The sequence below is a fragment of the Etheostoma spectabile genome, chromosome 11 (genome assembly GCF_008692095.1).
Source record: "Etheostoma spectabile isolate EspeVRDwgs_2016 chromosome 11, UIUC_Espe_1.0, whole genome shotgun sequence".
In the NCBI taxonomy this organism is placed as follows: domain Eukaryota; kingdom Metazoa; phylum Chordata; class Actinopteri; order Perciformes; family Percidae; genus Etheostoma; species Etheostoma spectabile.
In genome coordinates this window covers 5,000,190-5,071,586 of record NC_045743.1, presented here as the reverse complement: position 1 = coordinate 5,071,586, position 71,397 = coordinate 5,000,190, and the positions used below count along the sequence as shown (strand labels likewise).

At 39.5% G+C, this 71,397-nt stretch overlaps 4 protein-coding genes across 7 annotated transcripts; 2 read left to right on the top strand and 2 right to left on the bottom strand.

The window, feature by feature from the left end:
• Nucleotides 1–22,183: 22,183 nt before the first annotated feature.
• Nucleotides 22,184–27,100, bottom strand: tmem182a (transmembrane protein 182a). The gene is made up of 5 exons (XM_032529273.1): nt 26,689–27,100; nt 25,561–25,684; nt 24,497–24,595; nt 24,283–24,420; nt 22,184–23,320 (listed from the first exon to the last, which is right to left on the bottom strand). Exons 1-5 carry the CDS (start codon nt 26,845–26,847, stop codon nt 23,094–23,096), a joined length of 747 nt encoding a protein of 248 aa, XP_032385164.1. The 5' UTR covers nt 26,848–27,100; the 3' UTR covers nt 22,184–23,093.
• Nucleotides 27,101–29,010: 1,910 nt separating this feature from the next.
• mfsd9 (major facilitator superfamily domain containing 9) lies at nt 29,011–36,210 on the top strand. Of its 2 annotated transcripts, none has more exons than XM_032529218.1 (6): nt 29,011–29,356; nt 30,870–30,957; nt 31,451–31,494; nt 32,642–32,771; nt 34,174–34,329; nt 34,463–36,210. In XM_032529218.1, the coding sequence occupies exons 1-6, from the start codon at nt 29,354–29,356 to the stop codon at nt 35,320–35,322; spliced, it is 1,281 nt and encodes a 426-aa protein (XP_032385109.1). In that variant the 5' UTR covers nt 29,011–29,353; the 3' UTR covers nt 35,323–36,210. The 2 variants fall into 2 exon arrangements, with proteins under 2 accessions (XP_032385109.1, XP_032385108.1); XM_032529217.1 differs by having other exon boundaries at nt 29,015–29,356; nt 34,174–34,383.
• slc9a2 (solute carrier family 9 member 2) lies at nt 36,055–50,302 on the bottom strand. The gene is made up of 13 exons (XM_032529159.1): nt 49,676–50,302; nt 49,331–49,545; nt 48,991–49,239; nt 45,965–46,215; nt 45,655–45,872; nt 44,436–44,635; nt 43,907–43,996; nt 43,744–43,814; nt 42,283–42,450; nt 42,065–42,170; nt 39,151–39,267; nt 38,819–38,906; nt 36,055–37,227 (listed from the first exon to the last, which is right to left on the bottom strand). The coding sequence occupies exons 1-13, from the start codon at nt 49,941–49,943 to the stop codon at nt 36,812–36,814; spliced, it is 2,457 nt and encodes an 818-aa protein (XP_032385050.1). The 5' UTR covers nt 49,944–50,302; the 3' UTR covers nt 36,055–36,811.
• A 1,689-nt stretch (nt 50,303–51,991) lies between these two features.
• inpp4aa (inositol polyphosphate-4-phosphatase type I Aa) lies at nt 51,992–70,781 on the top strand. 3 transcript variants are annotated; one of them, XM_032529156.1, is made up of 24 exons: nt 51,992–52,141; nt 56,763–57,035; nt 57,137–57,181; nt 58,518–58,636; nt 58,746–58,862; nt 59,021–59,100; nt 59,213–59,330; nt 59,805–59,895; nt 60,021–60,168; nt 61,683–61,813; nt 62,199–62,303; nt 62,403–62,511; nt 62,619–62,636; nt 62,748–62,934; nt 63,564–63,863; nt 63,940–64,087; nt 64,424–64,456; nt 65,506–65,678; nt 65,830–65,953; nt 66,691–66,958; nt 68,179–68,276; nt 68,373–68,485; nt 68,568–68,722; nt 68,827–70,781. In XM_032529156.1, the coding sequence occupies exons 2-24, from the start codon at nt 56,936–56,938 to the stop codon at nt 68,957–68,959; spliced, it is 2,913 nt and encodes a 970-aa protein (XP_032385047.1). In that variant the 5' UTR covers nt 51,992–52,141; nt 56,763–56,935; the 3' UTR covers nt 68,960–70,781. The 3 variants fall into 3 exon arrangements, with proteins under 3 accessions (XP_032385047.1, XP_032385049.1, XP_032385048.1); XM_032529157.1 differs by having other exon boundaries at nt 52,010–52,141; nt 56,918–57,035; nt 68,827–68,959; XM_032529158.1 differs by lacking the exon at nt 62,619–62,636.
• The last annotated feature ends 616 nt before the right edge of the window (nt 70,782–71,397 follow it).

Here is a 71,397-nt window from a genome sequence, read left to right as displayed (position 1 = left end):
GGTAATATGGTTCACACTTTCCTCATAAGGTCACAAAGATTCATGTTCAACTTAAATTTTTTTCATCCTGTGGATACTAGTCTGTAGAAGATGTAAAACATTACTACTCAGCTCAGAGTAGTTCTCTCCGCAAAATAACTTTTCTATTTTTAAAGAATTATACCAACAACAACAAAAATCACAACTTTTTTTGCAATTTACACCACCTCTCACAACTTAATTGCAACAAAAATACAAATGACATGGCGACTTTTATCGCAATTCTTTTCAAAATCAAGCATTTTGGGCTGCAGCAATCTGAAAAAAAAGCCGCAAAATCTTAGAGGGACTGGATGGTGAAAAAGCAAAAAGAAAAGGGGGAATTTATCAAGAGTCTCAGAGTCTTAAACCAGGTTAGAGTTCAATACAGAGAGCAGTATACTTGAACAAGGCAAATGGGAGTAAGGAAAAGAAAGGACTTGTTTACCTTTCCTCCCCTTCTGGGTGGAGGGGGATTCATTAGCTGTTGTGTAAATCAATCTGCTTCTCCTTAAAGGCCTGTCAATTTGGCCCTGATGTCTGGCAGCCTGACATCGCTTGCTGGATATTTAACTTGAAAGCCAATTAATCATCATGATTAATTCACTCACAAACCACATGGAACTGTTTGACTTTACCTTATGGAATAAGAGCTGAATTCTCTGAACTTGAAAAGAAAGAAATGTGAAGAATTGAAGGTCTTACAGCTCCATTCATTCTTGATCAGCCTCTCAGTACACAGTTTCAGCTGCAACTCCACACTCTCCTCCTCTGTACCAGTGTTGCACAACAAACCTAAAGCTCCTTTTTCAGCACACACTTCTTACACACACACACACACACACACACACAGTCCATGATTATAGAGTGATTTTTGTAATTGGCTTTGCTCTTCAAATCTGTACTGTTAACACAGACTTGAACTGTGAATATACATTTACTTGCACATTTAATGAAGTAACTTTGGCATGTGGAAAAACAGCAATTTGAAACACTGCGTAACGCACTATGTTAATGTTTTCTTAGTTTAACATTCAATATTTCCTCCTCTTTCTCAATGAAAAGGGGATCACACATCAGGAAAGAGGAGTTTTTATATAAATTCCATTTGGCACTTGATCATTATCTTCCAAAGTCTCTGAGCTGAGCTGAGGTAATGGAAATGACCAAAACTGTGTGCAGAGTTACAGAGAAAGACGGTTCTGCTATCATCTATCATTATTTCTTCTGCTAATTCACTGAGGCAAGGCAGAATTTAATCCATACATTTAGTGTGATAGGTTTTGTGAACTTTGGGAGATCTTATGGCAATAAAAACCGACCTCACACCTTAAAAATAAAAATCTTGTAATGTCATAATGAATTCTTCACAGTGTCTCAAAGTGACTCGAAGCTGACTCAACAAAGTAATCAAGTGATGACTTCCTGTTCCAGCCACTGTTATATAGCTGCATACCGTAACAGGAGGACATGAGCAGCAGATCAATCAATCAATCATATTGATTATATCCCCCCCGGAAATAGCATTCCATTGTGAAAACATTCCTTAGTTGCAGTCTAATCACTTTTGAAGCAGCAAATCACTGTCACTGTAGAGTCCAAGTGTAAAGGCTGACACCTCTGCTGGCAGACTCGGCACATTTCACTCTGTCTGTGCACGTATGCCAAACCCAAAAGGATTCTTTGTGTGCTGGAGCATCTGTTAAACACATGCCACAGCTTTAAATTATACCTGAGGTACATATGCAGGCTGGACTGAACCTTCCTGCCCATTCCTGAGAAAGAAAGAGACACAATTACCTTCATGATACATACTGTGAAGACTGTATATCTAGATGGGATGCTATCACTGGAATCTAACAGTTTAAAACTATAAGTCATTTTTATATTAATGGATCAAATGACTACTTGTTGCCAGAAGACCCAGATAGTTATCACCCCTCTAAATAGAATTTTTTTAACATCTTCAAGGTCATTGTATGGGTTTTCCACCCGTGATCAGCGTTATTTCCAGCAACAAGCAACAAACACAAAAACTATTCTAAACCGACTGCATGCTTCCTGCTCAGCATCAAACAACAGACAGACAAACAAGCTGGTAAACACGTTTGAGCAGTTAGCCACTAAGGAGCCAGATACTTTCTTCAGAAGTTGGTGTAGACCCAAATACTGGACTTACATACGCCAGGTTGGTGAGACTCAACTCCAAATAAGTATGTTGCTTCGCAACACCACCATGCAGCTGTAAATTCTCTCTTACCCACCAAATGTGTGTTAATCTGTGGCTTTATTGATGCTTAAATACTTTACTTTCTCTTGTTTACTACAAATCGTAGCATAGTTGTGCCATTTTAGGAAATCAGCCATTTAGTTGAAAAAAAATTGTGATTTCTAGGTTTGGGTATCTTGTCCAGAAATAGCGTCATGTGTAATTGTTAATTTTATGTTAAAATTAAATTTTAAAAAAATGGTTTTAATTTGAAACTTTTCGGTTTCCAAACCTAGTGATTTCATATGTTTTTGTATGCAGTAGGAACAAATGGGCTACTTATCTTCTCACGGGACAGTAAAAAAATATATGGAATAACACCAGTCTAATCCTTTAATATGCGTTCAGTCAGCAGACATTGTTGGCATTTGAAATCTAGAGCTGTCAGTGCAAACTAACAACGGGCAAAATAAATCAGCTGCAACCCCAAAGTTCCCTCAAACCAAATACAATTACAATGGAGTTCTTCTTTGTCTCTTATCTGAATAGCTTCTTCTGCTACATGCTTTTTTGAAAGTTGAGGTGCGACCAAACAACTTGTATTCACAGTTCTAAAAGAAGTTGATCAGTCACATTAGATTTCTTTTAATTACCTGATCCACCTGTCTTGAACATGCAACCTCCCCCTGAGCCGAACTCTGCGCCGAACTGTCCGCTACGCATGCTCCAGCCTTTATTTGAAGAGCAGGACATGAAAGCAACTGCAGACCCTCCACGTGGGCTTCATCGGATCTTAATTAAAAAGCCTTGCATATTATTTGCTGTAACAAAGGGAAGTTGTGGGTTCATTTAAATCCAATTAGGCCTGTGCTGATACCTCAGGAGATGAGAGAGAGTAATTGGTGTTTGAACACCAAGGTCTTTGTTCTGGGCTGCAGTAGATAGATAAAGGCAATAAGCACACAATGTAGAGCAACTAGAGATGGAACGGGCCTGTGAACTTACAGTGGGAAGGCTTAAACACACCAGGAACATAAAACAAGACAATTAGTAGTATGGAAATTGTTCCTTGTTGTTCTGAAAAAAAATGTGGCCCCCTTTGCTGCAGGTGTTACTGAAAAGATCAGCTGATTTAAATGCTTCAGTCATTATTGCCCTATGTCACAAGCAATGAGCCTTGGCATAATCAAAGTTTAGACTTAGTCTAATCTAGTGTATAATTTCACTAACTGAAATACATTTCCCTTGTAATGTGATCTGTTTTTCCTCACTGTTCTAGACACTGTTAAAGACATTACTGATTAATAAGAGGATCAGGTCTTCCCTCCAAATGGCCAAGGTGGGTGGTGTTAGTGATCAATAACATGAAATGTGGACACACACAGGCTACATCATATTTCTGTATGTCTGTTTACCTCTGTCTGTCTGGGAAATTTTAACAAAAGACATCCATCACAGATTCAGGAATTGATAACCTGCAGCTGAGCCTGAGCCTTGAATTAAGGGCAATATCAAGCATTTTTTTTTTAAATATTATTAACTCAAAGAAAGCTGGCTAATACTGTGATCCGTCACTGTGTATGTGTGTTTAATGCATGCTTACGTAATTAAATTACCCGATCAATACCATTGAGATCCTCGTAACCTCACACCTGCTTCTTATGAGTGAAGAACACATTCTTACTTCCTCCCTCTCACCTTCTTTGTGCTTTCTGAAGCAGCATTCAAGTGGAACCATGTGACGTATTTCAACATCCACCTTCCTCTTGACCTCTCTGGAGATGCTCCTTTGGCTTGGACATTATGTCGAGGAGAAAGGGAGGACGACCAGGACACTAAAACACACAGCACAGGTCACATGTGGGGAGGCCAGAGGTCACACGATGGAGGTTAAAGGGCAGTTTTCTGGCTTTAGGCCAAGGTCAAGGCAGCAAAGGTCAGTGTCTGAGTTGTCAGCCTCATCCTGCCCTTGGCCTTCAGAACGTTTCTCCAACCCCACCATATATCTGGTGGCAATGCTGCCCATCTTCTCTGTCTTTCCTTTATTATTTTCCAGGAGGAAGCTCACTCATACATCTTTTATATTCTAAGCATTAGAGGTCATCATTTCAACCTAAAAAAGGTAATATGTCTTTTTTCATTTACAGTGTTTACGCTGCCTCATAGCGGCCGAAAAATCGATCACAGTAATACAGGCTTAAATTAGGACGAACAACAACAATTCGGACTGATTTAGGGGAGGTGGGGTGATTTTAACATTTCCTGTGCTGGTCAATTATTTTAACCCCATCCGGAGTGTGTCATGTGGCGTTATTTTTTTATTTACCAATCTCGCTGGTCCTCTTGTCTTTCGATTTTGAAGTGCCTCTCTGAATTCTTTTGACTATTTAACAAGCTTTGTGTAAAGTTTTAAAAATAGAGAAAGTCAAAAATTATTTTGCTACTCTCGTAGACTGAACTATGTTAACACAAAGACATAGGCCTATTTGGGAATGAGTACAGAAAAATGTAAAGCCATTGTGAAACCAAGACCCCACAAAAGCTCATCAATGGGCTGTAGTAATGTCAGATCTTTTTTGGCTAGTACTGTTGAATGCCTGTTACAGACCACATCCTGTAATTTCAAAATGTTTAAAATGCAGATGAGTTCAATTACCGTGAAGCACAGCTAATATTTCATTCCCAACCTCTCCCTGTAATCCCGTCAAAATGGGGCAAAAGTCTAACAATGTGTTTCCAAGATTGAAAATCTGTTTGTTTAAACAGTGTGTTGTGATTAGCAGCCCTCCGTCAATTTTTTACCTAGTTCTTACTGTAACTGTTACTCTCACCGCTTGCTGCTGCTATCATACACATCCTTCCATCCTCTGCAGCTTCTCTGTGACATGGGACATTCAGACAAACTAAAGCTATGTTGTTTGGACAGTGTTTCCTATTAAATGGCCATTCCTTTATATTCACACATGGTGCATTTCCAGTCCCAGAGCAATTATACACATGACTACACTTGGAGCTAAAGGAAGAGGCTGAATCTTTATCATCAGCCAAAGACCAGCAGTAGTGTAGCAGCCTGCCTTCTCTGCTTGTGTCTACACTCCCCTAGTCATAAAAATGGTGAATATTATTTTGTATTAATCAAATGACCAAGACAAGAAAAAATAATGTATCCCTCCCACTCCCACTTCCCGAGACCCAGGAACTTTACTTGGGTTTAGAGGAGCTGCAGCATTTATTCAGAGGCAAACTGAAACCTACACTGTATATTTGTGGTTATATGTAACTTTCAGTTTGTGTTGATTGTGTTGGCAGTCAATCCGGGATTCCACACTTTTTTTGAGATTGCTGCGGCCCAAAACACCTGATGTTGCCGGAGGTTTATTGAAAATTTGCGATAAAAGTTTTTGGAATTGCACCTGTTTGTTTGTTTGTTGTAATGAAGTTGCAAGAGACAGAAAAAGTTGCAAAAAAAGTTGCAATTTTTTTTGTATAGTTCTTGAAAAATTAAAAGGAAACGGAAAGAATAAAACTACTCCAGGTTGAGTTTTCCTATTAACCTCGCCAAAAAGGCTCAGGATGCTGTAAATATTGGTATAATATGGAAATATCTGGTGGATTTAAGACCCAAAATAATAATTCATTGAATGAATCAAATTTGAACATGTCTCTAAGTGGCTTGTTGATCTTTACATTGTTGGTTCATTTCATATCCTGGCCTGGGCTGGGACTGTTCTGGTGATTGGTCAAAATTGCGAGTCGCACTAAAGTCACAGTGGCTATGTTTCCATCCACACATTTGTTATCCAAAATAAATGATATTGAATAAATAATGCCTCATGGAAACAGTCAAATTTGATGGAATTTCCTGAATATCACCTCAAAAGAAATACGTTCGGTCTCATTGGATTTTCTCTTGATCAATATACGGCTCATGCAATAAACGCTGATGGAAACATAACTTGCCAAATAAATAATGAATTGCAAACAAGTTTTAGATAATTTTGTGGTTGCAACCCGCCACAAAACGAAGAAGAAGAAGTTTTAGTTAATTTAAGCCCTGTATTTCCGCTCTGTTTGCAAACATGGCGGGTGTCAACAAAGACAGATGTAAGTGGACGAATGAGGAGATGAAAGACTTTTTGTCTTCCGGAGTAAATTGAATCCCCTCAAACTGTGATACATGTCTCAAAAAAGAGTTGTCTCGCAGTGGTGCTGGAGGGAAAATAAAAGGCAAGTTGCATCTGCATCATCATAGCAATGTGTTGATAGCGTCTTTGTTTTCTTGTTATAGCTTGATATGCTGCTATCAGCTGGCACATAAGCACTATTAAAACTTGTGCAACATAGATCATGTGTTAGGAGATGGCGCGATCCATTTTGTCTAGAAAAACTTTGTTTGCAAAAGTTTGCTTGATTGTTGTGCGATTCATTGCGAAATTGAATGGAAACACCTTAAAATGTCTAAAATCAATTCGATATTCCAATTGGATTGCAAAGCAGCATGTGACGTCATTACGCACAGGTTTTTATTCGCTTTAAAGCCATTGGATGGAAACACTTTCACCAGCTTTATTCGCATGAGATTTTTTTTTACCAAACTTCAGATAATTCGATTGACAAGTGGATGGAAACTGATTGGTTGAATTTGCATAAATTGGCGCGATTGCGACATTGCAAAATCTCGGAGGGACTGCTTTGGAATCAACACAAAATGAAAATGGTCAAAAGAGGTAGTGTTACCACATCTGCTGCTCCTCATAAAGGGGGACAAGGGGAAAGAAAAGAGTAGGCCAACACAAACACGGACAGAAAAGGATTCAAACGTCCGCGCTAACTGGAAGGGGAGCATAATTTAATATTGGCTACTGAAATGCAACCACAGCGCATTGTAGAGTTATTTTATGGATGAAATATACATATTACATACCTGAGAGCCACTTTGAGGTGGGTTTGAATACTTTACAATCCCGTAGTTGTCTCCATCTGTTGATAGCCCGACAGAGCGTGACTCGCGTCATCTCTTCTTGTCTTTCACATTCCACTTTTGCCTTTTGCTGTTCTTCGTTGAAGTTCCTCCTTTTCTGTGATGGTTGTGCTCTAGAATCGGCCATAACTTCAACAGATAATAACATTAAAATACATTTAGGACTACATAAAGAAATCTCCTCCTTCCTTTTACCTGGCTCCACTGGCTGGTTACACTGACACTTGCTTTCGGGTGTTCCGAAGAAATCTGTGACCCGTCAGAATGTGTCACTGTAGCGCCGTCTACCTGCCGCAAATCATTGTGTGACTGCGCGGGAAAGGGCTCTGGGTTGTACAACAACTGACAAGTAGCTCTCATCTGAGACCATTGTCAACGCGTATGCAGGGTGCAAAAAATGAAAATTACTGTTGCACTAGACTGGACATGTTGCCATGCTAACGTTGCAATAAAGGTTGCCTAAATGCCATGTGTATACATTTGCTGTGAGCTAACTAAGTGATAGTGCGGTTTGTACGTTTTATTCCACTTTGTTTAAGCGGCGAAGTGGAGGGGCCTCGTTCACCTCTTTGGAACTGGCTGGTGAATGTGATGAGCGTTGGTCTTGCTGGATACATTGTGACCATTTTTGTGGATTTACTGATCGCTGTGGATTAATATTTTTTGTGTCATTGGATTGGCCTACGTCAAAATATGGATCTTAACGTGTCTTAAAACTTCATGGTGTGCTTTGTTTCTGCGTTTGGAGAGGCATCTCAACACTGTAGGTTAAACACTGATTGTTCACTGTCACATTTTAGTTGAATTTAAGTGTCGGGGCATCCCGCCACCGTCTGTCTATACAAGGTTTTCACCGACGTGACATTCTGGGCAGTAACCCAGATGCGCGGCCATGTTGGAGGCACTCTGTGTAAACAACTGAACAGAGTACAATGGAGTATTGTGCACTTTGTATAATTTAAATGAATGTAGCCATGTCTAAACAACAGAAAAGCCTCCAAAATGCAAAGGCATATAGGGAAGGAGTTGGACCACAAGAAAAGGTGTGTCATTTCAAGAAATTATGGTTTATTGGTGGTGCAGATCCCTATGAGTTGGCTCCCTTTTCTTAGATCCATGACATCTTGGTGATTCTTCTTTCAGTTTCATATCCCGAAATAGTCAACTACCTGCTTTTCTCGCCGAGCCCATACACAGCCACAGACCTTAAATTCTACAAAGGTTTGGAGGCCTATAATCAAATGGTGTGTGGATGGGTGAGGGAGACGCAGTACCATGGTCAAGTACCATCAATCAAGTCATTAACGACCATTGTGCTGTGAAGGCCAAAGTTCAATTCAATTCAATTCAATTTTATTTATAGTATCAATTCATAACAAGAGTTATCTCAAGACACTTTACAGATAGACCACACTCCAGAATTTACAAGGACCCAACAGTTCTAATAGTTTCCTCCAGAGCCAGCAACAGTGCGACAGTGGCGAGGAAAAACTTCCTTTTAGGCAGAAACCTCGGTCAGACCCAGGCTCTTGGTAGGCGGTGTCTGACGGGCCGGTTGGGGTTAGAATGAAGAGTGGCAATAAAAATAGAAAAAATTAGTAGTTTGTAGCAGTTCTTTGTAGTAGTTCATGGCATAGCAGGACGCTGTGCGGCATTACAAGGCACAGCAGGACGTAGCAGGACGTAGCAGGACGTAGCAGGACGTAGCAGGGCACTGCAGTGTAGCAGTTGAACATGGCATCACAGAAGTAATGCAATAACATCTTTAATCAACCTCACCTTAACTGTATGATACAATTGTGATACTCAAGGTGTAGCCAAGGGACTCTCAACCATTTTTTTGTTTTTTTCAAAAAAAAGAAGTTTGTTATCACTGTACACTATCTGAGTGAGTTTGAGCTTTGCCAACCACAAGTGCCTCCTTTCCTCTAATAACTTCTGGCATTCCTCTCCCTGGTTTTTAATAACCTTCGGAAGTCAATGATATTCCAAATGTGTTTCTCGGTCTGACCTGTTGGTACAACCTAAAACAGGGCAATAATTAACCTCTTTCTTGATGACAATTGGGATCTACTTCACTGCCTGTGCTTTGTTGATGCAGTCTGTTGATGTCGTGAGTGGATTTTGTGAGGGCAAATTGTTAAATTGTTACAATGTTATTTCAAATCTGCTTTAAAAAAACATGTTTATATAGCATGTTTGTTTTGTCCATATGTGCCCGTACTGTGTTCCTCTAGTAGAAGGCCGTACTAGACCCATATTGCAAGATAGATGACCATCTACTACAGCAATTGCAAAAGCTGATATTGTTGTGATTTTAACAAAATGGAAAAAAATTAATTGGTTAGCATTAAAACTAACGCTCACATTAAAATTTACCAGCACAGCACCGCACTTACACAATCCACCAATCTCCCGCTGTCATTATAGGCATGTCTGAAATAGTAACTCATACATGAATTTGCCTCTTCTGTCGAGCTGGTGAAATTTAACGTAAGCTGTTATGGTCTAAAGTTTTTATTGAATTGTGTTCTTGAAAGGCAGCTAAAATCCGAAGTATTAAACAAACAACATAGCTGTAGGGATGGCAATGTCAGTTGGGCATTGCACCACTTTGCTGCAGACTGAAATATGGATAGCCATAACATTTTGTACGTATTGTCTTTTCAGAACAAGGACAACCCCCCCCCCCCCCCCCCAACCCACAACACACACACACACACACACATACCCACACACCACCGCCACCCTCCCCCCCTTCCCCTTAACAGTCTTTCCTCTCTGATATTTCCAGGTCTAAGCAGTGTCAGAAGATCTGGCAGCAGCAAAGATGAAGGCAGGACATTTGAAGATGAGGAAAGATGTTTGAACCTGAACCCTCTTTTCAGTGTCCCAGTGGGGAGTGTATATGGGAAGGCAAGTCATGTATTATTTAAAGTCAGATCTTCCTTTGTGCTTGATCAGGGCTTGATTGAGAGAGTCTGTGGCTGGTGCTTTCTTTCCCCATGTCGCGATCTGAATGTCTGTTCAGGAATGAAGATGAACTTGTGTAACCTCCACACAGACCTTGGTCAATACACACTGAATGCAAAGTGCAAGGAATGCATTACACCCCTTTGTTGTCATGTTCACGGACAGGTCATGTCATTAGAAAACATTAATTTAGTGCATTACATTATTGGACAGCTATGGGATTACCTGCAGTCCTTGTGGAGTTGTTTCAAGAATTAATAGACAAGAGCACATGAGTATTGTTAATGTGTCAAGGCCACAGGGAGCTGTGTTTTAGCCAGTCGCTAATTAAAGTTGAAACTCCAAGCAGTGTGCCACTCCACCGCTCCTCTGCTGTTCAGCAAACGAGCCATAGCTGATATGCTCTTTATGTCATTAGCTCTGGTTTGTAGCCACAGCACCTTGTTAGCAGAAGATGGGCTCATAATCCCAAAATGGGATGCTCTGGTGCCTGTGGAGCAGTTAGTCCAGTTTAAAGTGGAATATCTGTTTAGTTTATAAAGTGTGTTATTGCTGTATCAGACTTGAATTAATGAATTATTATACTCATTAGCTCATGTTCACAGCGCTGTTTATTGTGTCATGTATGGTGATAAAAACAAGGGGAATAAGGACTGTGACACCAGGAATCTTTGCATTAACAGATAAAACTCATTTGGACAGAAATTCATAAATGTGGCCTCTGGTTGCTTCTAATCACTGAACTCTGATTCTGGTTGCTACCTTTCATTTAATAATCATCTAAAAGTATTTATTTGTATTAAAGTATTTGTCTTTTAGTTTTGGGGGCATGATTGGTTTAGCCATATTCATATTGAGTTTGGATGTTCTGCTTGTGTTTCCATGCAGGTAAATGGCAACTCATCCAGCTTAACGGAGCCATATCGTGGATGTAGACTACTCTTTTACAAACACAATGATTTGTTTACCAGACTTCTGTATTACTGTACTTAACTCTGCTTGAGGCTAACTTGTCCAGGCTACATTAGCCGCTACTAGCAAAACGAATTTGATCTTCTTCTTTTTTTAAACTATCAACTTTGACTCAGACAATGTTATAGAAGTGTTGTTTTTCCCAGAGAAACAGCGGAACCTTGTTTTTCAGACACAATTGTAATAACTTAAAATGCATACATTTTGAGGGAATTCACATTTTATTTTAAGCCAAATGTTTTACTTCCTTTTACAGTAACTCAATGAACCATACATAAGTGCCGTGAATGGACAAAGGCTGACGTACCAGGCAAGAGGCATTTAAATAACAAATTGAAACAAGAAAAAGCAGGTTAACCTTCAAGCCACAGTGTACATTAATAATTGTTAAATTTGCATTCAGAAGATGTATTGTTCTGAGTTGATAGGTTTTTGAAGTTGGACAAATGCCACCAATAGACGGTTTATCCTGCTTCTTCCCTGCCCTCTCTTCTCTCTTGTCAAGGCTTGGCTCGACAATGAAGATACTCCATCATCGTGGCACAGAATGCGAAAAAAGATATTAAACTCACTCTGAGAAAATGTATTCCCAGGGACTGGAATGAGACTAAAATGCTGCCTAAGCATTTAGTGTAGGTTAAAAAAAGAAGACTGCAGACTCAAACTTGACCATCAGAACACATATTATGTAATTCATATTGTGATGGATTTAAATGCCTTTAAAATGTACATTATGTTCATTATATTCACAGAAAATGACATGCAAATCAATAATATATGATGCAGAAGAAAGTTAATTTTATTATAATACTGTAATGTGAACCAGTTTATCTACTGTGCACTGGTTAAGCAAATGTTCAATAAAACATGCACAGACTGTAAGTAATCGTTCCCAGCCCCAGTCTGTATGTTAGCATGAACAATCCACAGTAACTGATCATATTACTTATTTCATTCTAAAATAAAGTGAAAAATGATATGTTGCGCAATGTCCAAGGCTGCTGAAACAAGACGATGCTCACTTCAAAGAACATGATGAGGGAACAGATGGCAAGGCAGGAATGGAAGAGTTCAAACAAGAAGGAATGAGGAGAGGTGAGAAAAGTCAGATGCAGATCAACAATCTCTTTACAGCAAATATACAACATACTGTAGAATACCAATACAGATGTTTTCATACAGATGTTGCCAACTTGTGATTATATTTAAGACATTTTACTGTAAAGTAGTAGAATAATAAAAATAAAAAAGTGCTCCGTCTGTTCAATACTAACATAGTCCACAGAAGGGTGGAAGAAGTAAGATTTACTGTAAGCCATCACATCACACTAAAAACCGTCATGTAAATTTGTATTACAGCAACAGTCTTAGCAGGGTGACAAACACCGTCAATTTACATTAACAGCAGAATAGTAATGTTGGATACCTTAGAGCTTTTGTACAAGAATGACTTTTACAAAAAATTAAAAGTAAGAATGTAACTATAATATAATAATGAAATGTGCAGCAAAAATCAACATTTCACATAATTTGTTGTGGCTTTGGTTGTGGAGAAACCATGAGAGTTGATTAGATAGATAGATAGATAGATAGATAGATAGATAGATAGATAGATAGATAGATAGATAGATAGATAGATAGATAGATAGATAGATAGATAGATGGATAGATAGATGGATAGATAAATGGTCTGTGTGTTACATAATGACTGGCCTGCAACAGGGCAAATCATTTCCAATCACACTATGAAAATCCTTCTTCATTTATCTAATGTTTGTGTGCAGATGCCAAGTCCTGCTCAGGTAAGGGCAACCCATCTGTCTGCTGAGCAGATGCCCCATTGCTCGTCCCAGAGGCTCAGATGTCGCCATGCCAACAAGCAGGTGCCTTGTGTGCCAATAAGCAAGAGACTGGCATGCCATCTTCTGCTGAGGACTGGACCAGGGTTACACACAGGCCAATACAAAGAGTGGCAAGGTAACAACGTTTATTTACCATCCATCAGAGTCTGACGTCCGTTTTTGCTCTTTTGCTTTACATTGTTGATAGAGTTGTACAAACTGGTGTTGATTCTCTGTGGGATAGTCAGCAGCACTTTGGAATATTTTCACAGCTTTACCTTGCTATCAGACAGCTCTTTCCAGCGGGGAACTGAAGCCGTTATATTCATGCTCTTATCAAAGCCGCCAGACCTAAACAGTAAGTTAAGTGTTACTCAAGGGTTTGTTCAAATTCACCAAAGTCAAGCAACAACACTAACTAACTAACCGATCAAGACAGTGGTGAATCAACTACTTCCATGTTCTGCAAGGTAAAATTACAATTTGTGTAACTCTTGTAAGTTTTGTAAATGTTTTATAGAACAACTTGTACTTTTTGGGATCTTTTTGGATAATTGAGTAATCGTTTAAATCACTGTATCAGCAAAGAATTAGGAAAAAAATTATTGTTCTTGCCTATCAAATGTGAGGATTTAATGCTTTTCTTAACATGTATAAATCATTTTAAACTAAACAGTTATTTGTTTATATCTCTGGGATCTGTTATGGCCTCTTTTACTATTTAATTATTTGATTAATCAATAAAATAATCCGCGGATTTAGCGATGATGAAAATAAACGTTCTTTTCGAGCTGAAGTTCAGTACGTTGTTATAATGATAAATTGAATTTATATACCGCTTTTCAAGGACTCAAAGTCGCTTCACAGGGCAAGGACTCAAACAACAATTGTTGTTATAATTGTAAATTTCTTTAGAATTTTCTTTATACTGTATGTCCAAGTCAATAGGGTTAGTTGGTAAATCTGCTTTAGCCAACAAGTAATATCCTGGCCTTAATAATTAGTTTCCTTTTGTCATTTCTCCAAATACCATAATTTACAGTGTCTTGTTTTATGAGGTCTTGTTAATGGCATAATCAAATAAAAGACACTTAATGACAGAAAAAGCATCTCGCCTTTACAGTGATATTCAATTGATGAGTTGAAAGGATCCATCACTTGTTAACACTTGTCTTTAGCTAAACACTAATTGTCATGCGTTGTACACATTATTCTCGAGAGAGCATGAAACATTTAAACTCCATATTGTTTTTACATTCTCACAAATTGAAATCGTAAGTCTGTAAAACCTAAGCATTAGTGCACAACTCAGCATTAATGTGTTTGTGGTTGTGGCTCCTAGAAAATGGTATCTGTGATTATTCATATCATTCAGAGGAGTGATTAAATATTCCTTATACCCTCAGAGCAGTGAAACAAATGAACCAGATCTACGTTCTAACAGGAGCTGACAGGTCTTTTAAATAATGTTTATTTATCATCGGTAACATTTACCAGCCTTCGTATGGTCCCCCGGGCATGTGACTTCCACTGCCTGTAGCCCGGCACCGTCTCCTCAGCTGGCATTTCCTTTTTTACTTTGTAAAACTTTGCAAAACTTTGCTGTGTGTTCATCGTGGCTCTTCTCCTCTTTAGTTCATCTTCAGATATGAACAAGAAAGAGAAGAAGAGAAGGTGAAACAAAGGAAAGGATGCAGTAAAGACGTTGCACACAAGGTTTTTACACAAACAGGAGAAAGGAAAGGACAAAGTAAAAAAAGAACAGATTCAACACAGAAGTGGAGTGCAACATTTTCATTATTTTGTAAAATACGGTATGTTGTATCGGTATGTTGAGATCCTGCTTGCATTCCCAAAGTTTGAATTATCACAACCAAAAGTATGGTTAATGACATATTTAAAGAGAGATGTTTTACAACCAAGTAATGAAAGTATAAGGGCAATCTAAATTGCACTTCAAATGTATAAATTCATAAATTAATATATGAACATATTCATCTATTATCTGCATGGAGATACATTATTCACCACTTTCTCCTTTCCCCAACATCCAAGCTAGGGATATCATTATACTTCAATTAATACAAAGTATACTCTTACCATTGCAAAACCAAACACCACATTCTCTCTGCACAAGATTTTACTTTCAACAAATGTCAACCCTACTTGGGGTCAAAGGTATAATTTTGCAAGTTAAACCAGTATAAAAGCACAGCAGCAGTAACCAGATGAGGACACACATGAAGCTTGTTGGTGAAGAAAAAAGGATTGCAACATTACTCTTGCTAGCTTTAGGCTTTAATTTGAAACGTCAGGCAACAAAAGGATTGTTTGTCATCAAAACTGCTGCAAAATTTCAAAGGAAGTCAGCAGGTAAAGCATTCAGCATGTGTCTGAACACGTGTTGTTTCTGTACTGTAATTTCTTTTCTCTTGCCTTGCATTTTGTTGCTTTCTGTCTTTTAATTTGACATTCATTGTCTGTTTTTGTATGAATGCCTGAGAACTGTGTACTTCAAATTTACAATTACATTAACAATGTTTTCAATGATTGTGCTTAAACTACTGCAGCTAGAACACTGTGCAATTAACCTTTTATTTTGTAGTTTTAGCTTCTTTTACTTGTTCACGTACTCTACTCTTTTTCTAATCAGAGCCATATTACTGCAGTGTACATACATTACTTCAGCCGATAGAAAGTACTTCTTCCTGTTAGAGTTGTTGTACGATTGCATCTTAATCTCAGCACAAGTGTGGTTGTGCTGTTGCAATTTTAGTGAGCCATCACCTTCGTTCTGATCCAGCCGACGTGACTCTAATGTCGGTACAGATGTAGTTCAAGTGTTAATAATAGGCACGCATTTGCTTTGCTGTAATTTCAATACATAATACATCATTTTCATAAATTGTACTCTAATGAAGTGAGGTTGCATATGAAGTGACTCTTATGAATACACATGAAGAGTGAAACAAAGAGAGTAGAAATCATTTGAATGGTTACATTAGAATTGTATATTTATTTTCTATTAAATATGATAAACAGTGCTTGTGCCTGCTTATTTTGTTGAATCTATTTACACACGCTGACATGCTCAAGTCTAACAGATATGACAGCGCCCTCTTGTAAAATGGCATTAATAAACATGTGTAACATTAAAACAGACAGAGTGATTGTGGTTCAGCAGTATGGAACGTTTTTATTGTACCGTTGATACGAGCTGGGAGGAGAATCAGAGGTTTAAAGCTGCGTGGAGTGAACCTGTGAGCAAAGATGTTAAAAAAATACTGTTGAAACATTTTGTTCTCTTGAATTTAGTGAAACGTATTGGTTTCTGTTAAGATTGTGAATTGTCTGTACTATGAGTCAATGAAAATGTAGTAAAAATTAGGAATCATATCAGAAAGGACCAAATGTGAGTAAACTCTTCTTTTGCAAAATTATTGATAGCATTAGGTTGCAACTATGGTAAACAAGTTTTGGTGCTTTATTCAAATAAATGTATTTAATTAAGTTTGTAAAACTAAAAAATTAGTGTAGAGTTGGTCAGTGGCAACTTAATGGTACACTTAATAAGTACAACTATCTTTACCAAAATTATTATGCTCAATTTTTGTTGGCATTGTTGGAGATGTGTAAATTCCTTTATGTACAATTGAGGTCAGTTAAAGACAATGTTAAAATGGACCACATTATATTGAGAGGTGTTTCTAATTATAATAATATAGCAACAATACTAACTAGGGAAGAAATGCTAAAACATGTAATTCAAATAACACCTATATGACAATGTAAAAAAACTGAACATTATAGGCATCATAAAAATAGACACGGCAGAACAGTTGTATTGATTGACCGGATGTACCTAATAAAGTGGACACTAAGTGTAAAATATCCAAACAAATTTCCCCAAATTATTTAGAAGTATTTAAGTCAATTTATGCAAAACGTCTCACTTTGTCAAATAAATGTTGGGACTGACATTCTGTTCAGATGGGGACAGATACGTTTGGTACAGAAACGATAAGTGGCTTTGAAGGCCTTGATGTATGCCACTCCAACGCCCTGCTTTACAACACTGCATAAGAAATGATATGCAAGAGCTAGATTTGAATATTCATGATCAAATCCATTGGCTGTTTGTACTGTAGCATTAATGAATTGCTTGAGGGAACGCTATACACAAATAAGGAGTTTTAAGTGGTCAGTGATGAAACACAGCAATCCTAAAGAAAGAATTTAAAAAGTGAGAATTTACCTACTAGTGGGTGCTAACATGTATTTTACAAACAGCGTGGTATGTACGTAACCAAAGATTTTACAAATTTATTTAACATCCACAATAGTTAAGTAAAATATACAAAACTCTCTGAGCTGAAATAATCTAATAATAGGTAACCCAGTCTTGAATGAAATCGTTGTTTAGGATTTGTGGCTATACTATGTGTGCCATTAAAAAAAGTATAAATATTCAAGATGGTTGAAGAGTCCCAATCATCTCCTACACAGTTGCTCTGGCAGTTAATAGAGGGCCGCTGAGAGCAGTTTCACTGTGAAAGACATTAGCATGCCTTTGAAACAAGAGACCTTGAGTATGAACAAGGACTATCCATATCCATACACACTTTGGAAGGTAATTTATATGCACAAACTGAGGTGTGAGGCCAGAGGATGTTAGAGGGGCAGAAAGGAACCACTCAGTACAGGTGAGGCTTTCACTGGCCAACAATGTAATACCCGTTTTTATACCGCCAGTGCCTCTTTACAAATCAGTGAGAACTTACAGACTCCATTGGAATTGAAAAGGTAATACTGTGTATGAGGTATATGAATAATCAGATGCTCTGCTTGTACTTTCTTGTATTTCCTCTATGATCTTCAAGAGATATGTTTCCTCATCAAAGAGATTTTCTTCAATGTTTGGCGGCACAACAAGTGTTGATTTTTAACTGTTTGTTTGATGAACCAAGTTACTTTTTGTGCCACCGCCACCGGTGACCTATGTGCTCAACGCTCTGAATTATGCATGGTGATTATACGACGCAGTCCTCTGAATTGTAAATTCTCACAATTATACAGTCCATTGTCTATTCATTATTTCAAAACAAATGGGAAATTATGTAAAACTATCTCTAAAGAGGAAAGCAGCGTGTAATTTGACTTGCCATATTGTTCATGCAATTCAAATACTTTGCTTTTTCTAAGAGTTGAAAGTAATCAGATTTGGATGAAATCTGACTTGCATGTCATGTGGGATTATGATACATTTGGAAGATAAGCTATGATAACTACACTACTTGCCATGAGGTGAGAGCACTCAGGCAAAGAGTGTTTTCTAATTAACTTGAACTTCCCTTAAGGTTAAACATACAATAGTTGACTGAGAGTCAGACTTGTCTTCTTTGCCTGACCAGATGAGTGAAGGACTTCAACATATCCCACAGCGTCTTGGTGGACTTTCTTTTCTGATCCTTTCACACAAGCAGCATACACAGTTTACCTACTATGTATTTACATAGATGCCATAGCTACTTCCGTCATATTCTTTATGTTTCATTTGTAAATAGCCACACAAAAGAAATCTCTAGTTTGAGGCGTCTGGCATAAAGGCCATTTGTTCCAGCGCACATTTGTGAGCTTTTGTGCTGATACAGTACGTACACCATACACACATTCATCTTCAGATCCTGCAACAAAACTCTGCTAGCAGTTTCCACGTATAAACTTAAAACTAAAAGTGCATTCTCGGTCAGGGCCTCAAACTCTGGAACAGCCTTTTGTTGAAATTTTGTCTCAGTGACTTCGTCTAAATCTCTAATGCTGAAAAAAATACGTTTTTTATAAATGTCTTTTTCTGCATTAGGCTTTTATTTTAAACCCTGTCACTTCTTAAGACCTTCACTCAAAAATGTGTTTGCTTGTTGTACGTGCAGTTTGATATTAGGAGGCTGCTTTCATAGTCACCAGATTCTCAGTGCTCACGTTTAACGCGCATGTGTGTGTGTGTGTGTGTGTGTGTGTGTGAAACAACTCTGACCATCCTGCTATGTTGACTTGACTGGAAACGTCAGTTCTACTCTCATTTTATTTTTATTGTTATGTCATGTCATGTCATGTCATGTTGTTGCTTGTTATAGTCTATTCCCAGATGGTCTTTACACGTCATTAAAGTTCAAACAATCTTTTTTAGTCTATAAAAATGAACAAAAATGTTGGTTCTTATTTTTCAAGTTGAGTCTCTTGCTGTGGTTGCATTATGAACAGACCATGAGGACGTGCAATGAGACCACTGCTTTCTTCCTCCTCCTCTTCCTCCTCTGGTAGTGTTACCCTCTCATCCTCTATCTCCCCTCATCCACTATTCTCCTCCTCACCTCCTGCTGCACTCCATCCCTCTGCTGAGCACAGGTATTTGTTTAGGAATCTCTCAGTGGAAATTATACTCCATCTCCAGCGCTCCCTATCAACACACAATTATCATGGGCAATCATGCAGAACAGTACTGAATTCAGCTGGGAGTCTGATGGCAGTACTCACTGCAAGGCCCGGCTTCTTCTGGAGGTAGCCTGCTCCACACCTGCATTAAACATCTCTCTCTCTCTCTCTCTCTCTCACACACACACACACACACACACACACACACACACACACACACACACACACACACACCACACACACACACACACACACACACACCACACACACTTGGATATGGATTGAGAAATGATTAAACCTTTTTTTTATATCTTATTAGGATTTCATTTTAACCAGGAAGTCCACCAGATAAGAAATCTCTTTCCTTGGGGACACTCGGATGAAAGGACCACTCCAACCTGACACAGGACAAATCCTGTGATTTTATCATCCAATTTATTAGCATCTGCCAACCTCTGTGGCCTCTTCTTGTTGCAGAGGTGCTCAGTAGCTTGTCACATAACTGAGCTGAAGTTTGGTGTGGCTTTTCTCTCAGAGCCGTACAGCAATTTGAAATTTCTGGAATTTGGAAGTGTGAATCTCTATCCTAAAAGTGTCTTCTATAAAGGCAAAGTCAATCTTACAAAGTAATCAATGGCTTACATTGTGTTGCTTCCTTCTGCATTCCGAAGCAAATCACAGATGCATTTCCCTATATATGATAAACATATTATAAAGCTCGAAAGGCACAGAGTTGATACAGACACATGAGAATCAACACAGGAGTCCATTCAGATCCTGATCAAATGCTCCATTCATGAGTGAAATTACCGTCCGTCTGTCAGCCAAGGTGTGAATTCTTTCATCTACAGATCATACCTCTGAAGAAGTTGTTTAATAAATGCATAATGCCACATACACTCCACATAGACTGTAGATAAGAAAATAGGATTTCTGCCTCTCCGGGTGTAGGGTGATGTGTAAATCATGTGAGACAGCAGCGCACTCTTGTGGTATTTTGAGTTAAATGTTTAGTAATTTTCCAGACCTTTGTTGCATTCATCACACTTTATAGGAAAATTGCCTGCAAGAATTAATATAATCAATGTGCAAAAGGTGTTCTCTTGATTGGTCATTGCTGTTAGTTTGATAACGTATTTATGTCTTTAGAATTATATGATCTAAATTACTTTTAATTTTACGTTGTCACCTTTTCCACTTGGAATAAACCTTAAGAGCCTCTACTTTTTTTCTCTATAAAATGTGACTGTTACTTTTAGCTACACACTCACCTGAAGCCTGGACTCAAGAGCACACATCCTTTCACAATTCTGTCTGACGCACCCACCGCTAGCCTAGCTCAGCACAGATCCTGGTGGTAACCCGCTCCATCTAGCCTACTGCTCCCAATAAGTGACAAAATAACGCCAACATTTTCTTTTGTACATGTTGTGATTTGTAGAGTCACAGCGGGTAAAAATAACAAGGTCACATGAGACACAGCCATATACAGTACATACGGGAACTTTTCTCCACAGAAGGCTAAGCGCTGCTACTTGGGCAAAGTGATTAGTGCAACACCTGAAAAGCACAAGTGTTATTCTCTGCTCCTCACCACGGGGCGTCTCAGATGCTCCCAGCAAATCACTCCACCCAAGTAGCAGAAGTAGCAGTGCATTGCCTTCTGTGGAGAATGGTTCCCAGTATGTGGGTTACGGTAAATAAGGTAAAGGCTCAATAAGTTGGCTTGTTCCTTTAAATCATTGAGGAATTACAGTCTTTATAACATAAAAATAATTATGAATCCAAAAATCAACCCACAAATCACCGTTTTGCTTTGCGATCTTTCAACCCTGGGTCACATCTTGTTTTTAGCTGTATTTTTGGTGTCTTTGTAGCCCTTCCAGAAGCTTAGTTATCCGACCGGGGATACCGTAACTTTTCGGAGCGTTTTCAGAGACTCTGATGAGCAATACCAAAGCAATAAATCCATCTGAACAGCTATTTAGTCATTGTTCTGTGTGAATATGTTTATAATACTCTGCTACCTCGGTCCAGCATTCAAGATGGCGCTGACTGAAGGGGTCTATGAACCAGTCACATGCAGTTTGTCAGCTGAATGTGGCATTTAGTCAGCCAATAGAATCCCCTATGTAGACACAGCCAGGCCAAGAGGACCCCTGGAGGACTGGAGGCTGAAATGAGTGGGATTTGGCCTAATGATGCCTGATAGTAGCAAATTAATTAGAGATGATTAACTAACATTTTTAGATAAAAGTAAATTTTATTTACCATTAATTTAAATGTGACATTTTCATCTAATAATATACTGAAAACGTTATTTTCTTTAAAAGATGTTAAAAACAACAGCCTACCTTGTTTAATTCAGTACGTATTTATCAAAATTATAGTCAAATAAAATTGTTTTCTTTGTAAAAAAAAGATTTGGTCTTCAAAAAGTAGTTTTCGAAAAATTTGTCTTGAACCTTATTGGGTCTCATAGTTGTACAAATACGTATGTTCTGCACCATAAAGCTCCATATCCATCAAAAGAGCCACACTGTTGTTGAGTGGCATGTTTATTCATTAGATGATTGCAGGATGTGTAGTTTATACTGAGCCAATACACATACGCTGTCCTGTTGTCGTAAATACTCACCAGAACAATGTGTGATGTGTATAAGTCTGCAGCTTAAAAAAGTCCCCAACAACTGCACTATTTACTCTGTTTATATAACGGTTGCTAAGAACTATAGCTGCGGGGTAAAAAGAGAAAGAAAATGTCATATCTTTAGTGTAAATGAATGGGCTTGGAGATGAGTGCCACACAGTTTGGAAATATTGGTTTTGGGTCTTTTCCAAAAAAAATTGACTCTATAGAGACTATAAAAACTATCATCCCACCTTATAGCTTTTCACTATGCACTTTATTTTAAAGATATTTTTAAAACACTATACAAAGCAAAATATATATTTGAATTACTTACTATGTTTTACAAATAGCAAACACAAATGTCTGAATTAACATTAATCAACATTGATTGCTGGTCATCTGACACACACGCATAACCTTGACAACCATCAACATACAAGATTAAAAAAAAAGTGTTATGCACTGAAGGCATTCATACTGCCAGTGATCAGGCTTGTTGTGAATAGACTTGTATGTAACTTAGCTGAATTGAAAATAGCTCAGGCTGGATGACGCCGCTTCAAAATTCAACAATTGCAGCAATGTTTTTTATCCTGGAACAAAGAAAGACAGATCATTTATACCACAGAGCTTCCACACAGTATTTACTGCATATGTCAGACAAAACAAGGAAAATGTTCAAGGTCTGGTGGCATAAAAGAAGAACCAGTCCAACCAGTAGTGTAGTCTAATGTATTGTATACTGATACTGGGGGGGCATATCATAGTGGGGGGGAGGGGCTGGCTGTCCTCCCACAAGAACAATTTGAACATCAAAGACTTCATTTCCTGCCATCGCATACACTTTTATGTATCAATTTACAGTAGACAGACCTTTATTTAGCCCATGCGAAGAAGATAAACACAGTGGGTATATGGAAATCCTGGATCTTTCTCAGTGGGTGTAATGTGTGTACCTGTGCATCACCTAGACTACACCATTGAGTCCAACCACCTCAAGCCTCAACACTTCCTCTAACCGGCTGCTGGTTGAAGTCAGTGGCAGTGAATTTGGACAGTTCGGCCAATGAGAAGGAAAAGAAGGCCAGCCAGGAGGCAGAAGAAGATGCCAATAGGGGCAAACATGAAGGACAGACCATAGTTGAGGGACAGCTGGAAGTCTGGACACACTGTAGAGCGCTGGTTGTCTATGTAGAGATCCACCACATCCAACACCTGCACCCACAGTACGTACATAACCACCACACACAGCAGGAAAAAACCTAGTGCAAAGAAGAGCAGCAGAGTCAGAGATGAGAACTCAACTGCACACTTTCTACATAAACAAATGGAACCAAAACAGGGAATAGAAATACATATTTAACCAGTGGTGGGAGAAGTACTCAGACTTTACTTAAGTGTAACATTACAAGCTGAAGTCCTAAAAGTATTAGGAGTCCAACGTTATCAATACAGTGAAAGTATCAAAAGTAAAAGTATTTGTTCTGCAAACAAATGGCCTCCATAAGTTATACATCATTTTATATGACATCATTAGGCTGTTAATACTCTTGGATCAATGGCTGTCCAGAATGTTACCGTTGCTGGTTGAGGTGGAGCTGATTTTAGCTAGTTAGAGAGTTAAGTCCACTAGGTTTCTAACCTAGAGGTCTCATCCCCTCCAAAAGGTCATAGAATACCTCTGAGAGGTCATGAGATGATTAATGGAAGAGGATAGAAGAAACAGAAATGTTCTGCCACACAAAACGTAAAGCCATTTTTTCTTTTTTATATTCTCTAAAAATTCTCTGAAATAATAAATATCCTTTGGACCTCAAACAATTATATAACGAAACCATCTAAAAAGTATAGAGGGGAAATGTATCTTTGGTAGAACTACATAGACATCTAAAACTTGGACAAGGACTCCCAACTTCACAGTGATTTTTAAAAAGAGCCCACAAACCATAAAGGTTGGAAACCCTTTATCTTTATAATGCAATGAATTGGATTTCATCCGCTTAGTAGGGTTTTTTGCAACCAGTAATGTAAAATCCTAATTCTAATCACCAGTAACTAGAGCTGTCGAACAACTGTAATGGAGTAAAAGTAGGAAGTAGCATACATGAGAAATAAATCAAGTGTACTACAATTATCTCCCATTGTACATAAGTACAGTACTTAAGTAGGCCAAAGTGTACTTAGTTACTTTCCATCACCGGATTTAACCATTTTGAAACCTTACCAGATGCCAGGAACAGGCCGCCACCTGCTTTATACAAGCGATGGCTGGCAAACGGTGCAGCACAGATGATGAAGAACCCACCGAGCACTACAGCTGCCACACCAATGAGCATAAAGATGCTCCAGAAGCCCCTGTAGACTGGACAATAAAGATGTTGGCCAAGTGTCTTAGTAAAGAAAATAAAGAAAATCTCAATAAATAAAGAGACACTTACTTATAGCTGAATCATACTCTGTTGCATTGTGGGTCTGATGAGACACGGGGAATGGGAAGAGGTAGGCGTGCATGCACACTTTTGAGTGAGGCTGATTAGCTGGAGAGAGAAAGAATAAATCATCACAGAAAATAGATTAAACTTAATCTTACAAGTAAAAAAACACAGTTTGCAGTTAGAAGATATCACTTAAATACTACATATATATACACATATATATATAAAGTATGTATATACTGTATATATGTTTATATACAGTATATGTACGTTGCAGTACAACTAAATTTGACAACAGTGTCCTTATTCTTCACTTTTTCTCTCATGTTTTTATCATCTTTCCTACTCTTTGCTCTCTTCACTTCTCCAGTGTGGAATTCCACAGACCCTCACAAGGTCCCTTCAGTGCCAAAGGCTGTTTCTGACAATGAACCACCATTCAACGCCTCCATCAGAAAATAGACGATGCACACAATCACCTGACAAAAGACCAGAATAACATCACATGGCACAGCCTCTAAACACATGTGAGGGATTTTACCATTGTGGTGTCATACGAATAGCAGAAAATTAAAAACTTTTTTATTCAAATATCATTACATTATTATATCATTACAGTGCATTACTGCATTACTTTCATAGCTATATGTGCGAATGGTTCATGAGAACAGCCTGAGCATAAACATACTGATAACACACAAGATAACATACTAACATCTCTTTGCATGTGAATGACTTTTTGGCACAAAAAAAGAATGCATGCATAGCCCATGTGACATATGAAGCATAATGTGTTTTCTAACAATGATGATCTTGTTGCCTTAATTACATGTGCAAGCACAGTTTAAAGCCGAAGGGAAGGATTTACCACTTCAATACTCATATCCAATTTCTCCATATTGAGTTGTAATAAGTAAAGATGAAAAGAAACAAAATATTCAAAGGAATGAATTTAGTTGATTTTGCAATTATTCACATATTTTTCAAATATGAAGCAGTGGAAACAATGAGAAAGTCAACAAAGCGCAAGGGTTGGCCATCGGAACAACAACATGTGTCTCACTTACTGAACCAGAGCTTCCAGATCAGGTTGTCATCTCCCACACTGCCTCCGAACGAACACCTCCAGAAAAAACCCTCATGGTATAGAGTGATGTCACCAGTGCTCTCCTGCAGCAACACATCTCCACGCTGAAAGATAACACAAAGGACAGAATGGTGGCTTTTTAATAAACATTTTTTTGTATAATATACATATATAAAATCTGCAGAATAGGGTTTGTATAAGCTTAATTATTGATGCACCCCATGGTATCTGTTGATGTAGTGAGGCAGGTGTACGGTGTGCTGCCACAGGGGCAGAGCAGCTGCTTAGTCGGGTCGAGGGTCGAGCTGAGTAAGAACCTCTAACCTCATGCAGGTTTGGTTTGGTGCCGAGCGAGCATTCAGGCCAAAGGTGTTCCCATTCAGTATCCCAAGTGGTAAGTATTTTTGAACGTGAGCATAAAACCTAAATGGATCCTGCTCTTTTCACACTTTATCCTCCCTTTATATTTGATGTAAATAACTTGTCCAGAATTAAATTAAACTAAAGTAAGAGGATTCTCACATTTTATGAAAGTAAGCTACGGGCTAACACTTTGGTTTTATTGTGGTGATATCATCTCTCGATTTTAGTTTCAGTGCCCACTATGAAAAGCTAGGTATGTTCTAGTCAGTGATATTTAATACAGCACCATATCACAGGAACTACTGGTATTTGTATCTCTATCATAGGGGCACAAGATATGTCTCAATCATTGCATTGCTGAACCCACTACATTAAACAGTGTCTGGTTACAAGAAGTACTGCAGGGTTGCCTCTCCACCCTGAAGTTCATCTACTGAAAGAATAATTGGAGCAACTGATCACAGTTTCTCAATAGTAGAAGAGACTCAAATTCTATCTTAAAAATCCACCATTTGACGGGATATGTTTTAGTATGAGATTACAGAGTGCAACTTTACAATACAACATAAAATTATTCTGTAGCCTAAGAACAGCTGACCTCGTTTTAATTCCTGTGGTTACAAATATGAACTTTTTTTTCAACCTAAAAACACATGACTAATATTCATCAAGACATAAGAAAGACATAATAAATTATAACTGATTTTCCTCTTTGATCTGCTGCTGTTTCAAGTCAAACACCCACCTCTATGGTCACACCACCCGGGCCAACAGATCCATCAGGGTTCGGGTGGCAAGTTTCTGAGGCCAGCAGCCAGTAATCAGTTCCAAACGAGAGGAGGATGAACACAGCTGCCAACGCCCCGAAGAGCCCCGCAAAAAACAACGCCACACTAAGCCTCATGGTCCAGGATTGACCAGCCACTCAGATACTGGATGCTCACACTCAGTCTGCTGTCCCTTCAAACTACAGTGAGTGCATGTGACAAGCAAAGGCAGAAACAGTCACTTCTTGAAGAACATCCACTGAGTGAGATGAGTTCCAGCTGGTTTGTGTTGTGACTGGATCTTGACTCCTCTCCTGTCTCTGTTTGTGTTCTGGGAAGACAAGGTTGAGCATATGACTCCTTTGGACCTTGCTGGGGTCTGCAGTCAGCCCACCCTCCACACACCCTGGGCTATTTTGGGGGTCTGACTGAAGGAGGCTGCTGTATTCTATTGCGGGACTGAGTGTGTGAAGCAGTTGGAGTGTGTGAAGGGAAGGCATCAACGCAGAAATAACCTGGGGCAACTGGACACCCCCCATTTGCAGGGGAATGTCAGGGCAGGGCGAGACTGAAAGGACAGAAGAGGAGTGTCCCACAACACCCTGCCCAAAGCTGCAGCCCCACTGGGACAACACACATGTAAACACCAGTACCATTTCCTGTAAATGGGTGAGATGGACATTATTGTAAACCCACCTTCACAGTTGTATTACACTCCAAGAACACAGAGATAATTATCAACTGAAGATTCATAAACAGTTTAAATGAGTCATTATGGAAATATCACTGATATTTCTTTAAAAAAGTCTTCTTTTTTTTAAATAATCTGAACAAAAAAAATATTGTCTGTCTATTAGCACATCAGTTTCACAAAACTCACCAGGGGCTTTACTATAATACTTTTGTAGTCTTGACACCAAAAGACAGTATTCCATTTAATCATACGATAACTTAGCTGATGCCACATAAATGCAGTATTGTTATTTAAACTGAAGTTACTTAAGTAATATTTCAAAAAATGTTTACAGTATGACCAAAAACAAAGAAAATAAAGTCTGATGTTGTGGTTAGTAACAGTCAATGTGTGTGTCTGTGTGTGTGTGTGTGTGTGGGGGGGGGTTATATCAAAAAAAGACTTAGAAGATTCATTTGTGTAGGGTATGTGGTTACTTTGGGATATGGTCCTTTGTCCTAAGGAATGGTGTCTTGTAAGCCAGTGTGAGCTGGGCATATTTCATTGTATGCATGATATATCTGACATGAGAATAAAAATATATATCAATTCATTCATTCATTCATTTATTCATTCATTCATTCATTCATTCATTCAGTATGTCTGTATTTCAAGGTGGTAAATAGTCTAAGTGATAAGGGTTGCTGATTAACTGTTATCAGCATCACAAAGTACCTCCCTTTAAAATGAATCACGTCAACATGTTAAGGACTTTTATTAATATCTTATAAGAATGTAATTTAGACTTTTAAAGGTTATCTTCTTCAGACAGGCCCAGTCTTGAATTAAGAGGTGTCTTGAGCTCTTCAGAGTGTCAGTGAAAAACCTTTCCTACACATTCTTGTCTAAACTAATTGTATTCTTCATTTTAGCACCATTACTGTGATCTAAAAGTACTCAGAACTGGACTAATCATCACACTCTTTGTATACTAGAGGTAATATAATTATGATATAATAGTAATATAGCTTTTCCAGAATTATTGGATTCTTGTGATTAGGTGGTGTTCATCATTGCAGTATTATTTTAAATTCAGTTTGCTGTAGTTTTAACTGTATTGCATTTCCTCATCCAGTTTGGACTCAAACAATGTAAACTAGTCAAGTAGAAGTAACTGTTTAATTGCTGTATGTGTAGAACGTTATTCAACTGTAAACCTTCATGTGTAAAACAGAAATAAAGGCTGACTGTGACAGCACTGTAGCCACAAAATTACTGTAGTTATCCCAATGCCTCAGTTTGTCCAGCAGGTGGTGTAAAAGTAATTGCAATATCATGAAGTCTTACAGCTGAAAACAATATACAGAGCTTGGGAAAATACGTATTCCAGAGAAAGATCATTCATTTGTTATGTGGGATATATAATACATGAGTATCATATTTTAAAACCAAAAATGAAGAAAAAATAAAATGATAAAAAAATTTTCCCCCTTATCTGTTAATGAACAAGAACAACAAAACAAAAAATAAAAAATAAAAAAAATAATGAACAAGAATTTCCCAAGACAGGTGTGTGACGTCAGCGGACGATACCAACTGTCAGAGCCGCCGCGGGGTTGTGGAGAGAAGGGACGGTCAGACCGAACAACACTGCAGTTTCAACGCCTGAGAAAATAACCACGACTCGAACAGTCAGCTCCCATTGTAGGCTCTACTATCTCTTTAAACCCCGCCGCTTTTTACACCTGACACATTTGTTTCTCAGCGGTTTCTCATCACCCTTTTAAGTGAGAGACCCTCCTGGGATCGAGACGTGCCCTTTGTGTTTTCCAGTCGAGCGGATGAGCGCTTCCGCTTTGGCTGTAGCCGTGCTGTCACAGCGGGATGATGAACATCCAGAAATGTAGTCCTTTATTTCAGAACCAAGAGGACGGACGAGGATTATACAGTGTATCTATGTGGTGGGCTTCATGGTGAGTGACTAACGGAGACTTGACTGAGTGGACTGTCAGGTCATGTTTTCACAACTCAAATGATTTAAAAAAAAAAAATAAAAAAAAAAATGCATTTCACAATTCAGAGATTAGACACTTCCTTGTTCAATCTATACAAACATTGACCAAGGTATCCTCTAGGTGTTTGCAGGTGATGTTAACCTTTCCATTACTGTGCAATATTTATTTACTTAATATTAGTACTTAATCATTTCATTCCATCACTGTGCAATATTATTTATTGAGTGTTAACACTTACCTATGCTTATTCAAGCTGATTTATATATGTATACTTGACAGTCACTACACTTTATATCTTTGACTTTATATTTTTGATATTTTATACTGTTATATTCTTATATTTTTTTGTGTCAACACTGTAAAGGGATTGCTTTAATCTCGTTGCACAAATACCGTGTACTTGTGTATAATGACAATAAAGGCATTCTATTCTATTCTATTCTATGTAAAATCATGATTCATTACAGAAATAATACTGATATTACTCGAAAAGTATTTTTCTCAAAATTAAATTATATGAATAAAACAAAAAACATACAATTTAAAATGTTGTACACAAAAAAACTGTCAAAACTGTAAATTTGCACATCCGTCCAAAAAGCCACCAGGGCCTTTACTGTAATACTTTAGAGGTCTTGATTTAAAATTCAAATGTAGGCCTAGTACTTTAAATGTTGCAAAGGAGGTTTTAGAAGTGTAAGTCTGCTACATTTAAAAGGATGACTGTTTATCACAGCCTTTAGATAATGTCAGGATGTATTGACGTCTTCAACAGCAGCAAGTGTTATAGTTTATATTCCCTTTACTTAAATCATACCCTTGCTTGCACAGACCCCTGAAACACTGACCTGTCGTACTTACCTGTAGTTAGTTAATGCATCTTCAAGCATGGTTTGTAAAAATGTATGTCTAGTTTTAAGACTGTTTCATGTTAAGTTAAATCTGAATCTGAAGACACAGATTTCTTCTTCATCTGTAATACCTACTGTACCATATAACATGTTAGCATAGGAGCATACACACATGGAGCTGTTGTGGCAGTTTCAAAAGTGTTTTCTTCTTAAAGATGCATCAAAAATACTTCATGACCACTCAAAATAAAAATAAATGAATGTGATACGAATACATATGTTGTATTTGGAAAAATGTCACCCTAAATTAATCAGGTGTGCAGCTACTAAATGAAGGAGATGTTGTAGAACAAAGCAGGTTGTTTGGACCGATGCGTTCGTGAATTGAAGGACATGGCAAAGCCGTCGTTCTTCAGAGAACTAGTTTTACATTTCAGTCTGCATATCTGGCTAAATGATCATCTGATTAAAGGTGATTAAAAGATTCTGAGGCTGCTGCAACTATCCTTAAACTCACAAACGTGGAAATGTTTTCTTCGGTTCAGAGGTTTTTGATAAAATCTTGATAACGATAACAGCTGGATACCTCTGGACTCATTCCTAAATTCTTTCTTCTTTAGGACTTGTTTGGGGTGAGCATGATCATCCCGCTGCTGAGTCATCATGTGAAAGCTCTTGGAGCAAGTCCCACTGTGGCTGGTATTGTAGGTAAATTGTAATCCATTATCATCATAGCAGGTGAACTCCAGGGTAACGCTTAATTAGGCAGCAAGCTGACATGCTTCAAGTCTTGTCATCAAATATTTGTCTGCTTGCCAGAGTTAACGCCGGATAATAAAAAATTAGATTTTTGGAGAAAATGATTGTCATAAGGACACTGCTAGCAAAACAATTGCAATGTGCACAACATAGTATCTGTTTACAACAGTCACTCAGTGCTGAAACATTAAGTTGCGTGCGTTTTCTTACATTGCGGTGAGTTGAGCTCTCAGGGCCACCATAGTTTTGGACCCTTTGGTTGCACCAAACAAGTAACTGAATGTAATTAATTGATAATGCAAAATATTCATAAAAGTGCTGTATTTGTAGGTATTGATTGATTAATTGTTGCACCTGAACACATGGTGTCTGCTCTGTGTATAGGTTATGTATAGATTGTATATTATAAGTGTGAATTAAAACTAATATGAAACTGTTGCAGGATCTACATATGGGATGTTACAGCTCTTCTCAAGCACACTAGTTGTAAGTATTTACTTTGTTTCTCTCTGAAAAGTCTCTGTCTCTAAGCTCCATTCAGCCTCCCCTGATTGACAAAGGCATGCTCACAGTTAGTGCCCAAAGCGGTTGCATTCCATGTCCTCTCTGGTATTTAATGAAAACAATAAACTCTAGCTGGTATAGGTTGGTTGTGGTTACACAATACACCCAGTATCTGTACATCCAAAACAAGCTACAGTACCCTAGTTAGCCGCTGATGCAGGTATTCTTTTTGTATACACCTCCTAAATCCTTGTTGCCTCACACAGAAATGCATTTTTACCTGTTGACACGCTATGACTAGTCATTAAGGAGTAATCTAATCTATACTTTTTTGATGAAAAATCAAAGCTTTGATGATTAAAACTATGTCCAAGCTGTTGCTTTAAAAAAAAATGCACAGTACTCTACAAGAAGCATGGCATCTGACGCAAGACTCTCAGCTTTCCATGTCTTTCTCCTGCCGCCCACAACTCCTGAAAATTGGTTTAAATTTCAGGGGTCATGGGACAAATTAAACAGATAAGGAGGCATCTGTTGGTTCCCGTGTGCAGAATGGTTAAATACTGATAACGTAAGGATACATGAACAGCTGGGTCTCTATAATAATCCCACCAGGCTACACCCAGTACACAGCAAACTCAATTGGTCCTAATTTCATTATTTGTGTGTGTGTGTGTGTGTGTGTGTGTGTGTGTGTGTGTGTGTGTGTGTGTGTGTGTGTGTGTGTGTGTGTGTGTGGTGTGTGTGTGTGTGTGTGTGTGTGTGTGTGTGTTGTGTGTGTGTGTGTGTGTGTGGTGTGTGTGTGTGTCGAGACATAATCTGATAAAGGCTTATATGAACAGCTGCATGGTTAAGTGGAAATTTGGAGTTTTGGGATTCCTGCTTCATTTTATCATCTCCGTACACTACTTGTGTACAGAGATACTTGTCTCTGCTCGTCTCCATTCGTTGTGATTTGTCATTAATCCCAGATCAATGCATTAGGATTGAAGTTTAAGCCTCAACTCCGCCCTGTTTTACAGGACTGTATAAAGATCGAAAATCTCTCTTCTAAGTATATTTTTAGAGAATGGGAAATTTGTTTTGACTTTTGTTCCTGGTTGTGTGTCATTTCCTGTGTGATCGGCAGGGCAGCTGGAGTGATGTGGTGGGACGGCGGTACTCTCTGCTGACCTGCCTGCTGCTGAGCACTCTGGGCTATGGGCTGCTCGGAGTGTCCACCAGCATTGCTTTGTTTGTCTTTGCACGGATTCCTGTGGGTAAGTCCCAAACTACACTGAAACTTTTTAAGACATTATGACATGTCACAGGAAGAAAATTACAGGTGTAAATAATAAAAATCAATGATGGCTAAATTCCATTCAGCTTTTCATTGTAATGTTATTAGTTACACCTGTGATTTTCCTCCTATGACAAGTCAAAATTTGTGGTGTGAAAAAAGTCTATGAACGTCAATAGATCTGTATTTTCACAATATTTTCAAATGTTCATTAAATACTGCTTAACAGTTGGTTCCGATTAAACTAAGCATCTTTTAAAGTGCCCATATTATGAAAAAAAAACACTTTTTCTGGGATTTGGCATGTTATTTTGTCTCTCTGGTGCTTCCACACACATACAAACTTGAAAAACTATCCATGCTGTTTTGAGGGAGATACGGGTTTCTGAATGTCCTGTGCATTCAGTCTTTGGGTGAGCTGTTCAAAATCTGCACGGCTTTCTACGTCACTAGCTGAGATTAGGTGGCTAATTGTAGCACATGCTAGTGCTAGCATGCTAGGTCGTTCTCAATGGCAAAACACTGCCAAAACACACACTAGTTCACTATAATCTACAAAAGAACTACTTCCTGTCCCTGTTCTGCAGGTATTCTACAAGTGTGCCCTTGTTTAGTAGAAGTCTCCCAGCTAATCCTGCCTGGTACTGACCAAAGTTGGAGAAAGAGTTATCTAGCTGATGTGCTCTTACCTAGCTACTGCACATGTACCACTCCCAACAAAGATAGTATAGAAGTGAGATATATCACTCTGTAGCTAAAACAGAGACCTAAACAAACAGGGTGAAAACAGGATCTGCAGCAATGTGCGGTACAACAAAAATATGGTTTTTTGAAAATTACACCATGTAAACCTATTCTGGTACAACCTCAAAATACAGTTATGAACCCTGAAAATGACCAAAATATGGGTACTTTAAAATAATTATATGATTGATCCAATCAAAATATTTGCCCTAATGTTGCATACTTCCTTCCCTAACCATGCTTTGTTTCTGAATGCACCAATACGTATTTTGAAACTTTAAAAAGTAGATATAGTTACATTTATTAATATGGGAAAGACTAAAATAAGCCTAGTGGGATCAATGCATTGTTGCGTTGTTTGATGGTCTTGTGGACTTAAAAAGGACTTTACTACTACTACTACTACTAAGTCACTTATTTCAATAAAATAGTTATATACTATGCTGTACATACCTACCTGATTCATTTTCACTTTGGGGTTCACAACTCAAAACTTCTCATTCCAGTTGTATAAAAAAAAAACACAGCAGTTGCAGATGTACTCTGCTTCTTTGCTCTTGGTTAAAATAAACTGACTAGACTAGGCATGATCAGTCACCTTCTCATCCTCACAGTGCAGTGACTGTTTTCTGTCTCAGGGCTGTTCAAGCACTCCCTGTCCATCTGCAGAGCCCTGCTGTCTGACCTGGTGTCTGAGTCAGAGCGTCCTCTGGTAATGGGACACTTTAATGCAGCGTCCAGTGTTGGCTTCATCCTGGGCCCTGTGGTGGGTGGCTACCTCACGGAGCATGAAGGTGGTTTCTATACCTCCTCCTTTACCTGTGCAGTCATCTTCCTTACCAATGCAGGTGGGTGGGAAATGGAGAGAAATAATTAAATCATTAGTGTTTGAAATATTTATCAAACATTATGTGTTTATTATTCCAGGGCTTGTATGGATGCTACCATGGAGTGAGACGCTGATTCACCGTAAGGACACCAACTCAAACAACGACACAAGTAAAGGTTGTAATGAGAAAAACTGCCGTAAGCCGGTTCGCAATGGCTCTAATGCAAGTACTCACCCCCCAGTGTTGGCAGCAGACACTGACCCAGGATCCATAGCTCCAGGGAAGCACGTAGGTGGTCTCAGGTGGAGGGAGGTGTCTCTGCTCCGGCCTGCCTGGAGACAGCTGTCCTCAGTGGGATCCAAGATCCACATGGTGGCCTCCTCTGACATGTGGGACCTTTTCCTAGTGCGTCTTCTGATGGCTATAGCTATCATGCTTTACTACAGTAACTTCTCCCTGGCGATGGAGGAGCGTTTTTCACTTAAACCAAAGGTGACGGGTTATCTGATCAGTTACAGCAGCACCTTAGGGGCCCTGGCTGGGTTCCTGGTGGGGCCCGTCACCCAGCTGTATGGGAACAACATGCCTGCTCTTCTGCTTCACTCCACAGTTCTTACCGGTTTGCTCATTTTCCTGTACGCTGCAGCTCCCAGTGTGTCACAGGTACTGCTTACCTCCACCTTCTTTGCTATTTCCACCACTATTGGACGGACATGTATCACAGACCTGGAGCTGCAGAGAGGAGGGGTCCAGGCCAGTGGGACTCTGATTGGAGCCGGGCAGTCAGTTACAGCCGTTGGTCGAGTCCTGGCCCCTCTCCTCTCTGGTCTTGCACAGGAGTTCAGCCCTTGTGGTCCCCCCAGCATGGGAGTTGTCTTGGCCTTTGCGGCTGTATGTTTACTGCTCATCAGGATCCCCAAATGGGACGGGAGGGGGGAAACAAAAGCCAAACGCTGAGTAATTAAATTAATTTAAAAATCAATGCTACTCTTCCACACAGAGAAGTGCTCTTATTTGTAGAAGGCCAGCTGTGAAGATGAACAGCAGACTCGTAGTGTGAACAAAATGGCCTGCCCAGTGCGTCTGCTAATCCTTTCTGTAGATGTGATGACTTAACAGAGTCAAAATGGCTCATCACCACCAGCACTGCAGCCATTCTGTAAGGAAGAGCGGTCTCAAAACTAATGCCGTCATTAATGTGAATTTGGGGCTGAGAAGTTTGATCAGACAAAAACAAGGGTCTTGTGATGGCACATATTGTACTACTTGCAAACAATGCACACTGTAATGTAATCTTCTAACCACTATATTGTCCAAAGTCCCTGCAATTACTGATACACTACAAGTTAAAATAACTTCTACTGCTTCACCAAAATACAAGACAAAGATGACCCTCCTTTCGCATTTCAGGCAGTAATGTTTCACACATTCATAAATGAGCTGACCCTGCAGTTGCTTTGGGGAAATTGGGCTGCCTGACCACCCCAAGGTAGATTACACTGTTGTAGTTTACAAATAGCCTAGTTAGCCATAATTAGTTTAACACATAGTACCTCAATGCCAGTTGTTTCTTCAAATGCACTGCATCCAAAATGGTGATCAAATGTTGTTTCTGACTCTTGAATTTTATAGTTAGAGATGTGTTCATTTATTTAAGGATATTTTTAAATGGAGATTTTAAGAAATTAAGTTTTTTTTTCTGACCACTACTTGTAAAAAACTAAACAAATACCCCCTGGTTGAGGAACATTTTATTCATTTACGCAGAGATGTCAGTGACCAATGAAGTGATTGGCAGATTAATGCCAAACATCATCTTGCAGGAATAAACAAGGTTTTGTATGAAAGTCTTGACTTTTGAGTTTTATATGAAACACTGAAATCAATGCTTCAGTTTGGATGTTGCATCTTCTCTTGATGGTGCATTCAGTGCCACATTTCAAAACATACATTGTAATCATGGTTATATTAAGAATGTTCTAGAACAGCTTTCAACAACATCGGACATTTGTTACAGAAAAAGAAAATAATAAAGGGGGCAGCCAAGTGGGATTTGTGAGGTCCATCAGTGTAGTCCAAGGAGTACTTTGTACTGCACAGCTATAGTTTCTAATGTCAAACATAAATGGCCTATATAAAAAAAACTTGTATCCACAATCATACACCTGTCATACACAACAGACAAAACAAAAGTTACATTGTCTTTTAATATTCTACGGGATGATAAAACAATGAAAATCACAATGGTGTAAGTTCACTGATAAAACTGTCAGAATGACTAACTGTTGAGAGTTGATATACAGTCCTGATCCAAGTGGCTCTTTTGGAGGGTGATTTACCTTTAATAAGTAATGAATGGATCTCCAGTTAATTTACTTGGTCTTTAAACGGTAGAAAAACAGTTATATGTAGAGACCCCGGTGCTATTGAAAGCCCAGAGACTCTTTTACATCTTCTTGGGGTTCCACTGAGGCCGTCTGAGCAGAGGGTTTTGTGCTGCGTTGTTTCTTGGTGTAACAGCCCGGGTTGGAGGTGGAGGCTGCTGCTGCTCCTCTTCCACTTCACGATGCCCACTTCTAATGTTATAAGCTGAGCTGCTGTCATTTTCAACATAGGAGTGAAATGGACGATGTGGAGCAGCAATGTGGGAATCACTGGAGGAGGAGTTTTTTCTGGACGTGCCGCGCCCTGACTTGCTTCTCTCCTCCCTTGTTCTTTCATCCAGCATGTTAACAGAGGGCGCCTCCGTTAGGGTGTTCAGCCTGCGTAGAGGCATCATAGCTCTGGAAGAGGAGCGTGAGAGCCGGCCAAACCGAGAGGGTCTGGGGTGGTAGACCACCTCTGACATTGTTTCCAGATCATCTGGGACAGGTGAAGAAAATAGTAAAATTGGACGGAAACCTTTAGTGAAAAGAATTATGCAATCACATAATTGCATGTAAGCAACACTGGAAAGGTCCTTCATGAATGAGGAAATGAATGTGGGCACAAAGTTTTACCTGGTAAAACTCGCTAACCTGCTGCTGGATCAGTCTTGACAAACTAATGTTGTGCAGCCAAACATTTAAATCTACATCACCTAATTTGAAATTCTGGTGGAGTTCTCAAAGTTCCAAAATATACTAAACAAGATGATTTTTGGAAAAGTGTATCAAATAATACAAAAAATACACAGGACAGCTGGAATGGTGCTAACATCTGTGAGGGTGTACTTACACTTCAAAAGTAATAGCAGTGCAACGTCAGTGCAAATCATAGTTTTTGGTAGAAGTGAAGTTTCTACATGTCAAATAATTTACTAGTAAGTGTTGTAGAGTCATAGAAAACCAACAGACCTAACATTCATGACATGCATGCTGCTCATTGTGTGTAATGTAATCTGTAATGGAAAGGGCCATGTTCATAATAGCAGTGTTGTGTTCAATTAGTGAGGTGATTGGTTCTGTGAAGAAACAGGTGTCAATTATGGTCCATATTTAAGGAAGGAAGGAAGTAAATGTTGTGAATGCTGGTTATAGTGCATTTCAGACTCAGCAAAATGGATCCTTCCAGACATTGCTCAGAGGAACAGCAGAATTTGATTAAAAAATTGATTGGAGAGGGAAAAACATATAGAGAAGTGCAGAAAAGTATAGACTGCTCAGCCAAAATGATTTCAAATGCCTTGAAATGGCATCCAAAGTCTAAGCAACATGGGAAAAAACGGTCAACTACCATTCGAATGGATCAAAGAATAGCCAAAATGGCAAAGGCTCAACCAATGATCAGCTCCAGGAAAATCAAAGAAGACTTAAAGTTACCTGTGAGTACTGTTACGATCAGAAGAAGGCTATGTGAAGCAAAACTATCAGCTAGAATCCCCCGCAAAGTCCCATTGCTGAAAAAAGACATGTACTGAATAGGTTGAAATTTGCCAAAGGACACATTGACCGGTCAAAGGAAAAATGGCGCAACATTCTGTGGACTGAGAGCAAAATTGTTCCTTTTGGCTCTAGGGGCCACAGACCGTTTGTCCGACAACCCCCATGCACTGAATTCAAGCCCCAGTACACTGTGAAGACAGTAAAGCATGGTGGTGCAAAAATCATGTTATGGGGATGTTCATCTCGTGCAGATGAATGTTTGTATAAAATGTCATTGGCCTATTGCCATCCCAAGGGCCCCACTGCTAGTATGGCTAAAAACATCTTGGATTAGAAAATTTCACTCAGTTTGAGCATCATATACTGCAGCTTAAATGAAGAGCTAGAACAAGCTGATACACAAACAGCTGAGCCAGTTTTATTTTTTGAAAAAAGCTGTGAGGTGCGGTCTTAAAGCTCTGGTAAGAAAACTATTAAGTGTATCTTGCGTTTACAATGATTATTCCAACTTTAAAATCTACTTAAAAGGGACATAAAAAAGGGGAAAAAAACTGGTTGTTTAGTGGTTAAAAGTAGTTTGTGAAGCGTACCTGTACAGCTTTTCCCCCCAGGAGGGAATTTTACATCCAGACTTTTCCCAGCAGGAAGAGAGAAGTATTTGTGGGATTTGGGCACCACCTGACATTAAAATATGGAAATAAAACTGCAGAGTGAAAAAATTGGCAAGAGAATAATGAATGAGCGGTGGGATAAAGAAATGTTTAACTTGGAACACTTTGAAAGTAACATATTTTTCACAAAGTTCAACTCTGCTCTCACTTCCTTACTTCTAACTAAGACGCTGAAAACATTTTTTCTTTGTTTGCAAGACTCATGTAATGTCTAAAGTCAAATCAGCCCCAGTTAGAGAGCTTTCACTCACCGATGACTGAAAGCTGCCAGGTCGGAGGCTGCAGCGGATGCTGGTGTGGCGTCTCATCAATATCTCTCTGCTGTGGCTGTCGTTGGGCAGGGCATGCTTATTTGTGTATGACACCGTCTAGTTAAAGAAGACAAAAAAAGTAACCGCAAATTAGAGGCTTCCGGCTCACAGGTTCCACTATTTAGGACGTGTCCATCTGTAGTAAATTCACAAGTGTGAGCCTGCAGGCTGCCACAATGATTTCACCTGAAAGTAACCTCTTTTAAAACAGACAATAGACAGTTAAAAAATGTGTTCAGAGGAGACGCATTCTTCAAAGCTCAGATTATTCAACCAAACGGGCCACACCTATCTGACCTCAGAAGGTCTATATGTCTCTTTAGACCTCTGTTTGTACATATCCCTCTCAACATAGCTCTTTCTGTCCTACAGCTATTAGTTAGACCTAAAACAAACATTTCAAACACTCTAAAGGTTTCCATTGTGTCCTCTCAACACAATGCTCCTATGTATTTTTGCAAGATGTCATCATGATGTTTTGAAATTGCTCCCTCGTGATTTGTAACAGCATTCTGCCTTTGATTATTTTTGATTTTAGTAAAGAAAAGGACAGCTTATCCAAAAAAAATAACCTGGCATGTTTGAATTCATAACGTTTACAGATGGTAGTTTTTTGGTGGCGTCACGTTACAACCCACTTGACAATGCTTGCTCGTTTTTTTTTAGTTAAGCAGTAGCCTACGATAAAATCCACGTACTCTCGCATATCACGGCAATAAGGCAGCACAAATTAAACCAGGTTACATCCTTTACTGTCAAACAACAAATACAATGGGATTAAGTAGGCTAATTGAAACACAACTTGTGTGCATGTGATTAATCTTTCCTGATGTTATATTTGTTATAGGCTAGGCCTACTTATTAGCCTACTTACGCTACAGCGTGATGTGATACAAGGTTAACCAGAGCTTTTCACATCTTGATTTTTACAGGCCAGAGTAGCTGGAGAGAATAGCTGGAGCCTAAAAGTGAAAAGGAAAGCTAAAAGATGTTTTTTTGCAAAAGAAATTCAGAGAAGTGCACAGGATAAAGAGAAGGATGGAAATGAAGAAGGAGAAGGCAGTAAACTGGAGAGACCATGAGGGTCAGAGCAGGAATAGGCCACAGAAGAAGATGGAGAAATAAGTGAAGGAGAAGAGAAAAAGGACTGTGAGGGACGAAGAGAAGGCTGCCGATGAAGAGAGAGGGACAGAGGCAGGTAGTGATCAAGAGGAGGCAGATGGAGATGACAGGGAGGAAGAGGGTAGGTCTGCAATTACCCCTGGACCACATTGTATGTTTTTATTCTTCTATATAAATTGCAGTACAATAGCATATCATGTCAATCAGTAAAATTACATTTTCAGTTTTTTGCTATTTCTCTTCTGTTGTATAGGGTATGTAGGTATGTAAAGATGCACATACAGTATATAAATATATTATCTAATGTTTTACAGTTTTTCCCCTATTTGCCACACAATCCGTTTACATATGGGGGTTTTTGTATACCGTCTTCCAATGCCACCCTGCCAAGACCTTTTGTCACCCCTTTGCCACCCCATGTAAAATTTTCTAGATCCACCACTGGATGAAAATGACGACTGTTCACCCGATTACAGACAAATATGTCTAACAAACAGAGATCACGGGACTTTAGGTAAATGTAATGTAAACGGTACTCTTGTCTTTTCATGCTTCTACAGTAATTCCTTTTCATGTAAAAAACAGAGGATAGTGAAATAGAAGATACTTCTTTCATCCACGTGAGGGAATTTGATTATCCAGCAGCTCACACATAAACATACACAACACAGTTTCCCTTAATAAATAAATACAATGCAAATGCATACACAAGCGATTTGAGAACAGGATAATGGCTCATTTACCCATTTGGATTTTCTATTGGAGTACTTTTTTTTTATTGTATCCGTTAGTTATTATTACTACTACTACTACTACTACTACTACTACTAACCACTACCACTACTACTGTATTTGGGAAAAAGAGACGCAGGTGGCTGTTTTAGCTTAGTAGAGGAGAACATGTGAGACATGCAAAACATTACTTTATGTTCTGTAAGCAGGTGAAAGTTTACTACAACAACAGTTAAATGCAAATGCTTATAAAGTATGGGTAGCTTTTGGCCTTTACTTAGTCAAACAGTGCCTTTGGGAGCAGTGTTGTAGTAGTATTTGCATATTGTCTGTGTTAGCTGTAGTGCCACTGCTGCATCAACGGTGGAAGAAAAGTCAGGAGGATAGTTTGTGATCTACAGTCTATGCCTGCGGCTGATCTTATAGATGACATTATTATGTTTTCCATATACAGTAGATGCATTACTGTGTAATCAGCATGATGGAATTTCTGTAAACTACTTAGTATACTGTTCAATAGTTTATTCCAGTTCCCAACATAGGGGCCCGACCCCTCCAAAGGGTCACAACATAAATCTGAGGGGTCGTAAAATGAATAATGGTAAAGAAAAGAAGAAAAAGTGCACCTGCTCAAATTTGTATGATTTATTGTCCCCTAATCTCTGCTGTTTTTGTGAAATATTTGGACACTTTTAACTTCTTAAGACCTAAACAGTAGTTCAAATGAAACTCAAGTAAACCCCTTGTTTACGTTTTGCATTAAAATATACAGCTAATGATGCTGAAGTGAGAGTTTTGGCCGCCCATGCGCACCATAGAAGTATAACATAGATATGCTAGGACCTAAGCACAAAAATCTCAAAACTGCACTGAAATATGGTCCTTGAATGCTTTGTTACTTTCCACCACCGTGATGTTTGACAAGAGAAGAAGGGAATAGGGAAAAAAGCAGAATGATGTGTCCACAGCTTTTATTCTGCAGGAAGATTTCATATCTCACCCGTTGCCTGATCTTGTACATGTTCTTGGACAGCATGTCATGCATGTTCTTCACGTCAGTTGCCAGGAACGTCTTCTTAGGCTTGGCAGAGCTTTTCTTTTCCTCACTAAAAGACAGATGAAAACTGATTACTTTCTCTAATCACTATAATCTGAACAGACAGTAAGGAGGTAGTGTGATTGTCACAGAAACAGAAAGACATGATGAAGGTTTCATACTAGAGAGAGACAATGGACGGAGTAGTGCTGATGTCTTCAGACACATTGCCCAGGATCTCCATGGCATTCTGCAATTCCAGCCTCTTGTACAGCGCCACGATACTGGACTCAGCCCGGTTGTCTCGGATCAGGATTTTCCGCAGGATTTTATGGTTGAACTTCATAAACCTGACGTGGAGAGAAAGGGGATTACATTGGTTAGGGTGGAAGCTTGTGTGAAACAGAAATATCTGAGATCGAAACCAACAATGCGTTCCTAACGAAGGAGCTTGACACCCAGCACTACCGGTGTGGCTCATTGATGTGTTTTAAATAGTTTTTGGACAACAATCAAGATCTATTACACACACACACAAAAATATTCTGCTCTGGCTACACAAGAGCAAAAAAGAGAAAAGAGATTTTTGCATTAAGTCTGGTCTTGAGTAATGAAACGCATGATCAATGGGATTGAGGCCACGTGACTGACCTGATTTTAACAAACACCCGCCCTTAAAGCATAATCCAACCTAAAATTTGCATTCATGAAAACCCCAACTCACTGGAAAACCATTAAGAGTGTGTAAGAGAACGCTACAAAGAAGAGAAAGAACACTGGAGAGATAAAAAGGCATGGCATAAAAGGTAGTAGTGTAAGCAGTGGAGATTAAAGAAAGAGGAGGAAGCGTGTACACAGTCACATAAAATGTCAAAACTGTAATTCATCTGAAATGTGTTTGTGTTTAAATTGCCCACAGAAACTACACTCCAAACCTAATACGTTTCTAACAGTAGGTGCAAGTAATTTATTCTGGTGAGATGAAAATGAATACATTTTCACTCAGACATCAATCCTTGTGAGTCTACAGTGTGGACATAAACCTATATTTACAAACGGATTTGGGCTTTTCACAAAATTAAGTAATGTTTACATTTTCAAGGAATTATAATAAATCAAATGACAAAATGAATATTTTTTCAAAGCTAGGAATAAAACAATTGTGCAACATTATTGGCTAAAGATAGAAAACTTTTTAGCTGCAGCAGGTAACTATGCTCTAAAACACTGTGGTAATATAATGCATTCATGTAATGCAAATACTGTAAGGGGTAAAAGACTGAAAAGAAGACCTAAGTAAAACAAATCAGAGCTTTAGAAAAAAAACAAAAAAACAACAACATCTGTGTCACTGCCAACGGCGGAAGCTGAACACGACACCAAAGAGTGACTAGTCAACCTTGCCACATAGTCCCCGAGTGAACAATAGCATTGTCAAACAACAAAGAAGGAAACTGAGAGCGGGTTAAATGAAACTGCCATATCTTTCAGTTTCACTGCAGATTATTTCTCTTCTAATTAAGTTATATGAAGTGGTGAGTAGTTTAAGATTACATTTTGTACGCTTATCTTGACTATATTTGGTAAAATGTTGTATATAAAAGCTTTGTGTTGAGCAGACAGGATGAGAGAGATGTTCTTACTTGTCCTTCCAGTAAAAGTGGCTCCACTGTCCACAGAGGTCCTCAATGCCAGCTACGGTGTGCTCCATAAGCTGAGAGCAAAGTAAGACCTGTTAACAAACTGTGCACAAAAAAAAAAACATACATCCGTCTACCACATTTACACATACAAACTGTAGTATACCCTGCAGTGAATCTCTACGTTGATAGTGTCAAGATTGCGGTTGGTTCTGCGGACATTGATGAACTCAATCAAAGGTCGAATACTGATGCCCTGTGGAGGAGAGAAGAAAAGTTCAGTGATTCAACAGAACCAAGAAAAAGACTTTTAAAATCCCAAATTACTTTCAAAATATTGGACATTAATTGAAGTAGAAGGTACATAATCCAGAGTCCTTATTGCAGCAGCTTCTGGTTGTTTTGGAGAACAAAGATGACATTTTGATTGGAAATCGGTCGGACATTGAGTTGGAATGCAAGATCATCATATCCAAAACCTGCACAACTTATTAGATAATTAAATCAATTCTGATGGACTTTAAAATCATGTGGTGTGTTCCAAGGAAAATCATGACACAGGACATCAGTCTGTTTCTCTCTGACAGACACACAGACACACACACACACAGACACAGAGACACACACGTTAGAAAGACATGAATGATTCGCAGCAACTGTTAACTGTTTTAAAATATACACAGACACTCTCATACCTGAAGAAAGACAGTGAATAGGATGATAGCAATGGTGGCAGTGACAAAAAGCTGCTTGCGGACAATGTTTTCAGGAAGAGTGAAGGCCAAGGCGAATGAAATTGCACCTCGCAGACCACTGTAGGCCAGACCAAATTGATCTTTAAAGTTAAACTGGATGGTGCGGAAAGGGTTAATGATCTGAGTTAGCACCAGAACACCTGGTAAAAAAGAAAGAACAATGTCAGGATGTTATTTGAAGCTGCACCAACAAATATATGTTGTGTTTGCAGCTTTTCTGCATCCCCAAGTGATAAACAAAAGAATCACGTATAGATCAATGACTGCAGCTTTAAAGTGTTCATATTATGTTTTTTGGGGCTTTTTTCCCTTCCTTTATTGTGTTCTATATCTTTTTGTGTACATGATAGGTTTACAAAGTGAAAAAGCCCAAAGTCCACCCCAAAGGGACTTACTATTGCCAACAGAAAACACTGTTCACAAACTGCTCCAAACAGCTCTATTTCTGTCCAGCCTTTACTTCGGTGATAAATGTGCGTCACTTTGTAACACACGTTATAATGCTCACCTAGCTGCTAGCGTGGCACGCCCTCATGCTCTGCAACTGACTGCTAGCAGTGCTTACCAAGGTACTGAGCATGTGCAACTCCCAACAAAGATGGAACAGAAGTGAGATGCCAGAGAGAGAGCTCAACACACAGGGTGAAAAGAAGAGCTGTAGCAATGTGCAGTTCAACAAAAATCTAGTGTTTTTTGAAAAATAAACATAAAAGCTATTCTGGTACAACCTCTTAATACAATTATGATATTGAAAATGAGCATAATATGAGCACTTTAAAGAGCAACATAACACCAGGCTGACAAAAAGTGTTTTGGTGCCCTCTCTTCTTCAAAGTATCAAGACTGTTTCAGTGTGCTTTGCAGCAAGAAGATATAGTATACAGTTTTTTAATATTTTAGCAGGCTTTCAGCTCATAGCTATGGAGGCAAATTAAAAAGTTATTTATGTTTACATTTAGGGTTATTTACATTAATGCATTGTGTGTCTTCAAAGTCTGACAAGCATTGTTTACATCCATTTTTGCTCAATAGAAGGCTTCTTCTTCTGATCTTTTGTTGGTGCATTATTGCAAATTGTGATTAGTGGGACAGCGTGAAACCAATGAGTTCATTAAAAAAAAATTAAAAATTAAAAAAAAAACTCGTAAACTCTCCTTACCGAGACCTCTCCATACAAAAGCAAACAGCAATGTGAACAGGATGTAGCTCCAGTTCCACTCATGGTCTGTTGTTATGGTAACGACCCCTAGAAAGAAGAAGATGAGCGTCTCTGAGATAGAGCTAAGCAGCTTGACAACACGGCGGATGGTTGTGCAGGAATGCTGGGACACATTTTCCTCCACGTAGTACTTCATGGTGAGAGCACAGGTCACAATGCTGCAGAAAAACATAAACTGCAGATGTGTTTTTTTTGCTGTATCCTTGTAACTTTAAATCTTTTAACCTGAATTTTTTTTAAATCTACTCACGCCATGATGGATGAAATGTTGAAGAGCTCGGCCACCAGATAGGCCAAGTAGCTGTACATGAATATGAAGAGGGGCTCGATTTCTTGGACCTTGAAGGTGAATCTTGTGGTGAAGGCAGCCACGAAGCCAAACAGAACGCCGAAGCCCATCCCACCGAGCCCCACCACAAAGACCCTCCCCACCCCGAGGAAAACATCCACTGGCTCCACCTCTGGCATCAATGCCACAAAGTTGAACAAGTTGTACATCACCTGTAAACATGCACATATACATGCTAAAACACTCATGCAGCCACACATCACTGTGAGAAGACGAGGGCTGTGGCCTCTAATGACACTGTTACAGATGACGGTGATTTATTGAAATATTTACTCTGCACTGTTTGCAATTTGATAATCTCATTTCACCATGTGTGCTGAATGACTCATGGAAAAAAGAGAATTTGCCAGAGCAACTGACTTTGTTCTTTTTCCTCATATTCTAACAACTCACTGCTGTTTTTATGATAACGGGACTGTTTTAAATCTTCTGTCTGACTGCCCACGACTATCAAGATTTTTAGAAAAAGCAAAAAAAATCTAGATATTGGAAATTATGTGAAACCTGAGGCAAAGACAAGATACCATAGAGCCCTTTCAAGGTTTGCTTTAAGTTGGTCAGAGACTATCTGAGTCACAGTTTAACTGGTAGGGAACATTTTAGGATCTTATTTGGATCAAGGAAGGGGTTTACTACTAGTACTGACTAGTAGCAATTGGGTGCTATGCAGGAACAAATTTCCCAGCAACAAACAGTGTTGATAAAGTCCTTAATGAGTTTAAAACGATACATCTGGTAGTGATATTCTATATTTTTGTCAACAAATCCCATGAGAAGACCAAAACCAGAGTCTCACATTGCTTTTCAAATTCCCTTAACAAACCATTGAAAAATCAGAGACAAGCCAAACAGGAACCTTTTTTTAAGATTACTTTTTGGGGCTTTTCCCTTTATTACAGTTGATAGATATGAAAGGGGGAGCAAGAGAGAGAGAGAGAGAGAGAGAGAGAGACAGAGAGAGAGAGAGAGAGAGAGAGAGTGATGTGTGTGTGATAACACACAACAAAGGGCCGTTGCAGGACTCAACTGTCTCAACTGTCACTTTCAACCTAACTATTGACTGCAGTTCTCACCAAAAGTATTTCTAATTTTGGCAAATATTACATATTGTTTGATGGGTGCAATTTTGCAGCAAAGAGTTCTCTATCCTGACCATGCCTTGGGTTTCCCAGTCTCCTGGGTAAATGTTTGTCTTCCCTTTCTGTATCACTACTGTGAACTAAACAAAAGGGTTGCAATATCAAAGCTAAGAGCATGTGTGGCCGGGTTGGCTCGGTTGGTAGAGCAGGCTCACATACTGTATACAGTTATGTTCAGAATAATAGTGTGTTTAAAAAAGTGAATAATGCTCAAAATCCTTAGAATAGCTTTTAATTCCATAATATCAATGCATTGGGAACACTGCACATTAAATTCCAAATCAAAATATGACCACAATTGATCACGTTAGTGTTAAACCTTCACAGAAAGTGAAGAAAAAGCAATATTAGGCTGTTCAAAAAAATAGTAGTATTTGCATTTTTCTTTACAAACTCAAACATTTAATATGTCAAGGGTTTGCTTTACTTTGAATTACTGCACTAATATTTAGTTAAATAACTCTTATTTCTGACAACTGCTTCACATCTGTGTTCCTTGCAGTCAACCAACTTCTGGCACCTGTGAACAGGTATTCCAGCCCAGGACGATTAAACTAAATTCCACAATTCCTCTGCATTACTGGGTTTGGCCTCAGAAACAGCATTTTTGATGTCACCCAACAAGTGTTCTATGGGATTGAGGTCCGGAGATTGGGCTGGCCACTCCATAACATCAATCTTGTTCATCTGGAACCAAGACTTTGCTCGCTTACTAGTGTGTTTTGGGTCATTGTCTTGTTGAAAGACCCATTTCAAAAGACATTTCCTCTTCTGCATAAGGCAGCATGACTTCTTCAAGTATTTTGATGTATTGAAACTGATCCACGATCCCTGATATGCGATAAATAGGCCCAACACCACAGTATGAGAAACATCCCCATAACACGATTTTTGCACCACCATGCTTTGCTGTCTTCACAGTGTACTGGGGCTTGAATTCAGTGCATGGGGGTCGTCAGACAAACGGTCTGTGGCCCCTAGAGCCAAAAGAGAACAATTTTGCTTTGGCCAGTTAATGTGTCCTTTGGCAAATTTCAACCTATTCAGTACATGTCTTTTTTCAGCATGGGACTTTGCGGGGGCTTCTAGCTGATAGTTTTGCTTCACATAGCCTTCTTCTGATCGTAACAGTACTCACAGGTAGTCAAGCCTTCTTTGATTTTCCTGGAGCTGATCATTGGTTGAGCCTTTGCCATTTTGGCTATTCTTTGATCCATTCGAATGGTAGTTGACCGTTTTCCCATGTTGCTTAGACTTTGGATGCCATTTCAAGGCATTTGAAATCGTTTTGGCTAAGCAGTCTATACTTTTCTGCACTTCTCTATATGTTTTTCCCTCTCCAATCAATTTTTTAATCAAAGTCTGCTGTTCCTCAAAGCAATGTCAATTTCAGTGCAATGCACTGTAACCAGCATGCACAACATTTGCTTCCTTCCTTCCTTAAATGTGGGCCATAATTGACACTGTTTTTTTTCACAGAATCAATCACCTCACTAATTGAACACAACGCTGTTATTATTTTAAAAATGCCCCTTTCAATCACAGATTCAATTACCCACAATGAGCAACATGCATGTCATGCAGGGTCTGTTGGTTTTCTATGACTCTACAATACTTACTATTAAATTATTTGCCACGTAGCAATATCACTTCTACCAGAGGTTAGTTATGTTGTACTGCTATTATTTTGAACATAACTGTACATAGAGAGATATGCCTCATCGCAGAGATCAAAAAGAGTGTTCAAAAAGTCAAACACTTTCACAGCTTCTGCCTCAGCCCACTCACCACAGTGACAGCATCATTGAAGAGGCATTCTCCAAACACCACGATGTAGAGCTGCTCGTTCACAGACGTGTCCTCAAACACGCTCAGCACGGCCACAGGGTCCACGGCCGAGATGATGGTGGCAAACAGCAGGTTCTCCTGGAGGTTGATATCCTGCAAACCAAACGCCTCAATCTGGCATATGGCAAACAGAGAGATGCCAATGCCGATGCTGTTCCACAGAGTCCCCACCACAGCGAACCACAACACCTGAAAACACAAAAAGAAAATGTCATATTGTCTTTACGTGAGAACAAGATGCTGAATCTGTTTTAGGAAACCGTGGCTGATATTAACAGACCGTGCCGATGTTCTCAAAGAAAGGCCTGGTTGGCATGAAGTAGCCCGAGTCAAGGACAATAGGGGGCAGCATGTAGAGGAAGAAGACATTTCTGGAGAGCACAGCAGGGGGCTCCTCATGGACAGAGTACATGATGCCACCCACTATCAGACCAATGCTGATCAGAAGGCATGACTCTGGTACCCAGATTGTTATCTTGTGGTACACATGGAAACCTGAGAAAAGACATGTAGGCTAACTTTAGTTCTATGAAAATGTTACACCTATTACTGATAAAATAATAAGGTAGATTTGATCTCAGTGTCAATAAAACCACCACCTTCAGGATATGTTACTGTTACTCACCAATCTTTGCGAATGAAGCCAGCAATACCCAAAGAGTAATCTCAAATGGTATCTGTATTCTTTGGTAATTCATAGTAAACACTGGCATTTTTTCCTGTACCGCGTCTGTATAGGCCTGGGGGGCATTATCGGGGTTAACCGGGGGCAAAATCGTGACAATTCCGCCGGTTTGTATGGTTGGCACATCCCCTCTAGAGTCGCGCAGAAGACTTGAAAAGGTGAAAATAATGAGTAAAACTCCTGTTCGCCTTGTAATGCTTGAATCCATTGTGCACAAAACCCACAGCCTTCCTACACAGTACCAGATCGATGTAAATATCAATCACTCCATCCAACTTCAGAGCCGAAAAGTAGTTGAGGTGAGAGCAAACTCAGCTTCTCACAAAAAAAAAATCATATCATTAATTTTCTCGCCTGTCCATACTCCATCTGTAACAGTTAATCCTTAGTGAACTTGTCTCACCACAGTTGTGGTCTGGATGACAGAGTCTCCTTCAAATTGCGGGACAACACACCTGCGTTTACCTGCAGCGCGTCCACGAGTTCCGATACAGACTTGGCGCGGCCCCGAGCCCTGGAGCACTGCTATGATTGGGTGTCACCTGATGCAGATAAAGTAGGGTGGGGCGCGGTGTTTCTGTGGAACATTCAGGGACCACTCTTGAGTTTCGGTTGACACACCGTTTCCCTTAAAACCTGGCCGAACAACGTGGCCTTTCAATAGCAAAGAATCATCAAGGACTCTACACACCCTTGGCACAGTTTGTTCTCTCTCCTGCCCTCAGGCAGGCGGCATCGCAGCCTGAGGAGGAGGTCTGTGCCGTTCCGCGACAGTTTTGTCTCGACTGCAAACAGACTGTTGAATAGCACCACACTGAACTTAGACAAGGTGGAATGTACAGTATGTGTGCATGTGATGTGTGTTTATGTATAGGAATGTGGGGATATGCGTGTATATACATGTGTATTTCTTCATCACTCATATTTTTTTAAATACTGGCTATCTTATTTAATGTATTTTTACATTAGTTATAACTGCATTATTTTTGTGGGTTTCTATGTCTGTTTTTATGCTGGTCCAATGCAACGCAATTTCGTTCTACACTGCACATCCTGAAGTGTTTTTTGGAATGACAATAGAAATAAATCTTGACTCTTGAATCCTGAATTTATCAAAGAGTGGTTTATGAATTACAGAAAGGCTACAGTGTGGCCATTTCAAAATGTAAATAAATGAAAACATACCAAATTTCTGACTTATATTACGTTTACCGTTATATTATGTTTACCTCTAAAAATCAACAGCGATCACAACACATAAACAGTCAATTCTGCAGCATCATTTGACCATTAGTCTGATTCTCTTCTCAGCATGAAAGCCCATTTCCACTATAAAGGGAAAAAAAAATCAATAGAGATTTAATGTTAATTTAATTTCCCCATAATCTTAAAGTTTCCTATCATGTACAGTTTTTAACTTAGTATCTCATTCTGATTCAGAATTTAAAAAAAGGTTTTATTGCCACAATAAGTAAACTTGTGTGGAATTTGTCTCAGTGAAAGGTGCAAACATAAACAAACAATAAACATTAACATAAAATAAACAATAAATACAGAAAAGCAAATATATACATATGAAGTAATTGTTGCATAAGAAAAAAGCTCATTCCAACTTTTCAATAATAAGATTCATTTTTAAAAACAATTCAGTGGATTTGTTTCTTGGTTTTGAAATCATTTTAAAAGTCTGAACAGTAACTTGGTAATTTTTCATTTTCACTTACATTTTCACTTTTCACTTTTTTATTATTTCCTACTTTTCCACAATAATTTAGAATTGTGTCATAATTTTAACTTACTACCTTAAAATTATGATTTAGTAGCTATGATTAGTGACTCAGTGAAAGTACTGCTAAGGGGAGGGGGGGCTGAGTCTCCTATCTCATTTTATAAAAAAGCAAGTCCCATTTTCTTTGGACTCTCCCTTTGACTTAGAATAAAAACTGCAATAGCCTCAAAATGTCAAAATGACATTTATATGCGAAACAACAACATGTTGAAAATACAAAAACTGCTAAAGCCAAAATAATTGAGACTTACAGGGAGTTTGTATTATATTTATCATGCCTAGCTTGTGCTTCCATTAGTATTCATAATCAGGTTATTTTGCGCAATCTGCAATTACCCACGCCTTATCCATCCACGTACACTCCTCCACCCACCTGCAGCCACGGATGGATTAAGCTTGTGAGGTTGTTTCTGGTGGCAGGCCACCGCAGGCCACACGGTACAGTCGCCCCCAGGCCGACAGCGCCCCCCAGTGGAGAGAGGAGAACACGCATGCAGCGGAGGTATTACGTCTCGATGTGTCAGAGGGAGTCAGGGCGAGTCTTGACTGCAGACATCGTCGAGAAGCAACCAGGATGCGCATCTATAGGAAAGGAAACCTACGTATTTCTCTAAACGGTATGATATATTTATCATTGCTTGTGTTTCTCATTTGACATCTGATCATGTATCGGTTCATTGAGGGCGTTTCTTCACACAGATAGATGCTGTCGTAAAGAGAGAACAGCTCCTCCCAGCAGAATCAGAATAAGACATGTTAACAGCCCCGCAATATCTGAAATGTCGATTCATCTGTTTTTATTCCTTAACATGGCGTGTCTTTAATTGTGCTGAACGTCCTGCAGCACCATGCAGCAGCCTCACTGAATGAGCATCAGCAGATATCATGACGCAATAGTTGTTATTGTCCCAGTGTCAGTGAATAATATGTATCCACGCTTGACATAATAATGACAATATTATTGGCCAATTGCTGCCATAATAGATTTCAATTGGACAGCTCTGACCTCTTGTGTGTTCATTTCCACGCACCCAGTCTGGTGAACAGACAGGATGACACCCTGTTTTACATAGGTTTACAGAAGGCCAGGATAGCGTTGATGTAGGATTGGCGAATAACATTACGCTTAGTTTTCTTTATACTTGCTACATCTAAACCCAGATATGTTGCTTATGAGGCAGTGTCACGCATAATACAGTACTAGGGCCCCAGATGCTCCCAACAGAGCAGAACGGATTAGACTTCATCTTTTTAATCATTTTTTTATTATTATTTTCGTAACAGAAAGGGAACTGAATTACTGTTTCTGTGGCTCACCTCTGACTGTTTCCTCTGTTTCTGTCTCTTGCATCTGTGCATCTTGGCGTTCCTGTTTCTTATGGAGATTTTGTTTAACCTAAATGAACTCTCCTTGATACCTTAAGATACACATACAGTGTTTCTGGAACTGTGCGTGTGGTCCTGTAGCATCATAAACAAGAGTTCATCATCATCATCATCATCATCATCATCATCGTCATCGTCATCATCATCGTCATCAATGGCTTCTTTCTCATGCTCAGCTATCTGGGTAACAAGAGCTTCTTTATGCGTGAAGTTAATTCCTCTTTATGTTTGTGTGTGTGTGTGTGTGTGTGCGTGTGCGTGTGTGTCTGCGTGTGTGTGTGCGTGTGTGGGTGCATGCGTGTGCACTTTTCCTCTTTGATCAATCGGATCCAAAAACAATTTATAGATGTGTGGATAGAGTCAGCTTTCCATGTGTCCATGGTTACGCCAGACATTTCTGCATCAAGTCATTGAAATTGAGAGGGACACCGGCTTTACAGGGGGACACAGGAAAGGGACATGGCTGGAGCACAAAAAGATGAGTGAAGGGATTATTTCAGAGCAGAAGAAGGGGAGAGATTTAGGGGATGAGGAGGTGAGGAACAGGGACATCTGTAAGAGAGAGACACTGCAGTGCAGCCGGTGCTGACAGCATCTGCAGGGAGCCAGCTGTGTGCCGACTGCCTCACTAACTGGCTCATTTTTGTCTCTGTGCCGGCCCAGATGACTCTCCACCACCACGAGTACCACCTGAATCTTCCCTATTCTCTTTACTTCTACCACTTCATTAGCTTTCTTGCTGCACGGACACCATCTTATCATATCGCTGTAATTCAAATATCTTTGAGTTTTGGAATGCAAAAACCTGAGCATTTTGAAGATGTCACTTTGGGTCATTCATAGCACGTTGCTCACACAACATGGCACAGAGCGTCTTCAAATGTTTTGTCTGACCAACGGTCCAAAATCCAAAGTTATGATGATAATTATATGAAACAAAGAAAAACATTTGAGAAGCTGGAACCAGAGAAGGTTTGCCATTTTTCAGTCACCAAAATGGTTGCTAATCTGATTTATTTTTTTTAAAGAGCTATCTTAAAGTTTTTACAAAATACAGGTTATAAACAGTAAGCATACATTATTAGAGAGCAAAAAGAAAAACAGCAAACAATTAACAATTATGAGATGTATCAGTGCCAAAAGGGGCTAGTAAAGTGCATGTCGTAAAGTGCATATGCTAAAGTGCATAGAGTCTCTTAAAGGGCGAAACATCACAAGTTCAGAATGTCCCAAGAAAGGAGCTGTTTTTTGTCCAGAGATCATCTTCTTCTTAGATCAAATCTGTTTTCCCTCCACTGATCAGTTTAATGACGTTTCAGCACCACTCACAGACATTTTGTCCCCTTTCAATTAGACTGCATGTGGCTGACTGTCGGACAGATGTGATGATGATGGTGATGATGATGATGATCCGTGGCTACCCGCGGCTTTCCATTAGATCTGCTGTGGGTTTCCTAGAGAGCTTCTCACGGTGCCCCAGGCAGTGGAGATTACAGCATTTTAAAAGACAGCTCCCATTGATTATAACTCCCACACAGCCTAATGAGGCAGAGCTTCCACGCTACAATTGTCATCTGTTGTAGTCTCACATGAAGGTGCCAAAACAGAGATTAAACTGGCAGAGAGCATCATGAGCACACTCTGCATTTAGTGTATGTGACTATGCAGATGACTTTGAGTGTGTGTGTGTGTGTGTGTGTGTGTGTGTGTGTGTGTGTGTGTGTGTGTGTGTGTGTGTGTGTGTGTGTGTGTGTGTGTGTGGTATGTGTCACTGGGGGATTTCATCATTTGTGCGAAGTGTGTGACGTCACAAAAAGATTCAGGTGTAAAAATAGACCACCGATGAATAAAGTCTACGCATGAACGCACATTTGTTCTACTTTCACTGTAGTGTCAAATAAACAGAAACACACACAAGTTAGACAAACACTCAGTACCAGATATACGCCCAGGTCTACCAGGTCTGTGCGTAATGCGTATTAGGGTTGAGAAGGAGAGAAATGTTTTCTAGCTGATTACTCTGAGCACAGGCGAGTGGGTATTTGTGTGGCCACACACGCACACAAGCACTGAAGTGGAAATGTTAACTCAGTCTGAAACGCCACATGAAATGTAAATATTTACCTCTGAGGGCAATTTGAAGCACCTTTCCCCCTTAGGTTACTCGTCAGACCACTTGCTGCACCCTATTTCTTTCCATTTTTCTGTTTTCTATCTTTCCTCTTCCTCTATGTCTCACTTCTTCTGTGGTTCATGTTTGTGCTTAGTTGTGCTTTGCTAAATAAATATACTGACTGATTCTGATTCGCACCTTTACACCAGTGTTTCACTTAACAGCTGCGCCGTGTGCCACACTTGGCACAGCCTCAGTTTCCTGTTCTCTCACTGTTGCAAATTGATTTGGCAGGTGCAGTGTTGTTTCAAAAGCAGCCCTTTATGCTGTGGCCTTTTTATTGTCAACCAAAATTGGTAACAATGTGTGTCTCGGTGGGAAGAAAACGTGCTCTGGTTTAACGGCATTTCTTTAAACCAATCAGAATCGTAATGGGCGTTTCTAAACTCTGCACAGAGCTGCTGCAAAATAGTTGGATCCGTCCTGCTGCCATTTGCTTTGCCATTTGTCTGCCCCCATCTCTCTCCCCCTTCCGTGCCTGTCCGCTGTCTCTAGGTAATAAAGGGAAAAGCGCCAAAACAAATATTTAAGAAAAAATAAATAAACAAATCCACCTAATTTAAAATTCAAACACTAAGAAAGTAGAAGGAAACGGAAAAAGTGTGCATCCAGGAGAATTTCCTGCAGGACCGGAGCAATCCCGGAAGTAGAACGAGAAGGATATTGACTTTGAAGAGATGTGGAGCTTTTTTAGTCAGATCGCCTAACATCATCTCAGTTTGTTTTAGAGCAGTATATCTTGCTAACTGTGGGTCAGATTACAATCAAGTTTTGTATTTATATTCATGGCTCCTAGAGGAGGATTCTTGGTGATTAGGATTGGACCCCTATCCTTTTGTGTCACACCACTGGCAGGTCAAAATGTCTTGATCGGGAACACTAGTCCATGTCAAGTTATGTAATCTTTAATGGCACATTTATGTGACACTTTGAGATTTTCAATTATACTCGAAGATTTAAAGAACAGGTGTGTAAAAAATGGATGCTCCTCAGAAGATTAATCGTTTTTATGACTTCCTGGTTTTTCACAGAAGCAGCATATCAATTACATTTTTTTGTTTCCTTTAGTGGCTACTAGAAGTGCTTTACTCAGGATTATTGGCACTGTTAAGACACACTGGACCTCATACTAAAAATCTTCATATACAGTAACAAGGCAATAAACTATCCGGACTATAACATTAGATAGTTAGAAAGTCTGTCTGAGACCATTTCCACAGTGTCTGAAAGAAGAAAAAACACAGAAAAAGCACAAATAGCATCAGGAGATAGAAGGTGAATATTCAGTCTGCTGCAGCTCTGTTTCATTTCCTACAGCTGTGTGAAAAGTCACACTTTTCCCCCACTGAATTTTTTTCCACTGCCTATATTAACACATTATAGAGGAAAAGAGATAAGCCGAGCACTGACAGTAAACTGCTCAACCCTCAAACGTTGCTCATCCCAGAACGAAGCATCATGCCAAAACAGACAGCCACCTTAAATTAGTTCATTGCTCAACCTTGATGAAGACTGTAAAGTGATGCTGAGCATGTATGCAGTCAGTAGCAACCAGCATGTCTAATGTCTCTGAGCTCAGCCGCCATCTCAATGAAAGGATGACATCAGTATCAAAGAGCTGAAGATATCTAGTTTGGCTCAGATGATCACGTTGTTGTTTTCGTCTGTCTTTCTTTCAGATTTATCACTGATAAACGTGTGACCTCTCAGGTCAACACAGGGGAGCCCACAAGCTTATATCTCAAAAAACTGGCGTGACAGACAGAGTTTTGATTTTGAGTCTGCTCGACATCGTTCTGCTCTTCAGTCCTTTTATTCTAAAATCCATCCTCAGCCCTGACGTGAACCCACCATGTCCGGGAAGGAGCGCAGCCCCCGCCATCGGCCGTGGTCGGTCTACCGGGCCAACACGTTTGATCTCTCAGCTGAGATGATGGGGCTGGCTCTCTCGGGTAACTAAGTAACTGCTCCCATGGTAACCTGTTTACCTCATTGGTGATGAAATAGCAGTTGGTTAAAAAAGAGCTTTGTCTCTTTTTTCTCTGTCCTACAGGCAACAGTCAGGATCCGGATGAGCCTGTTCTGGAGTTTAGTGTTGGTAAGTTCAAAAAGAAGCCACGGATACACTGCTGCACACGCCATGCGGATCTGTCTGTGTCCTCTACCTAGAATATACACCGTATATTGACAGAGTCCGCTTCACATACACCGAGTTAAGCATTAATCAATCTTATGACCTGACCAAAAAAAAAAACACTGAATTGACCCCTGTAACTACACTGACTACACAGACAAGTGTTGTCTGTGTATCCAAAGCCTGAAACAGCTTATTCTTCTCCATTGTTGAACACATAAAAACCCATTAATGAGCCACACTGTTGCATTGGATGGCATGGCCATGGTAGTTTATTTTGAGTAAATCCCACGCACACCTGCTGCAGTTAAAAATCAATATTTCACCAAATGTGAATTAGTCAACAGTTGAAAATAGTCCTTGTCAAATGCACTTTTAAATTCTGTTTGAGTTGTTTGCTGAAACTACATTGCCCAGTTATTTTATAAGATTACTGAACCTTCTTTTTTGTTTAGATGTAACTTTATATTTGTGACCTCTTTGTAAAGAAGTCTTTAGGAGCAACAAACAAGGTAGTTAAGGTGGAAAGTATTAAGAGACGGCCAAATGCGTTGTTGGGTTTGGTCCTTGGATTTGTTGATGACTGGTAAATAAAGTGCTAGAAAATAAAGCCACATTCTGTAAAGCTGCACTAATCAATATTTTTATATGAACAGATAACTATGTCTAATGTGAAGGCAGCCACTGGTAGTGACACACTCAAAGAATTATTGCCTAACTCTGCACTTCCCCTTCAGATTTTTTTATCATCTTTTGATTTTTTGTTTAGTTTATTTATTGTTGGTTTCAGACACAGCGGGAGTTTTTCAGTGAAAGGCTCTGATAAATGCATTGAATGCTACCTGCCCAGCACCAAAACAGACAAAGTTAATCTGGTGGAGCAGAGCAATTAGAAGTTAAAGATTTTTCCTCAAACCTAAAATGAATATTGGATTTAAATTCACCTAAAAAACACAACTCCAAAGGAATGATAACATTGTTAACATGTTCACCGTGTTCATTTTAGGTGATGATATATCAATGTTAACATCTTGTTCAGCTGCCTATAAAGGCTGCGCTAAAGGATCATATGTCTTGTCACTGATTGGTTAAAGAGGTGACTATCTCTTTTGTGTGGACTTGTTTTATTTTTTTATCCTTTGTTCAATCTGAAAGCATCACTGTAAACAACTGCTGCTCATCAAGTACTAACAACTCACAAATACTCTGTTACATTCCTCCCATGACCCAGGATTAGTGGCCATCCCACCATTAAATTCTACAGTTTGTAATCTCTTTCTGCGTTTATATGTTGGTGCAGCCTGCAGCGAGCTGGTCACTCCCTCTCTGGACCGTAAGCCAACCAGCTTCGTCGCCATCAGCTGCACCACTCCGCCCCAGGCCTTCTGGACCAAGCACGCCCAAACTGAAATCATAGAGGTACACCACTGTTCGCTTTCCCTGGCTTCCTGTCTGCTGTTGGAGAAATCCGAACCATTTCACCTCTTTCTCTTTCTGTCCCTCTCTCTCTCTCTCTCTCTGTCTTCAGGGCACCAGTAACCCCATCTTTCTGAGTAGTGTGGCGTTCTTTCAGGACTCTCTGATCACTCAGCAGACTCAGGTCAAGCTTTCTGTCTACGATGTAAAGGACCGCACACAGGGCACGGTAAACCCCAATACAAGAATCCTTTATTGAAAAAAACACTTGACTCCTCTGTCTTCAAATTTCCTTTTAGGAAGTGAGTAGAGTTCCTTTCTCCGAAATCCTTTGTCGTCTGCACTTATCACCTAATTCCTTGGGTTGTGTGTGCTTTTATGTGACAGATGTACATGCTTGGTTCATCCATGTTTTCTGTGAAAGAACTGCTGCAGGACAAACACCACAGACTGCACCTGACTCTCAGGTAACACACAACACACTGTGCCTTTTCCCTCTGTCAGTGACACAATGATAGCCACTGCTTGCTGGATTTGGGTTCAGGGGTGTTTAGTTTACTTAATGTCCCTGTGGTTCAGGTCAGCAGAGAACGAGCGCGTAGGGAACATCACCGTCATCGCCTGGCAGATAGAAGAGAAGCGCGAGCAGAGAGCTCCTGTTGCAAGATTACAGAGAGGAGACACTGTGAATGGAAGGGTGAGTCACTCTGAGAGTCAGGACTAAGGCTGGGCAGCGTTCAAAATCTTTTGATCCGGTGCCAATTTCGATACCTCAGTTTCGATACCGGTTCCTGACAATACTTTTTTTGACAACATATGTTTTAAAATCCCTTTCAACATCAACACAAATACATTAAACACCAAACTTCTATTTTCTACCTTAATTGTGAATCAAAAGAGTTATCAAAGTTTAAAACAATTTGGTAACACTGCTCACTCAGAGTAACATTAATAACACTGATTGTGCTTTCTTTTTACTTTTTTAGGCCAAACAATTATCAAGAAATCAGCAGAATGATGGGCAAAATAATTGATAATAAATATAATAGTGTCAGCCCTAGACAATATATTTAACCTCATATTGTTTTGCCTGGCTAAGTTCTCTGCCCTCAGCCTATTTCTGGTAATATTGTTGAAACAATAGATCAACAGATCTCTATGTGTGTCTCAGATGGTTCTCCCTGTTGATGAAAGCCTGACTGAATCCATGGGCATTAAATCTAAGTCTTCATCTCTGTGTAAAGACCCACTGCTAAAGGCTGGTGAGTGTCTATATAAAGTAAATATCAACTTCCTGAATGACTATGTGAGAGTTTAGTAGCAGGTGACATCATGGTGACGGTCATGTTGATTCACGGCTGTGATTGTATGTTTGGGTCTGCTTCAGTGTTTGGGGGCGTGATGTCACGGATGTACCGGTTCCCCACCACAGACGGCAACCACCTTCGGGTCCTGGAGCAGATGGCGGAGAGTGTTCTCTCCCTGCATATTCCTCGACAGTTTGTCAAGCTACTTCTGGAGGAAGACGCTGTTAGGTAACGTCTGAAAACGGTCTTGATATTATTGATCAGGAGCGGACACTCTTAGTTTAAAGCAAAGCAATGTCTACTTGCTACTTGCTGTCAGGGCTGCAGGACTTGAGTCCGGTCTCGGCCTTGGGTCCAATCTCCAGACAATTTCCAACTCGTCTCAGTGTCGTTGTTTTGACTTTGATTGGTTCGGTCTCTGCCAGCAGTCTCACCTTAAACAGTTTTTGGTCTTTTTTTGTACTTCTCTTTTTCATCTTCCTTTTCTTCATTCAATATCTCTTGCAGTGCTCTGTACTTTAATTTACAAGTGCAAATCTTTTTCTAGTTCCCCATGAAGATAAGATAAGAAGATAATTAGTTTATTAGTCCCCAATGGGGAAATTACTGCACTACACTCTGTGTACACACTTTTTTGTTAGTACTCACACACAAGCCTGAAATACACACACATGCTCAGGACCTATACATGCAGAGATGTCAGAGTGAGTGGGCTGCCAGCTGAACCAGCGCCCTGAGCAGTCGGGGGGTACGGTGCCTTGCTCAAGGGCACCTAGCAGTGCCCAGGAGGTGAACTGGCATCTCTCCAGCCACCAATCCACACTCCCAACTTTTTGGGTTCATACGGGGATTTGAACCAGTGACCCTCCGGTTCCCAAAACAACTCCCTATGGACTGAGCTACTGCCACCCAATGCCATTAAGTGCCATGAAGTGTCTTGTGAAAAAAATTGCAATGTGCTAAAATAAATTATTCTTTCATAGTAGTCTGTTACATATTGAAAGAATATTTAGTTTTTAATATACTTGTGTGTTAGAATAATTACATTATAAAGAATAGACAGAGACAGCTGAACTTATATCAAAGTTCATTTTTATTTTGAACACAAGGAGACAGTTTCAACACTACAGAATACAGAAAATGCCGAATTGGAAGTAAGCCTCAAACAGAAGCTTATTTATGTGTGAAATACAATCGTAATGTAATCATAACAGTTGATGACGTCTCCCTTAGGGAGTGTATGTTCTTTTCTCAGCAACACACCGTGCTTAGACAAGATAGCCAGTAACTACTGTACTTGTTATCTTGAGTGTAAGCAGTGTTTTGGTTTCTTAACAACATCCACACAAAAGTTTAATTTAACAGAGAGAGAAAAGAGTAATCAGTATAATATTACTCTATGCAAACAGTTTAATAATGACACAAGGTAAAGTATGTAAATCATAACTTTCTTAACGTGTGTCCTTAGAAGACATTAAACTGAAGAGTGTGTGATATATCATGAACTTTATATTCTTTAGGTACTCTATTATCTTGTCATCATCATGTAATAATAGAAACATTATCATTACGACTGCCACTGTTGCCTTTTCTACTAATGGTTGCTTGTAGTGTGGGTGATTTGAGAAGTTGGACCTGCTCAGGTGCAGGTTAACTGAACAAGGTGCACTAACTTCAAGCTGTGATATCATCAGTGCATCAGCTGGATGTGTTGATTGTGAATGCATGTGTGTGATGTGCAGGGTGTGTGAACTGGAGGAACTGGGCGAGCTGTCTGCGTGTTGGGAGAACCTCAGGAGGCAGATCATCACGCAGTATCAGACCATCATCCTCACCTATCAGGAGACCATAAGTGACCTGCACGAATACAAAGGTTAGAACCACAAGCTATTGATTACATATCATTTTTAAGGGGGAACTCAAACAATTTAGATAGATCATATCCACAGGGAGTACTAGGAAGGCTCTAACAAAAACATGTTTTTGGGAAGTGCAGAATCCAGTGTTTTTGGAGCTTGACCCCTATTAGGGACTGAAAGTTCGGTTCTCATCCTCCACTGAATTTTACCCATGAATCCCTTTTTTCCCCAATACTAAATTGTTGAGTGCCCCTTCAGGTAAAAATAAACAAATGTTGTATAATTGCACAAGCTAGGCACTGCAACATCTTATGTTTTATGTAAATAAATATGCCGTTATCTATAGACTATTATGTACAGATACGAAGAACCTTATTCCTCCTTTCTTCGCCCTCCCAGGTCCTTCATTTAAGTCTAGTACTTTGAAAGCCGAGAGGAAGTTGGAGTTTATTCCTACCAACCTGCACATCCAAAGGATGAGAGTGCAGGGTGTGTCTGGCTATGGTAGGTATTTGCACTGCATGCCTATGTCTGTCCAAGGTTTAAATTATGTTGTTTGTTCAGTATCTCATCGCGTCCTCTTTATAACTGTCCTCTGATCAGACCGGACATACGATGTTGTGACTATCGGTGCTCCTGCAGCACATCATCAAGGCTTTAAAGGCTGCGGTCTCCGAAAAATGCTGCACAAGCTTGAAGAAGCCAGGAAACAGTGAGTAGCAAAGCAGAAAATAGTTTCATGGTAGAGTTTGATTTTATAAGTGATCCATTCTTAATAATCAATCTTGTTTTGTCATTGGTTTTTCCTTCCTCACTCAGAACTTTTGAGGAGGAAAGGTGAGATTACGTGTAGTGTATTTACGTATGGTGTATTGTACAAACGTAAATTTTGTCTGTGTTTTTTCTCATTGCTATGTTCCACAATTTATCTTCTTTATCACCATCAAGTTCTGCTAGCTCCGGCTCTAAAGGAATGGCATACCAGCCTCAGGATGTGGTGAAAGCAAAGGAGCTGATTGGTCAAATAAACACTCTGAAGACACAAGTGTGTTACTACACTGAACGTCTGTCTCGAGCTGCCAAGGAACGCTCACCCAACGCTCTGGAGAGAACACTGTCCATCCTATCAGAGAAAGTAAGAGAGCACTGATATATTATATACATAGCATTGCAGTTTCTTCTCTATTGGATCTCACTTTTTTCAATCCCTCTGCTTCTGGCTTTCATTGATTCTCTCTTGACAGTTTATCTCAACTTTCAACCTTAATAGAAATGATCAATTCTTGCAAGGAAAATTGCTTCTTAATTTTGGAAGTCGAGTGCAGTAAAAAAAAGGAATAAAATAATACTGCACAACAGATAAAACAATATGTGTTCTCAGTTTTTTACTCAACAAAGACTGCAGCATCGTTAGCAAACCTCTGAGTCTCAGAGACACTGACACCAAGATCAATAAATTCCTTTTAATTAATTTATTATTTATTTGGTCCCATTGATTACATTTTAATTAGGCTTATGTCTGCCGCTGTCACCTTTGAGCAGTGAAAGATACAGTTGCGTTGCATCTCAAACGTAACGTGATACCATAACATCACCCACTTCTAACAGACAGTTATAAATGTATTCTGCATTTTTTCCCTGATTTTTAATTTCAGGGTTTATGAACTTTAAAAAGCATTTTTTTGCCTCAAGTTGCAGTTTATTTAAGCCCAAACTATAACCACTTTACCAGCTTCTCTGTGTCCTCTCCCTCTCCTCTTGCAGACTCGTCAGTTAGTGACGGCGTGCGACTCCAAGTTACTGTCCTCAGCCATCCTCGCCCTGGCAGCTGCCCGCCCAGAGTCCACTCAGCAGAGCACCCCGTCCCCGTCCTCCTCCTCCCTTTCACCCTCCTCTTGTTCCCCATCACGTTCCCCCTCCCACTCCCACTCCCCCTCCCGCCACCCAACTTTCCCATCTCGTGCTGCAACCTCACCTTCTCGCCATACAGCGCCTCCAGAGGGCAACGAAGGGAGTAAAAACAAGCGTGCCTCCATGCAGGGAGATTTACAGGAGGAGGAGTGGGTACGAGAAAGTCCATCTGCCTCTTTCATGCGTTCACGTGTTTTTTAATGGTCACTCACAATATGTTTGTGTACAGGGGAAGGTTTGGCTAAACGTTGATAAGAGCCTGGAGTGTGTGATCCAGAGGGTGGAAAGGCTGTTGCAGCAAGACAGACTCCAGAGCGACAGTAGCTCTGAGGATGTCTTCCTGCTCGCTAATGAGGAGCCCGGTAACACTAAGAAAGGTACGCGCGCACGCACACACAAACACACAAACAAACAAACAAATAAACAAACAACACACACACACACACACACACACACATACACACACACACTACTCTACTATCATCAAAATCTTCTCATCTACCACAAAACCTTCCACATCATCATCATCATCATCATCATTCTCCCATAAAAAAACTCCTGCATGCCTTTCACACTGTGTTGATCACATATGTAGGTTTATTTTTGTACTCATGTTAAGTGCTTCAGTGTTGCTGCATGTTTGAAATCTGAGTTACAGCTAGAAGTGGGATTCTGCCTGTATCTTAACATCCTTTACTTTCTCTCACTCGTAGATCACAGCCCAGATGTAGGAAAGAAGTCCCCTGGTGAGAGCGTTATATCCTTAACAAATCATTCTGTATGTGCTAGAACAGTAGACCTTTGTTAGGCCAGGGACCCCTTGGCTGAAAAAGAGACCGAGTAGGGACCCCCGACAGCATGTATTGTATACAATTGAGCTGCATATTAAACTTGGCCCAATGGATGAAAAAAATGTACATTATTTGCACATAATGTTTTAATGTTTAAAACACATGTGGAAGGAATATTTAAGCCTAACTGTGCGGCCACCATAGTGGCTACCTTGTGTAGTAAACTTATCTTCAATATGTATTTTTTTTTTTCAAAAAAAGGCTAATTTATCTTTGCTATTGATATTTTTAATTAAAGTATATTTTCACACATTTATATTTTGAAAAAAGAAACTTTCAAAAAAACACATTTTTAAATAATTTAGCAGCCCCCCTTGACTAACTCTGAGGACCCCCTGAGGGGTCACGGACCCCCTGTTGAAGATCTCTTTGCTAGAAAGTGGAGGACACACAAATAGACTCTACAATATAAACAGGCGGTTACATGTTTATTTGCAATTCAATTGTTTGAAACGTTAAAATACAGCATTTTTGTATTAGTTTTGTGTAAAATAGAATTGTTTGCAATACAAAAACATTTTTTTAAGAATAGGACCTGTATTAAAAATAAGGCGTAATGGAATTTAATCAACGTTTTTTCTGTAAATATTTCAAACCAGAATTTCAAATATTTTGTTTATTTTCAGATTGTGAATTCAAGAATTAAATTTAAAAAACATAATTAAGAAACAAAAATTGCTCAGCCTTGGGGTCGGACATTTATAAGGACACAGGACATTTCTAAGATAAATATATTTTGTATACATTTCTGATATTAATTCAACATAAAACATTAAAAAGGTTTAAAAATGTGCACAAATTCTCATATGATCCACCTGGCAATCACTCCATTCTCTCGTTATTATTATTATTATTATTATTATTATTATTATTACAGTGTCTGCACGTTGCTGTGTGTGTGTATAAGTGTGTATTACAGTAAGTGCTGTGTGCCATGTCTGCAGGTGAGTGGAGCGACGCTCTGTACCCTCTCCTCACCACGCTGACGGATTGTGCGTCACTGATGAGCGACAAAGCCAAGAAGGCCATGGTGTTTCTGCTGATGCAGGACAACGCCCCCACCATCGCCATGAGCCTCACCCTGCAGTACCGCCGCGACGTCGTGTTCTGTCAGACGGTCTGTCCACTTCTCCCTTCCCCTTCTAGCTCTCCTGTCTTTCATACGTATGAAGTTTTGAAGAATTACTTGTCATTAGAAAGTGTGCACAATGTTCATAAAAAAGATGCCACTTTCATTGCTGTGTTGATATGAGTTGTTCTTCTTTCAGCTGACGCCGCTGATCTGCGGCTTCGTTATCAAACTGAGGAACTCTCTCTGTGACTCAGGCTTCCTCAGGCAGCTACACACCATCGGCTTACTGGTGCAGTATGAGAGCCTGCTCAGCACCTATGGTAACCAGTGTGTGTGTGTGTGTGTGTGTGTGTGTGTGTGTGTGTGTGTGTGTGTGTGTGTGTGTGTGTGTGTGTGTGTGTGTGCAAACAAAAGAAATGTTTCATAACACAGAAAATAGAAAACATTAAGAGAGTTAAAGCCTTGCCAAAGGCTGTACAACTTTGCAGAAATCAGCATCAGAATATGTACTGTATATATTGTGACAGTCATTCTAATTAGTTAATCGAGGCTGTGGTTTAGCCTAAATCCATAAATACATGAAAACATGATTGAATCAATATGAGCGGGATTGGTCAGAGCAAATGTGCTTGCTAAATCGGATTTTAATTGCATGATCTATTTAGAAGTTTAGGCCGTTTTTTAAATAGGCAATACTTGCCCACATATTTGGTAACCAATGATGAGGAAAACAGTATTAGTGTTAACAAAATCTAATTAAAAACCTTTTGGGGCATACAAAAATTTTATTTATTAAATTTGTTGAAGATTGGGTGAAGAACAGTTTAAAGAAAGGTAGAAATTGTACCGTTTTAGAATTAATGAACAAACTTGTTAAGTACCTTCCCTAGGATATGGCCTAACTTTAAACCACATTTTACTGAAATCGGTTGAGCAGTTTTTGAGACATCCAAAGACAAGAAAACAGACATGACCAAGATCAGAACATCCTGGGTTGATTTAATGATGTCAGTGGTGAAGGTCTTAATTTTCTCTGATGACTCCTTGTTTCTTAAAGGTGAGGAGCTGGCCATGTTGGAGGATATGAGTGTCGGAGTGATGGACCTGAGAAATGTCACCTTTAAAGTTACCCAGGCAACTTCGGGTTTTGCCCCAGACATGCTGCCAGTGATCACAGGAAACAGGAACGGCTTCAACGTCAGGGTCCCGATGCCGGGGGCGATGTTCGACACGCTGCCACGAGAGATCCAGAACGGGATGCTGCTGCGCGTGCAACCCGTTCTGTTCAATGTGGGGATCAACGAACAGCAGACGCTGGCTGAGAAGTGAGTCACTGAGATCATAGGAACAGGAAAGGCTGAGGGCTTGAGGACAGAAAGAAAATGGAGAGGAGAAAGGGCACCCAAGAGGAAAATGGCAGATTTTGTGAACAGGTCAATTTTTAGACATTTTGGTAATATATTATGCACTTTTTTATCTAAGTGCTTTTACCTAATAAAAAGGAGGAACGGCCATTTTCTCAAAATGACTCTTGCATGTTCACAACACACAAATGTTGGGTTTTATACATTTTGAATAATTCAGCATTGAGCAATTTTTCAAGTGGCTTATGTCTTTTTGAGTTGTTTTTCAGTTTTCTAATCTTCTTCCATATGAAAACAATATATTTAAAAAAAGATGGAGATGCTGTTTTAAATATGTCTTCCCCCAAAAAAACAAATTAAGAAACCAAAAACTGTAAATAAATGAATGAATAAATCTCTGTACTTTGTAAATGACCAACTAGTCACCCTCATTCATAAGGCTGAAATAGGAAAAGGGGACAATGTTGGGCTTCACTATTAAGAAAAACATATTTAATATACAAATATGCACATCATATCTTAAAGGTCGTATCACCCAATTTGACAGTATAAATAGGAAAATGAACTGTAGTCCAGGGATGTATTGTACTTCTGACCTGTTCAGTCATGAAATGTTCCTATGGTTAAATGGTAATTTTTCTCCTCTTTATTCACCTGATGCTTCTCAATCTGTAAGACATGAAGAACATTAGGAACCAGAAGACTAAAAAGTAAAAAAAGAGGTTTAAATGGCAATTGAATAGATGGAGTGATGAGAGCAAGGTTGCTGGTTGGAACCCCACAAACCACTGTTCAGGTGCCCATGAACAAGGCACTGAGCCCTGGTTCAGAACTTGGTTGTGAATATTACATTCAAAAGCATCGGTTTTCTGCGTAACAACCTGCACAGGTTATAGAAAAAGGAATAATATTAATCCCTCTTGGGAAATTCAGACACACATAGGCCTAAAATACAAACATGCACACACACAGGTGGTGGGTGCCATGGTCAAGCTTCAGGCATCTGGTTTGATGCCTTGCTAAAGGGCACCTTTTTAGTGTCCAGGAGATCCAAAAGCCAAGTCCCTACAAACTGACCTAAAATGTTGTGAAATTACATCACTCATTTGGGGCAGGGCAATAACAGGAAAAATGTGATAGTGCTTCAATATTTTAACTCTAACATCTTACATGTTTTCCAGGTTTGGAGACACATCACTACAAGATGTGATCAACATGGAGAGCATGACTCGCCTCAGCTCGTACTACGACCAATTTAAAGAAGTCCTGCCAGAGGACTGTGAGTTTACATACATACAAAACACTTTTACCAGAAGGAAAAATGCGAATCTCCTTGTTTTCATATTTAATCATTCCTCCTCTGTTCTCTCGTCAGGCTTGCCTCGCTCCCGCAGTACCACCAGTTTGCCCGAGCTGCTGAAACAGCTGAGCCAGGATGTGAACGCCAAGAAAAGCAAGAACGTAGAGATTTTGTGGCAGGCAGCCGAGGTAAACTTGCTTCTCATGTCTTCTTTATGCAAATTTAAAAGTTCTGTCTTCCTCCTTTAATCTCTTTCTCCAAACCCTTAAGGCATGTCGCCGCCTGAATGGAGTGCGTTTCACCAGCTGTAAAAGCGCCAAGGACCGCACAGCCATGTCCCTGACCCTGGAGCAGTGTCAGATTCTGCAGCAGGAGCACGCCCTCGCCCCACAGGTCTTCTACCAGGCCTTGGACTGTATGCGCAGGTCAGCTAAAGATAACAATAGTCATGAATGTTACAGATGTCATAACTCCTGTACCGCAAGCTCAATAGAAAAATAAGCAATGCGTAATTTCTGTTTCTCCACAGTGAGGGCTGCCGGAGAGAGAACACCATGAAGAATGTGGGATGTCGTAAATACGCCTTTAACTCTCTCCAGCTCAAGGCCTTCCCCAAACAATATCGCCCGCCAGAAGGGACGTATGGAAAAGTTGAGACCTAAGTGGACACATCTAACTGGAGGAAAACCCAAAGACTGAAGGGGATGATGATGATAGCACCACACAAAACACAAAAAAACTGGAACAACAGCCCTTTGTTTTGTGCTTAGCCACTGTTAAGATGATTAATGTCCAAGTGCCAGTGCTACTGTAGATAGTTTTATAGTGGTTTCCCTTCTCCACTAGTAATACTAGAATTACACACTTTTCACGGCCACTTCACAGCCAGAAACAGTAAAGATGGCTTTCTGTGTTACTTTGTAGCCAGTGTGCAGACAACACTGTTTGCTGCTGTACTCTCATACACTCGTAGCATCAGAAAGCGTTAGCTGAGACATTTGTCCCTAGAAATAGGATGTGCAAATGTGGGACACGTTTGTTCTTGGCCTTGTTGAGTTTATTTGATTTTACCAGTTTATCATAAGGCTATAGATTCCATGCAAAGCCCAAAACCAACAATGATTTGATTCTACTGACACTGGCTACTGATCCAGCTTATTCCTGTGTGTCATAGAGCTCAATTTTTGTTCAAAAACTATTAAAAAGCACATATATGAGCCACACTGTTCTACTGGCTTCATTATCCTTCATTATGGCAAACATGAGTAAATCCTACATACACTGTCCTGCTGCAGTAAAACTCACCAGTGCACCAAATGCAACCCTGTAAATAGTCTCTAGCATCGCATTGCCAGAACTTTCTACAAAGCGCACTGAAGGAGGGTCTGGCTACTGCACTTAGTATTCGGGGATGGGAGGAAAAGGGGCTCTGGTTTAATGGCATTTCTTTAAACCAATCTCAATAGTCATGGGCGGTGCTAAACTCTGCACAGAGCCTCTGCAAAATAGCCGTGCGAGAGAAAACTCAGATGGGACAGATAGTCTAGCTAGCTGTCTTAATTTACCATGCAGAGATCTGAGGAGCAGTCGACAGTACTCCTCTCAAAGCCACCGAATTTAAAATTTCAACAAAAAGTAGGTGTAACAGGAAACAGAAAATACATGCATCCGGGGGAATTTCCTGCGGCACCAGAGCAATCCCACAAGTGGAACGTCAAGGATACAGACTAATGGTCCCCGACAGATGCACTACTTACTCCTGCTTGAACACCATTTGTTAAGCTACAGTGCCCGGCTGTTTTAGGAAATTACCGAGCCCTTTAAAAAATGATAATATTTGCATTTTTTTAAAGGCAACTCAGATGGGGAAAGGAAGCAGAAAGCATTAAGTAACATACTAATACATTGTTGGTTTTGGTCTTTAATGGGATAATTGGAAATGGGACAGTAAGAAAAACAGAATAATACCAGCCTTCTCCTTTAAAGCTACGCTAGGCAAAATGTTTATGAAGAATTTACTTTTTTCCAACCTAAAACATAACGTGAAGCTGCATTGAGAGCAGATCTCATCTTATTTGTGAAGACAAGCGGTGACACATTTAAGATAATGGCAACAGCAGCAAGCAAGCAAGCACGTGTGATTGTCTGGAGATTACAAAATGTGACAAGATTTTTTTTAATGTAATGAAAACATGTTCTTGGGAAAATGACTGTGTATCTTGCTGCCATTTGGAGCTGCCTACATGTGAAGTTGCCTAGTGTAGCCTTGATTAGACCATCAGGTTTATCAAACAGACGTATTTGCCTGTGAACATATTTCTCTGGACCTAAAGTCAAAGCAATTATTTTGTTTAAGTGCTTTGAGCCTGTTGTCTGTTTCCTTTCCATTGTCTCTCCTTCTTCTTGTCTTCTTCTACCACTTCAATATTGAACACCATAACACTTTTTACAACAAGCACAGATGTTAAAGACATACATTTCTGACACCACCATCTGGCATTTTTATTGCAATGATGTCTGATTTAATGTTATTTCTGAGGTTCTTCTGATGCTACACTGAAAGCAACGGTGGGGAACTGGTTCACAAATGTGGGCTTCGGTGGTGCATCATATTATTCTATAAACATATCTACAGAAATGTAATACATTTTTGAAGATTATATTCAGTACTATAGTTGTTTGATGGCCCTTTCAGACTTTTTATTTATTTTAAGTGTGTGTACTCTGTTTTACAGCACTCAGTTGAATCATGCAGAACAGTGTGATCAAAATTGGATAAAAACTTCATACATTTAACCTGCATGAAGATAAATAATAAAACCCATACTGCAATTGTTGCGATTAAGCGTACCCATGAGCACTAGATGTTTTTAGACTGAAGTGAAATAATGCATATTGCACCTACCACCAAAACCCCCTCTACCAGCACCAGGCTCCAGTGTAAGCCTACTTTATTGTAGAAAACTTACATAGACAGTGGATGTTAATTTGCTTACATTATGTTGAAAATGAAATGAGACATGATGGTCATGGCTACTGTTAGAAAAAGCAAACTATCACGTGTTCTTAGATTTGATGAGGACGAAGAGAGGCTGGAGTT

What these genes read in the sequence shown, in the direction of transcription:
- tmem182a (XM_032529273.1), bottom strand. Translation starts at nt 26,847, where the DNA reads ATGAGGCTTAGTGTGGCGTTGTTTTTTGCGGGGCTCTTCGGGGCGTTG. An exon ending in CGGGTGGTGTGACCATAGAG is followed by an intron (nt 25,685 to 26,688) that starts GTGGGTGTTTGA and finishes GTTATCTTTCAG; the next exon opens with CGTGGAGATGTGTTGCTGCA. An exon ending in CGGCCTGTTCCTGGCATCTG is followed by an intron (nt 23,321 to 24,282) that starts GTAAGGTTTCAA and finishes TCTTTGCACTAG; the next exon opens with GTTTTTTCCTGCTGTGTGTG.
- slc9a2 (XM_032529159.1), bottom strand. Translation starts at nt 49,943, where the DNA reads ATGGATTCAAGCATTACAAGGCGAACAGGAGTTTTACTCATTATTTTC. An exon ending in TCTTTGAGAACATCGGCACG is followed by an intron (nt 49,240 to 49,330) that starts GTCTGTTAATAT and finishes TTGTGTTTTCAG; the next exon opens with GTGTTGTGGTTCGCTGTGGT. An exon ending in TGTACAAGATCAGGCAACGG is followed by an intron (nt 39,268 to 42,064) that starts GTGAGATATGAA and finishes TTCTTTAACTAG; the next exon opens with ACGGTGTCATACACAAATAA.
- mfsd9 (XM_032529217.1), top strand. An exon ending in TCTTCTCAAGCACACTAGTT is followed by an intron (nt 31,495 to 32,641) that starts GTAAGTATTTAC and finishes TGTGATCGGCAG; the next exon opens with GGCAGCTGGAGTGATGTGGT. An exon ending in CTTTGCACGGATTCCTGTGG is followed by an intron (nt 32,772 to 34,173) that starts GTAAGTCCCAAA and finishes TTTCTGTCTCAG; the next exon opens with GGCTGTTCAAGCACTCCCTG.
- inpp4aa (XM_032529156.1), top strand. Translation starts at nt 56,936, where the DNA reads ATGTCCGGGAAGGAGCGCAGCCCCCGCCATCGGCCGTGGTCGGTCTAC. An exon ending in AGACTGCACCTGACTCTCAG is followed by an intron (nt 59,101 to 59,212) that starts GTAACACACAAC and finishes CCTGTGGTTCAG; the next exon opens with GTCAGCAGAGAACGAGCGCG. An exon ending in TGTCCATCCTATCAGAGAAA is followed by an intron (nt 62,935 to 63,563) that starts GTAAGAGAGCAC and finishes CTCCTCTTGCAG; the next exon opens with ACTCGTCAGTTAGTGACGGC.